This window comes from Gymnodraco acuticeps, unplaced genomic scaffold (assembly GCF_902827175.1).
Source record: "Gymnodraco acuticeps unplaced genomic scaffold, fGymAcu1.1, whole genome shotgun sequence".
Classification (NCBI taxonomy): Eukaryota; Metazoa; Chordata; class Actinopteri; order Perciformes; family Bathydraconidae; genus Gymnodraco; species Gymnodraco acuticeps.
In genome coordinates this window covers 960,155-1,032,243 of record NW_022992021.1, presented here as the reverse complement: position 1 = coordinate 1,032,243, position 72,089 = coordinate 960,155, and the positions used below count along the sequence as shown (strand labels likewise).

Sequence of the window (72,089 nt, the reverse complement as noted above, 5' to 3'; positions counted from 1 at the left end):
AAACAGTCATCATATTGAAGCTGACAATAAGAATTAAAGCTGCAAGTAGCGATATGGCAAAAATCATAATCACGATTATTTTGGTCAATATTGATATCACGATTATTAAATACGATTATTCATTGACTTTGAAAACATCCTTTTAAAAAAAAATTATAATAATTTGAACAGTATCTTTTTAACAGTTGATTACCCCGAACTTTAAGTATAATTCAACTGAAAAACCAATACATAACATATATACATTATACATTTATATCCAAATTTAAATAAATAATATAAATTAATAAATACCAAGATCAACAAATATTTTGGGGCACACTTCGACAACCTACTGAACATAATACATATAATAAATACAAATGTATCAGATTATTGGCAAAGTATTTGAACCTTTTCATATTTAAGTCTTTAGCAAGTAGAGGGCTGCTGCTGTGTGTGTGTGTGCGTGCGTGCGTGCGTGTGTGTGTGTGTGTGTGTGTGTGTGTGTGTGTGTGTGTGTGTGCATACGCGTTAGTTTTAAAGACCCCCATAAAGCTCAGATTATAACTAGAACCCTGGGGCAGCAAGCAGTGCAGATCTGGTGAAATGATGCCGAGATGGCATCGGGGGTAACGCTTGTCCATAGTGTTAACCAGTTGCTTAAACCCCTGTTTGCTAACCATGGTAACTGGGCACATGTCTTTAGCTATGTAGAATGTTATATATGTGTGTCTTTGTGAGCTGGTTGAATAGAGAGCTTATTATGCTTACTGATCCCATCCTGTAGCCCACATTGGAGAGCTTACTTTCCCAAACATGGCTAGTTGCATAGCATCATCCATGTGGACCCTAAGAAAGGGTCCGAGGCTGGAGGCTGGAACTCGGGGCTGCCCGAAAACAGTCCTAGCCATTCAGGCAACGAGCTCCTCAACCATGGCTTGTTGGCCACTTCCATTTGCGCATTTTTGAGGGCAGCCTCTTTGGCCCCTCTAGCCGAGGGTCTCCTCCACTCACAATGAATACACTGAAGAGTGTACTTTAGCTCGTACAGCTCTAGGTCATCAGTAACTTTAGACATCGTAAAACAATTTTTTTAGATATGTTATCGTAGATTATACATTTAAATGACACCAACTATATAAAATGTACCTTGTTCATAAAAAATAAATGTATAACATTTAAAGATTTTTTTATGACAATCTAGAATGTGGGAAGAGGTGGGGCGGCGCCCCTAGCGCATGGGCCGGGTTAGGGTTAGGGGAAAATGGTGTGTTTCGAATAATACTAAGAATGAATTTTATTTGTATAGTTGCCTTTCAAGGCTTTCAAGGTCGCTGTACAAGATGAAAAAAGACAAAAACAAAACAACAGCAGAAAAACAAGACAATGCAGTATATTATTAATCACAACAGAGGATGTGTGAGTGATCAGGGTGGATATACCAGTGAGAGACATGTTTTGTGACGTGATTTGAAAATAGAGAGAGAGTCAATGCATTTGAGGAAGTTTTAGGAGGAACAGGTGTCGGCGGAACCCGTAAATGGAACAGCACACAGTGTTGGCAGGAACCCTGGCGGAACAGGTGTCGACGGGACCCCCGACAGGACAGGACACGGAGTTGGCAGGACCCCAGGCGGAAGAGGTGTCGACGGAACCCCCAACGGAACAGGACACCGAGTTGGCAGGAACCCCGGTGGAACAGGTGTCGGCAGGACAGGAAATTATGTCGGAAGGACCCCCGACGGTGAAGGGACTTGAGTTGGCGGGACCCCCGACGGAGAAGGGACTTGAGTCGGCGGGACCCACGATGAAGAACGGACTTTAGTCGGCTGGGCCCCCGACGGAGAAGGGACTTGAGTCGGCGGGACCACTGACGGAGAAGGGACTTGAGTCGGGGGGACCCCCGACGGAGAAGGGACTTGAGTAAGCGAGACCCCCGACGGTGAAGGGACTTGAGTCGGCGGGACCCCCAACGGAGAAGGGACTTGAGGACAAGGGGGGCTGGAGTGGGACGGGGAGCCGAAACTGGAGCCGGAACCATGGCTGCTGGGGCTTGGACCGGTAGCCTGGCTTTGTGTCTCTTAACAGACCGTTGGACGCTCCGTGGACCTCCAAACGCCAGGCGGGACCCCATGAGGGGTCCGAGGCTGGAGGCTGGCACTCAGGGCTGACCAAAAACAGTCCTAGCCATTCAGACAACGAGCTCTTTAACCATGGCTTGATGGCCATACATTTGTGCCTTTTTGAGGGCAGCCTCTTTGGCCCCTCTAGCCGAGGCTCTCCTCCACTCACAATGAATACACTGAAGAGGGTACTTTAGCTCGTACAGCTCTAGGTCAAAAGAAAAAACTGCTGGGTCCATATTTAGTTTGGTCGTTCTGTCAGGAATGGGGAAAATCAGGACCCAAATGCAAAAGGAGCAAAAGGGGGTCAAACAAACAGCGAGCTTTATTCAACAAAAAAGCTGTTGACTATGAACAAAAAAGAAAAAACCATGAATCCATAAATCTGTAGCATGAGATAGCATCCAGACAAAACCGACAGGGACAAAGCTGGAGGTGTAAGGAAGACGACGACCGAACATGGAGCAAAAGGGGAAGACAAGACTAAATACACAGAAGGGTAATCACAGGACAAGACACAGCTGGGCAGGGGAGGCAGAAACACAAGGGCAACAGGTGAACACTATCAGACAATCAGGCACAGGAGGGAAACTAAGGACAGGAAGTAAAACTACACAAGACAGGAAGTAACACACATAACATGGGGGTGAACACTTTCCAAAATAAAAGTGGAAAATATCAAACAAAAACCCATAACCAGGACAAAAGATAAGGAGCAGAATCGTAAAATCAATACAGTATTTGACAGGCAGCCAGTGAAGTTGCTGAAGAACAGGAGTGATGTGTTTAATGGAGAGAGGGTTCTGGTGATGATGCGGCCGGCAAAGTTTTGGACCAGTTGAAGTTTGTGGATGGACTTGAGAGGGAGACCAAAGAGAAGAGAGTTTCCGTAGTCGATGTGTCAAGTGACCAGGGTGTGAACAAGCTGCAGTTCGGTGTGAGGGACGGGCGGAGGCGGTCGATGTTACGTTTATATGGAAATAACCAGACCGAATTGAACTTCTGATGTAAGTTTTGAAGGAAAGTGTGCTGTAGACTAGAGGATAACAGCCAGACACCTAAACTGAGGGGAGGGTGAGCCTGAAGCGTTGTCGATGGAAATGGAGAAACTGTCAGGATTGGTTAGGGTGGATTTGGTGCCAATGAGGAGAACCTCGGTTTTATCACTGTTAAGTTTGAGGAAGTTAGGAGAACCAGGATTTGATTTCCTGTAAGCAATCAGAGAGAGAGAGAGGTGGGAGGAAGGATGGAGGCCGGTTTGAAGGACCAATAGTGCTGGTTCCCATCCGCGTAGCAATGAAAATGAATGTTGAATTTACGGAAGATAAGGCCAAGAGGAAGGAGATAAATGATGAAAAGAAGAGGCCCAAGGATTGTGATTTGATTTGAAAGTTTTGAGTTGGATGAACTGAGATGATGACCATCTTGGTCAAAGTTACAGGGGGGGTGCCACATCCATCAGCAATAACACTAACTCTGCCAGGTTTAAAGGCATTACTTTAATTTTATCCTAAAAGGATCAGAGTAAATTGCTTTTGTTTAGTTAAACAAGAAGGTAATACGTAACACCAGTGTGATTTCAATGTGATTATGACCATCCTGGCCAGAGTTAATGGAGGGGGCCAAATCCTGCAGCAATAACACCAGCTCTGCCAGATTTATGTGACGTTCACACCGGACGCAATGCGAATATTCGCATCGCTCTAATTGCTCGAGTTTCACCGCGGCTGTCAGCTATGTTTATTCGCGTCATTCAAATAGGATGTGCTGGCAAGGGGGCGGGGCTTATCTCCATGTAAATAATGGTAGATACCAACTACAACTAAATTAAGATATTTTCCCGTGATGTAATTGTAATACACGTTTCAAAATTATGCCGGAATGACTACATACTGATACTGGTTAGTAAAAACCATGAATTAATGCTTTGACAATTGTGCAGACAAGACAGCAGGCGAAACACCTTTTTAAATGATTGTTTTCTGAACGGAGAACGGATCGATCAAGCTAAACTAACCTGTATATGCTCCGTCCAAACTCACAACAACGTCCTAAAGACAGAAATAAAGCAGTGACTATATTCACCATGACACAGACAGTCTGTGGTTTGTACTTGTTTAACTTTTGTCTAGTTTCTGAAAATATATGAGGAGTGTGAGCTCTGTGTGCTAACAGCTAACGGCTGATGTTTTTAGTTTTGTGTTTCAACGTCAGTGATGGCAGGCTGAGATCCTCACCGCTGATTGGCTACCACGCGAACGCCGCGGCATGCGCGCCGTAAGAGCAAATTCACGTTTGTCCGCGTCTCTTCATTGACTTTACATGTAATCGCGCCGCCCCCAAAAATCGCATCACGTCCGGTGTGAACGCAGCTTTAGAAGCCCCCCTGCCATTTATTACACCATGAATACAGAGTAAATTGCTTTTCTATGGTTAAACATGAATGTAATAACTAACACCAGGGTGATTTTTGTGAGATGCATGGAAACAAGTGATGAAGACTGAGATGAAGATGACTGCAGAAAACAAAGTAGAGCTTAGGGATTTCAGTCTTAGCTAGAGAGAAAGTAATAGTAGGGGCAAGACAGAAGAGAAGAGATATATCAACTGCATAACAGAGAGCTTTGCCAGAACACAGCAGCTTCTCAACACGTCTTTCTGAAGATGGAGACTTCCCAAATGGATGAACTCTGCTTTCCACAACTCTTCAACAACTCCTGCAGGAAGCCTACGCCAGCTCAGTCAGATGTCCTGCTCGCTTACATCCTGCTGTCCTCCACCGCTCTGATCACTGCAGCTCTCAACCTGCTGGTCATCATCTCTATCTCCCACTTCAGGCACTGACAAACTTTCAGCTTAAGCTTGTATATGTTCATGATTGAAAATTAACGTGATTTAGCAATGCATATATTCCTTTTAATGACTGTTTCAGATAATAGGTGTTCTGTTTTCAATTATAAGACATTCAAACATGACGTTGTGTGACAACATATTTAAAGCAGGCACTCCTCAATAATTGCATGTCCATAAAAATGCTTTTTTTGTGTTTTAGTGCTGTCGATTGTTACAAGCTATTGTTGATAATCTTATTTATGATGATATTCTTCCTTTCCAGGCAGCTCCACACCCCCACTAACCTCCTCATCCTCTCCCTGGCTGTCTCAGACTTCCTTGTGGGCCTACTTTTGATGCCTGTTAAAATCCTTTTAACAGAGGCTTGCTGGTACTTGGGTGACCTGATGTGTGCCCTGTATTATATTGTTGATTTTGTCATTACCTCTTCTACGGTTGGAAACATGGTGCTCATATCCATTGATCGTTATGTTGCTATATGTGACCCTTTACATTACACCATCAGAGTAACTCTCAACAGAACAAAAATCTGCATCTGTCTTTGTTGGATTGGCTCTGTTATCTATAATTGTCTCATTTTAAAGGACTTTCTGAGACAACCTGATTCACAGAATTCTTGCCATGGAGAGTGTGTAGTTGTGACTGACAATATCACAGGAGCTGTTGACTTAGTTGTTAACTTTATTGCCCCCATTACTGTTATCATAGTTCTGTATATCAGAGTGTTTGTGGTGGCTGTGTCTCAGGCTCGAGCCGTGCGTACCCATGTTAGAGCTGTCACTATGCAACGTTCAGTTGGTGCAACTGCTAAGAAATCTGAGATGAAAGCAGCCAGGACTCTAGGTGTTGTTGTCCTTGTGTTTCTAATATGTTTTTTTCCATATTACACTCCATCCCTTATTGGTGAGGATATTGAAAATAGTAGTTCAACCTCACCCATTCTACTCTGGTTGCTGTATTTTAACTCCTGTCTGAACCCAGTGATTTATGCCTTGTTATACCCCTGGTTTAGAAAATCTATCAAGCTCATTGTTACCCTTAAGATACTTCAGTCTTACTCGTGTGATTCTAAAATACTGTAATGACGTGCTGGGGTTGAGTTACATTCTAAAAAACCTCTTTTCAGATGTACATATGTTTGCCAATGTTGCTGAGTCAGAATGCAATGTGTAATGGCTGAAGAAAGATTAGACATTATTAATGTAGTAAAACATATGTAACTAAAAGATATTAAATAATGTAATACAAAATAAAACTGGAAAAGATTACATTGTTTGGAAGAAGAAGTAGTTTTTGACCTGTGTTGACTTCAGTTTTGACCAGTATTCTGGTAATGATATGTGCATTTGTTAATTGTGATATGCAGTACAGACTGATTGAGTATGTCGTTAGCAGAAGGTCAGTGTGCGACTTCAAACAAAAAGACAGAGCTGTCGCTCGTGTGTGTGTGTTTGTGTGTGTGTGTGTGTGTGTGTGTGTGTGGTGTGTGTGTGTGTGTGTGTGTGGTGTGTGTGTGTGTGTGTGTGTGTTTGTGAAGCTCCCATAAGGAGGGGGCTGAGATCCCATGAACGCAGTGAAATCATACATCTGTGGGGGTCGCTAATACATTAACAACAACCATTATTCTAATCACAAATAATGCATGTGTCAATCTAACGAGTATTATTTACGTTAACGAGGTAAATAGGCTAAAAGCAAAACATGTTTTCCAAAATAACTCATCGTATTCTCTCTTGAATGACAATAGGCCTGCACTTCACCTCCAAGGTGCGCAATCAATTATTGCGCAATCTATGCCTGTGAGCGTGCTGCGCGAGCCGAGATGATGTGTTATGTGGTGTGCGTAGTTGAACCTTTTCATATTTCAGTTGTAGCAAGTAGAGGGCTGCTGCTGCTGTGTGTGTATGTGTGTGAGTGTGTTAGTTTTAAAGACCCCCAGTGCAGTTCTGGTGAAATGATGCCGAGATGGCATCGCGTAACGCTTGTCCATAGTGTTTTTTATTTATTTATTTATATTTTATTAGACATTTTCAAAGACAAAAATATACGGACAAGGACATGGCTCACACACATCACAAACAGAACAGGACAATAACATGAAGGGTGGGGGGTAGGGGGATTACAGTGTCAGTTACATGTTATGTATGCATATGGCTTTGTATTTATACATGATTTGCTTCATAATATCGATATACTTAATTGTTTCCTCATTATTATTATTATTATTATAAAACAGATAAATATATATATACAGTATATATATGCACACATATATATATATATATATATATATATATATATATATATATATATATACTAGTGCTGTCAAAATTATCGCATTAACGGCGGTAATTAATTTTTTGAATTAATTGCGTTAAAATATTTAACGCATTTAACGCATGTGCAGAATGGCCCGCCCCATACGTGCCACCAGTGGCAGCGCCAGGGTATGGCTGGGGTAGGCTACACCCATACCAAGAAATGGCTTAGCCCCACCATGAAAAATGATGTTAAAGGAAGCAAAATAAAGTCTGCCAACTCGCGAGGAGTAAATTGCACAGACAGCAGTTAGTAAGATTGATTTCAGTAGCCACGGTTTTGAAAACTTTTGTCACGTAGTGATCGTCTTCTCAATAGAACATCTTTGATAACGGCGTGGTGTTGTTGCAGGAAGTCCCGACGGAGAATACTTTTGCTGTAGTTCAGGGGTGCACATAACTGGTACGCAGGTTATGTGCGTAATCTGAAATGCGTACCGTCACTTGTGTCACAAAGCGCATTTGCGTACCTACGTAGGCTACTTGTGAAGCTTTTCCAGAAGGCGGTTAGATCACCGGACGACAGAGTCGGTCTCCGTGTGCACAGACAGGGCTGCTGTTAACGTCGGTCTGTACAACGGAATTGTGCCAAAACTACGCCAACCGGCGGCGGAGGGAGACTCCCCCCCTTCACTGGAGAACTGCGCTAAAACAGCTGATCACAACGTTCACACTCTGTGGTCACAAAGTACTCCACTAGCCGCCGCCCCCCCCCCTCTGTCGACTTTCCTGAAGTACTCCCCCGTTGATAGAAATCAACACGTAATGAATTAAGACCCCACGGTTTGATGATTGATAGGTCATAGGTGTGTGGGTTGTCTTTCATTTTGACACGCAGAAAAATGTTATAATAAACATAGATACTGTATGTTAAATGGATATATCCGCCTTCTTTCATTTATCTTTCCATTCCCACAACAATATACATAAATAAATGGCATATTTTGGACATAGTTCGAATGGTGATTAATCATGATTAATTAATTTTTAAGCTGTGATTAATCTGATTAAAAATTGTAATCGTTTGACAGCCCTAATATATACACACCAACCCGGTATCACGGTAAGACGTGAACATGTGACGATTTACCATGCTGGGAGACGTGAAGATGTCACGATTTCGTCCCTTCAAACGTGACAGTTACACAGTTAACCCGTGGAGAGATAACCGGAAATGCAAAGCAAATGCTACCCCGACGTAATGATTTATTTTTAATAGTCACACTCGATTACGCCGATTTTCTTGTTGCCCCAGCTGGTCGACATCTCTTTTAGCAGAAACAAAGGCTACATCAATGTATTAAATCGATGTTAATCCGTGCGTGTGGATGTGGAATTAACGGAGGTGACGTTGTGCGATTGAGTTGCCAGGCAACAGCTTCGGTTCATGTTAATTTACAAACTCTTCAACTACAACCCTAGTTATATTTAAAAACATGTTAGAAGGCCTCACGAAATTGTGAAGGAATGTATGTATAACAAAATACATCGGTCATAAACGAAACTGGAAACAGACGTAGGCAAGATCCTCAGCTCGATGATTGGATGGTTTAGCCGCAATGCATGCTAGGATTTGGTGTTTATGTGATGTGAAATCTGAAAAGGTTTTTTAAAAATAAAATAATACTTTATTCCGAGTGTGCTTGCTTTTCTCTTTGAAAGTCATCACATTACGGCATTGTAATACACGGTTCGGCTGCATTAAATATGACATATCTGCCGTAGTTCTCTATTTATAGAGCCCTGCTGAGAAGACTTCTAGACAAACAGGAGAACTGCCGCCAAAACTGAAAATGTGACGTGGATCATAAATATATTAGCAATTAAACAACATCTTACATTTCTTTTCACACAATACGTCTCCTTGCAGTATCAACACTAATTCGGCTGACTTTTATATTTGATCCAATTGGAAGATAGGCTGTATTTACACCATAACGGTGCAGAGCTGATAGAAAGGGACACCTGGTGGTTGAAGAACGTTATTGAATTTTATTATTTAATATTTAATGCAGCCGAACCGTGTATTACAATGCCGTTATATGATGACTTTCAAAGAGAAAAGCAAGCACACTCGGAATAAAGTATTATTTTATTTTTAAAAAACCTTTTCAGATTTCACATCACATAAACACCAAATCCCAGCATGCATTGCGGCTAACCATCCAATCATTGAGCTGAGGATCTTGCCTACGTCTGTTTCCGGTTTCGTTTATGACCGATGTATTTTGTTATACACACATTGTCAAGTTTCCTGGGCTTTTTGTGTATATTCCCCACTTGAAAGGGATGAGGCATCTACTGGACTTTGATGAACAGGATTTCACTCCAGTGACACAGCTTCTTTTCAATACTTTTTATTTTTATTTAGACGTTCACTTTATGCAGGTGAAAAACCTTTGAAAACAAAAGAGAACATTTTAGAATTTGTAAGTTTATCACATAAATCATGTAAATAAAGCAGATTCTTTTAACTTGACTTTTTACAGGAAATGTTAACAAAACAAATTAATGATTATTTTTAAACAAGAAACTATTATTTCCTCCTTTAACATTCAATGAATTAAATACTTCACTATTAACGCTTCTACTAAATCAAATGAATTATTTTAACAAGAAAGATTATTTTCTCCCCTTTTTAGCAGGAATCTTCAGTGGAATAAATTAACAGGATTGTATTAGAAAGGTTTTTAGTAAATCACAATTTCTACTTTCTAAGATAAATAAACAGCGCGTCTAAGCTTTTAATGTGCCGCACAATTAACGCACCACATTGAAAACCACACATACAGGTATGGCCCTACAATATATGTTTCAAATATAGCATGATAGGTCCACTTTAAGTGATTAAACATCATTTTCCTTCTCCATATTCGCTATTTAGTTTTTTCTCCTTCTCCGTCTAACTCAGTGTTAATTTTGGCAGCCATTTTTGATTTAGTCTAAGGCCCAATCCCAAACCGTTTGTGCGTTCGCGCGGAGGGTCCGCCACATTAAGTGCTGTTCCAAACCAACGAGTGTGGAGCGGTGTAAAGGGGGAGTGGGCTATCAAGTATCAAGTCTGCAGCGGTGCTGACTGGAGACCGGTCTCTACCTGACCGGCCTCAACGCTATGTGTGTCCGTCAGGAAACATGCTATGTACAAGTAGTTCCAGCAAACATCCACTGATAAACTGCGATGTTAACAACCTCATGATAACCTCATATGTTGTTAACTTAGGATCATACCTGTTTTATTCTAGAAAAAGGTAAATGTGTGCATTTTATTATAAAGTTTGTGTATATTTACAGACTGTTGCAAAAACTAAGAAGCTTACTAAAACATCAAGTTTTAAAACCAAAAGAGCTTTACAAAAAAGTAACACAATGAAAGATGTTTGGGAGTTTTATTTGAGTTATTAATTTACAGTTTTTGTCTAAGATGCTGATTTGAAACCGTTGTTACATACAGTTACGGGCATTTCCTGTTGTTGCCGGAGAGAGGGGAGTTTTGTCCCAAGCTTGCCGCTGTATTTACTACTACCCCTCCATCTGACAGGAGGGAGCCTCATTCAGCTGCGAGTGTGGCTACAGACGGAGTTCACTCCGTCACGGAGGGGTAGGGTCGAGGGAGTGGTTTGGGATTGGGCCTTAGTCTTTAGACGAAAATGGTTATAGAGAGGCGAAGTCCCTCCCTTTCCGGGGGAGCTCATGGGACCCCGGAAGCGGAAAATTATACATTGAATTCAATGGAGAGAGAAAACGTATCTTTTGATCCCGTTTGAATTGTGCCACGAATGACACATATGATTGTTTGTCAATTTAAAAGAACATTTTGCAAGTCAAAAAAATAAAAATGTGTCGTAAAACTGCGAAGTAACAAAATGTTTTGTGTGAAACCGCTCAGTGAACTACAGGTCTCTGGTCCCGCACAATACGCGTCACCAACACAAAGATGGCCGTCACGTTGGCACATTTCACCATCATTCTTTCAGAATGAGAATAAAAGTATAAAACGAGGTGAAAATCGACTACAAGGTCTGGGCACATTGAGAGCTGTACATACACGAAAGGGGAGTTAGTCGGTTCTGTAAGAGCCAGCATGCGGGACCGGCTTTACAAATGGTTTCGGTGAGTAACATGAGTGCAATGTTTAACGTTAATGTCAGCTAGCTAACATTAGCTAACAAGGTACACTAACGTGTTTGTTTTAGCAACTAGTTTTCCTCCTTAAGAACTTCGTGGTCTCTGTGTATGCTGTGGATAACATTAGTGTGTTCACCAGAACAAGGTACACTCCCGTGTTTTGTTTTAGTTGCTCTTCTTCAATTGAAGCGGACAGTTGTTATATCGACTATAACTGTATGGTGATCTCCTTTTACATCTCGTTGTGTCATTTGAGTTTATTTGCTTGTGTGTAGATTCAAGGATTTTGGTTATCTTGTCAATTTGTTTGGTTATCTAGGCACAGCTGTGTGGTGACGCCCCTCTGGTACACTGGTATGTGTTTTCCTAATTGTAGACGTGCATGATTAATAATAAACTACACACTGAGTCTAGATCCTGACCCAATCCTTTTTTATTGTTGATCAAATGTTTTTCAAAATGTTATTCATACACATTTAGAAAAATACAATGTACAATCACAACCAATACAACACAAATTTACAAAAATACAGAAAAAACAAACAATAACAACATCAGACAAGAGGACAAAACTATCGAAAAATAAAACCCTCCCCCACCACCAGATCCTGACCATCCTTGTATTATTGCTCATTCAACCTATTATAGCATGTACAACATGGTACTTACTTTATTTGTACAGATCTGCATGGGAGACGATTGGCGCGATGCAGAGCGCTGTCTGTGATTGTGCACCGGGGGATGTACAAATGCAGCCACGCTGCAGCATTGGCAATATTGGCCATGTGGCGAGATCAGCTCCACAGATGTTGAGTGCCAGTGGAGGAAGCCGGGCACTTCCAAAGCAGTCCAGCCGTGTCTCAACTCTACCAACAGCAAGAGGAGGACATACAACCCACTGTGCCAGAGACATCGCCACTGAGGATGTAGACTGGTTCAGGTCTGCACTGAGGGGCACACAGTGTGGCATGGCATGGCTTTTGTCACCTGAGTGAGAGCCGCAGCCTCAACATCAGGCCATTGTCACCGTGCCGGAGCTGGTGAAGGAGCATGGGGGTCGGGGGCTTGAGGCAATTCTTGCCTCAATGCGACTGACAAGAGACCAGCAAGCTGCCATCCAGACAGCCACCGTAGGACAGCGGACAAATCCTCAGTGGCAGTTACACAGGCAGGGCAGGTTGACAGCCAGCAATTTTGGTGCTGTGCTGAGGTCGGGACTTTCATCCACTCCATGCGCGTCCTCATGAAGAGGGTGCTTGGGGGGTACAATTTAGACGGAGTCATGGCTTGTCAACTGGGGAGTTGTAAACGAGGGCCGAAGGGGGTGAAGGCTTTTGTGCAAGGCCTATCGGGTGACAGTGATCGACTCTGGTCTATTTGTGAGTGAGTCGGGTGTTTTTGGGAGCATCTCACCCGATGGACCTTGTGCCAGCCATTTGCCCTGCTGGTTGTGAAGTGTCCACAAGCCAGAGGAACATGACCATCGCGGAGGCAGTCCAGTTACCATCCTCTAGTCTCTCGTGAGGAGAGGTGGGGTCATATATTCTCAAGGAGAATCACACATACTGGCACCAGGTCCAAGGGCAGCTGCACATCACAGACCTGGAGTCTCTGCTACTTTGTTGTGTGGACCACAAAGGAGGCGATCATCATCCCCATCCCCAAAGACCCTGGCATGGCATGGAAATCTTCTCCTCTTGGAGAACTTCTACACTCAAGCATATCTGTGTTGGCCAGTAGAGAGGAGGACATGTAAATAAACACCACACACACACACACACACACACACACACACACACACACACACACACACACACACACACACACAACACACACACACACACACACATGATATTTAACTAATAAACAATAAATCCCATGTTGTTGGAAAAGTAATAATGCTGCATTGTACGTTTTTGTTCAAATATGCAAGTGTTATCGTGTTATGTGTTCCTGGTATCGTGCAGCCCTAATATTAAGGCCTTATTGTCACATGCACAATAACTACAGTGCAGTTTTGGGCAATGAACATGTTAAGTCTCAGGCCCCTCTAAAATAAAGGATATTTAAGACATATAAATAAAGAATTACTTTTACTGAACTACTACATAACTGTATTACATGGTTATATAAATAGTTTGAATGATTCATGACTGACAGAAGCTTGTTTTTACACTGACCTGTTATACTCATATCTATTAATCTAGTCTTTGTAACTTCAGTAAACCTCAACAATTCCCCTTCTGGTTTCATGCATCACAGTTCAGTAAACTGAGTAAAATATGAACCAGTGTAATCATTATAATAACTTAGGATTGTAACTCTTTAAAAAGAGGTAGGTGGCTCTTCAAAGAGCCGTTGTGTGACTTTGGGCTGGTCTCAGCAGTTTAAGCCCTCCCGATGCAGCGGGCCAGCTGGATGTTCCCCCCTCCCCCCGGGGATCGCAGGCTGAAAGATTTGGGAACCCCTGGCTTAGTCAACGGTGAGGGTGCTGGCTACTTCCTTTATCAGGGGATTTTGCAGGTTCACCAAGGCACAGCAAAGCTGTACCAGCACATCTGCAGTGTTCCTGAGGTGGCAAGGAATCAGGTCCAGAATCCTGAACTCCTTTATTCTGGCATTTGCCCTCTCCACATGGACCTGTTCTTGGCTATTTCCCTGGTAGCTCTCACCTCACTCTCTGTGAACTTACCCTTGTTCAGGAAAGGGGGAATGTTCACAATCACACCCGCAGGCACAATATCAGATATTAAGAAGCCCTTGTCTGCCAGGATAAGGTCGCCAGCCACTAAATGTTCCAGAATGCCTGAATGCTGCATAATGGCCTTATCAGACACAGAGGCCGGGAAGAGTTGGCTGCAGAAAGTTGATGACTCCATTTGGGGGCCACAGAGATGAGCACTTTGAAGGAGTGCATCCCTCTGTAGGTTGGAGTACGTCAGTTTTGGCTTGGGTCCATCTGACTTGGGGCGGCCACGTGGATGTCGGTGCAGTCTAGCAATCATTCTGCAGTTGAAGGCAGAGGACGGAAAGCAGCAGGCATGCTGTTTTTTTTGCCTACTGGGCACAGTGGACATCATTTTTTCAAACAGCAACCTGTGGAGCAGATGGACCATGGTGTTCACCACATTACCCACTGTTGCGGTACTGCAGTGGAACAGCTGTGCAAGGTGCAGGTTAGGGCTTGCACGATTAACCGAAAAAAGATCGTGAATCTCGATTCAGACACCTATGCGATCTCATTTCTAAATTAGTACGGCGATCCTATGACGTCATGGCTGATTATTTATTTATTTTTTAAATTATTTTGCTTCTGAATAATACCAACTTGCAATGTCAATCATACTTAAACGATGTAAAGCAAATATACTCTTACATTTAACATTAAAGTACCATGATCGCATGCAAATGGTATGTGTTCTGTCTCTCCTTCTCCTGCCTCTCATGCAGTGTTAACGCTGCAAGCCACTAGGGTTGCCAGTTTTTGCGGAAGGAATAGCAACCAGGTCTATGAAAACAAGCGCAAAAAGAACATGACTTTAAACCTATATAGTTCGGGTCGGCTATTTGAAAATAATAATCTACAATCTCAACCCAACCGCAACAACCATTATTACTTAATACTTACTACCAAGCAACTTTACAGAAAGATTATCCCAATGTGGCTTATAATGAGTATACCACTGGCAACACTCACTGACTGCACAAAACACGTGAGGGCAGGAGCCGGCAGTATGTTTACAGAAGTTTAGCAATTTAAGCACTGATTACAACAAAAACAGAAATGAGTGACACAGAAATTAGTTACGAGGAGCAGGTCGAGGACATGACAAACCAGTGAAAATCCCGGTGGCGACTCTGGCGAGAGGAAAGTTGTGCTTGTGCCGAAAAAAGGACCACATTCATCCAGCGTGTGGAACTTTTTGGATTTGATCCTGATGATGACTTACAAAAAGTCGTCCACTGTAAGCATTGTTCTCGCATCGTCGCAACGACTTCAGGTAACACCACAAACCTATTAAAAATCACCTAAAACGTCACCATAAATACAGTATACTTTAGCAAAGAAGGACAACCCCGAAAAAAAGATCAACCCGCAGACAACGACGCAGAACATCCATAAGCCAAAACGTTATTCAGCGGAACACCATATGCCACAGCTCACGAAGGCACAAAGAGATAAGAAAAGCCATCACCTTTTATCTTGGCTAAGGGATATGGCATCAATAATACAGTTCAAAATGAAGGGTTCAAGGAACTTGATGAAGACCTGGATAAGCGGTACTCAGTGCCTTCCCCCGCAACTACTTTTCACGTACTGCATGCCTGCCATGTATTACAAGACTCGAACCACAGTCGAGACAGAACTGAAAGATGTCCAGCACTTTGCGACAACAACTGACCTGTGGTCCAGTCGTACCATGGAACCATATATGAGCCTGACGGTGCATTTCATCACCAGTGATTTCACCATGAAAAGTCGGTGCCTACAGACAGCTTTCTTCCCCGTGGACCACACGGGCGACGAAATTGCAGTGGGACTAATGGAAAGTCTTCAGTCCTGGAGCTTGGATCCGAAAAGGATGGTGTGCATCACTACAGATAGTGGATTCAAACATCATAAAAGCATCCGACATAACAACTGGACAAGACTCCAGTGTTTTGGCCACAGGCTACATCTGGCTATAGGTGAGCTGAGTACAATCCATCCCACAGTAAAGTCCTCTGTTCATTTAAGTCTGAGAGTGTAGAGTTAAATTAACTGTCAATATTGTACTGAACATGTTTATGTATTTAAAAAAATAAATCTTATTTCATTTAACTAATTACCACCATTTTAAAATTGTAATGTATAGTCTAAATATTATAGTACCCCCCCCCGCCATATTTGGGTATATATTTATACTCAGGCTTAAATGAATAGGGCCATTTTTTTTATTCCATCTTTCCAGACCCCATACATTTTTCCCTTAAGGCCCTGTCACACTGTCCCGAAATTGACACCCGATGGACCACACGAATATGGAATTGTGAATTTTCGCACGATGATGGCCCCGAACCACACACGAAGGCAACATTTACATTACATTTAAGACATACAACTGCAATGAAAGTACCAAAAACAATTGTGTTACAGTACTATGATACTGTACTGATATCTTCAGACTTTGTTCTTTAATTTATCCGTCGTTATATGTAGAAAATATTACGTTTTCTCCGTAATGTTGTTTCCATAACAACAACAACTTCCTGTCAACTGTCCTTCAAAATAATATATTATATTCCTTTTTAGTTTCACAGAACACAAATTGGTTATTTACATAATATATTTACACATGATTTTTGTTGTGCAATAAAACAACCCGATGGACACACGATAAAGGAAATGTTCAATTCGGCTGTGATCGTAGCAACATCGGGCCATTCGTGAGGGCATCTTAAGCCATCGTATGACCGCCGGTGGAGTTTCTCAGGCTCCAGCAGCAACTTCGTGAGCGGTGGCAAAATCTTTGGCATGCCAAAAAAATTGCCGAAGGACCTTGCGAGGTTCATTTTCGTGTTGAATTTGTGTGTCAATTGTGCCCTTCGTAAGGCCATCGTGAGGGCATCGTGTTATCATCGGTGCCATCGGGCATTCGCCCCGATCAGAGTGAGGGCGAATGCCCGATGGCACCGATGATAACACGAAGATGACACGATTTGACAAGATGTCCTCACGAGTGCCTTACGAAGTTGCCGCTCACTAAGTTGCTGCCGGAGCCTGAGAAACTCCACCGGCGGTCATACGATGGCTTAAGATGCCCTCACGAATGGCCCGATGTTGCTACGATCACAGCCGAATTTGAACATTTCCTTTATCGTGTGTCCATCGGGTGTCAATTTCGGGACAGTGTGACAGGGCCTTTAGAGATTTCCAAAAATATTTATATAAATTATTTTAAGCCTAGAATCAAGCCATCCAGGATACTGGTGATTCATGACCATAACACGTTTGATTTTGTGGAAAAAAAGAAGTTAAAACCGCAAAACAAAGGGTATTTATTAAATGTAGAATATCATATAATTAAATATTCATTCATTTTTCATAGAATCAAATGTGTTATGGTCATGATTCACCAGTATCCTGGATGGCTTGATTCTAGCCTTAAATTAATTGATATACATATTTTAGGAAATCTCTATGGGAAAAATGTATGGGGTCTGGAATGATGGAACCAGAACATGGCTGCCACTGCTATGCCCTATAGTGAGGATTTTTACTGTGCATTACATTTTAGCTATGCCTTAATTAATTACTGTTATATGTATATATATTTCTTTTTTACCATTTTAAACCATTATTTTTTTGTCATGTTTTTACAGCAAAGTTGAACATTGTTTCTCTCTCTCTAGAGAATTCAATGAAAGATGAACGAATCAGCCGTGCTATGGGGGTCTGCAAAAAGATAGTGAGCTGCTTCAGCCACAGCTGGAAGCAGAAGAGAGAGCTTGCACAAGCACAAAAGGACCTCAATCTACCTGACCACAAGCTCAAAACGGAGTGCCAAACAAGATGGGGATCCCGTCTAGCTATGGTCAACAGGGTCCTTGAACAACAAGAGGCCATTACACGAGTTCTCGCCCGGAACACTGACCGGAACAAGTTCGCTAGAGGTAACATTCTGACATGGCAAGACATACAGGTTCTTGAGGTGATTGACAAGACACTAACACCACTGGCAGAATTCACAGATGCGCTCTCAGGGGAGCAATATGTGTCTGTCTCCTCTGTGAAGCCAGTCCTCCACCTCTTCGAATCACTGATGGCAGTGAAGGAAGACGACCCTGCACTCGCTCGCTCGATTAAAACAACCATCCCTGCAGTACCTTCAGGAGAAGTACAGTGATCCAAAGACACAGGCGCTGCTCGACATAGCTACAAGTCTGGATCCAAGGTTCAAACTGGACTATGTCAGCGAGGACAGCAAAACCACTGTCAAGACCAGCCTGAAGGATGAGATGACTAGCATCGTTACTATGGTAACTGTTTATATTAATTGGGAACATTTATTTAGTTTATCAACCTTAGTATTTAACTGCTGATATATTACTTAAGTTATCAAGTGTAGAATATTAAGGTTAACCTTTTTATTAAATTCTATTTTCCCTTTTCAAGGAGAGTCTCAGCCTCACTCCCACCACAGCTTCCTCCAGTGCCACGCCCCCCCCCCTGGTGGGAAGAAGAGAAAGACCTTAGGCAGCTTTTTTAAAGTAGCAAAGGGGAACGAGGCAGCTGCACCTGAAGTCGAGCAAGTTGTCGACATGGAACTAGGCGCATATCTACTCTCAAGAAATATCGACAGCGAAGATGACCCCTTAAAGTGGTGGAATGACAACAAGGGACAATACCCAAGATTGTCCATGCTTGCCAGGAAATACTTATGTATTACTGCAACCAGTAGCCCTTCAGAAAGGGCTTTCAGTACAGGGGGGAACATTGTAACTTGCCTGCGTTCCTCCCTGAAACCTCAGAATGTCGACATGTTGGTGTTCTTAGCCAAGAATCTTAGTGCAGTAGATGGACTGTGCTAGTAGCTAGGCAGCTAGGCTTTATTTACATCTATTCTAAAGCTGTAACTTTATGTTCTGTTCCGTTTTTATATTCAGTAGTTGACTGCAGTATTTAAGTTAATCCTTTTGTTAAGTTATGTTTTTGTTACGAGAGAGACAAATTATATTAGATTAGATAAGAATCTTTAATGACCACACAGCAGGCTGGTGGAATTCGTGTTGAAATGTTGTCTGTTTAAATTTTTTTTTGCAATAAATATTTTCATTGAAACGATGAGAATCGTGTGAGAATCATGATCTCAATTCTTATGGAGGAAAATCGTGATTCACATTTAAGCAAGAATCGTGCAGCCCTAGTGCAGGTGAGGAAAATTCTGCCGGATCTTCATCATGGCTATGAAGACCTGGTCTGCCAGCAGGATGCCCTCCACTTTCCATCCAGCGTAATACACAATAGAGCCCTCAAAGCGCTCCAACAACCCCGCCACCCTTTTAAACATGGCCTGATCAGGAAGCCCTGTTTCCATACGGATGACATCATCAGGTAAGCCTGCTGCTGAATATTTGGCCATTCGCATCCAAGTATCCCCTGCCAGGTCTGCTGAACAACTGGACTGCACACTGGAGGGTCCAGGTTCGGTGTCTGCGGACTGCACGCTGGAGAATTTGGGGTCAGTTTCTGCAGACTCTGGCCCTTTGCTGTAGCTGTGGTCGCTGGACTGATTAACCGCTAAGCTCCCTTTCTCTTTGGTCCACTCAAATACAGTTGGCCCTTTCTCTTTTCCATGAGGAAAATGGCAGCTGCATATTCGGCTTTTCTCATCTGGCTCCCTGTCTGCTCGTCTACAATGACAAAATTAGATAATTAATTACTAACAATCATTTAAACCTGCCAAATAGCCCCCCTACCCATAGTTTAAACAGTCTGCACTCTTGTATTTATCTTGTGAAGCACTTGTAACATTCAGCTTGTGTGTGTTTTAGTTGTCTTTATTTCCAGGTAGAAGAGGACCAAGAGTGAGGAAGTAAGACAGAGCTCTTAAAATGCCAAACAGTGTGTTTGGCTTTTTAAGTGTGACACATATGTAGGGATAAATGCTTCACCTGACCACTGTTCCTAAATAAAAAAAGTTTTCTGCATCGTCAGTCATTTTTTCCAAATAATTACCAATATTTCACAAATTCTTCATGTCAACTTAAGAGCACAGCTTTATGTTGACTATGTCAACTTTGCTTGGTTCATCTTACTGGGGGGCAGCTACATGGATGTCGGTGCAGTCCACAATCATTTTGCAGTTGAAGGCAGAATGAATTTATTATTGACTCAGAATGAAGCACAACTTCATGTCATACAATACATTGACTTTATTTGTAATTGTGTAAAAAAATAAAGCATTGATTAGCAAGCAGGACCTGCAGGAACAGAGAACGGTGATGGATGGGAAGAGCTGGGAAGCTGGGAAGAGAGAAGAATAAAGAAAACAGATCAACTTTATTATCGGATATGAAAAATTCAATTTTCAAAACAAGTTGCCGCTCCTACAGTTTTCTAGTGTGTAAAGATGATTTCACATGACCTATGCAAAATATCACACTCAATACATGTGTGTCTCTGGGGGGTGCATTGTGCCTTTGATGTATATAAATAATATACCATAACCAAATACTATTACGTACAGTGGAAATCAGGTTGCCAGAGCAGGTCAGTCCAGTGTGCATGTTCCTCAACGTCTCAGCAGTTACAGGTGAGGTAAAGAAAAGAAAAGAGAAAAAGGTCAGTAACAACACTTTAAAGTAACAACACTTTGAAACACTTTGAATAATTATCTCTTCTAACAATTTGCTCTCAGTAAGCACACAACTACTGTCTTTCCAACAAACAGATTGACTCACCCTCACTATCATCACAATGAAACACGTCCAGAAGAATGTCATGCAAAGCTCCCTGCCTGCCTTCGACTCTCCCTGAACTGCTTCCTTAGCACCCGGTGGAGGGCGCAGTAGGCTACTCTTCAAATGTTTCACAAAATACTTACCATCATGACTACTCTTACTGTTTAACATTTTGGTTTACTTCATGTAATAAAATAATAACTTCATGGTAAGGCTACTAAAAATGACAAGGCTAAGTAATGTGATGCTAACTAACGTGCTCGCTACTCGTCGCTACTAGCTAGGTAGCTAACTTGACTATGTTCCATGCACAACACGTATATTACCTATGATATTACCTGATATGTCTGATCCAGCGACTCCTGGTCCTTTCATCAGACGGGAAGCGATAGAACGATCAAGTGGTATGATCATTTTTGTGATTACAACCTGGTACAAAGCACACAGGCATCTTGTAAAAGTGAATTTATTTGAGCAATCTCTTATATTTATTGGAGGGAATAAATCAGTTATGACATCTTATTCTTCTTTGCTTTAATTACGAGTCGCAACCACTTGGAGCATTATCGCCTGTGACATCACTTACGCGACCCAAAATGGGATTTGGGATTTGTAGTCTTTGTAGTCGCGTATTTTTCATAGTCTTATATTTCAGCAGTTTTACGACAAAATGTGACTTTTTTGACATGGAAATGATTGTTTAAGATTGACAAACATCATATGTGTAGTTCGTGGCACAATTCAAACGGGATCAAAAGATACGTTTTCTCTCTCCATTGAATTCAATGTATAATTTTTCGCTTCCGGGGTCCCATGGACAGGAAGTAGATGGGCGTGACTTCGCCTCTCTATTAGTTTTAGTCACATTTTAGTCCTTTTTATCCATCATAGTTTTAGTCTAGTTTTAGTCGACGACAACTCAAAACGCTGTAGTCCAGTTTTAGTCGATGAAAAATCATTACATTTTAGTCAACTTCTAGTCAAAATGTTTTCTCTCTTTAAACCAATTCAGTTAGGCAAATACAGGTATCTGAAATTGGAATCAACATGACAGCATCAAGTGTTGAAATTCGTAAAGCAACATTTCACTCTCTTAACACGTTACTTGTGTAATATGCAGAGGTGGGAGCAGTGGCGGCGGGTCATTAGGGTGTGCTCCACCTAGTGTCAGAAGAAAGTATTACAAATAATGATTACAAAAAAATACAAAAAAATAAATAAAAAAACATATAAAATATATTTTAAGGTCATGTTTAATAATCTGATTCGTCTGTACATTTCTGTTTTAGTCTGTGTTCTTCTAATTAGTGTCTAGAGTACCGTTTTGAGCTGTTTAGAGCCATGTGGGACAAAACCCGATCCTGCCCCTCCCTCTCACAGTCTAAGTGAACGGTGATTGTAAAAACTACACTGCGCATGTTCAGAGTATTTTTCTATTTAATGTGTGTGGCAAAAAAATAATGACCGTAGGGGCATAGTGCTCCCATCCCCACCATACGTCATCTCACATAATTCAGAATTGATTGGCTGTAAGTACTCACGTGTGCAGTGCTGCGAAACGTCACGTGTAGTTTGAAGAGGAGACGAGAGAGCAGCATATAGCTAACATCACCAGCGATTAAAAGAAGTAAAAAACTGAAAGAAAATGAATGAAGTTGACCATTTACTGGAGCACACATTTGAGACACTTAGTCTCGGAGAGAAACTGGAGGTAAAGCGCCTCGGTGCCCACCATCCACCGGATTTCCAAATGGTCCAGACTGCGGGCAAAGTTAAACGTGGGTTTAACGCTGAGTGGTTTGCTAAAAAGAAATGGCTAACGGCGAGCATCCAGAAGAATTCCCTCTTTTGCTTTCCTTGCCTGCTTTTTGGTGAAGATCAAGGTACTTGGTCGAGGACAGGTTACAAGGACTTAAAGCATCTTTCGGAGAGGACAATGAAGCATGAGAGCAGCAACAGTCATTTGGAAAATGCCGTAAAATTGGGATTACTTGGAAGGGTGAATGTTGCAGCTCAGATTGACAGCGCCTACAGACGCGGCATTGATTCTCATAATAGGAAGGTGGAAGAAAACAGGTACGTGCTTGGTCGGATCATCACCTGTATTAAACTGTGTGGGAAATGTGAGACAGCACTGCGGGGCCACAACGAGTCGGCGGACTCTCTGAATCCAGGGATATTCAGGTCAATTTTCAAGACAATGTGTGAGGGCGATTCCAGGCTTCAACGGCACTACGAAGCTCAGCTTGTTTTCAAAGGGACATCAAGCACCATACAGAATGAACTCTTGGACTGCATGTATGATGGGTACAGGGAGGAAATAGCCAAGCAAGTGGACAACACATCATTTGTTGCCGTTCAGGCCGACGAGACAACCGATGTCTCCTGTAAATCGCAAATGGTGATTGTGCTGCGATACATTATGCCTGACCTCACAGTTACAGAGCGTTTTTTGGAGTTTGTGGAAGTAAAGGACAAAACTGGTGTAGGTCTCTCTAACAGCATCAAGGCTGTTCTGGAACCCCTGAAGCTGAAAGAAAAGCTAATCGCTCAGACCTATGACGGGGCGGCCGTCATGAGCGGTAACGTGCGCGGGGGTACAGACGGTGATGAAGGAGACGTACCCAAACGCTCAGTTTGTTCACTGCTACGCCCACCAACTGAACCTGACCCTGCAGCAACTGTGTTCAGCAAGGATGAGCATCCTGAAGGTGTTTTTTGCAGATCTAACTGCTTTTTCCACTTTTTTCTCCGGTGCTCCAAAACGTGTTGCAGCTCTTGCAGAGGCAACACAGAGACGCATCCCACGGCCACCGGCTGTGAGATGGAACTTTAAAAGCAGAACTGTGAACGCGGTTTGGGAGACCCGAGATGCACTACTTCATTGTATGAAGCATATACGCGCACAACCAGGATGGGATGCGGTCACCATAAGTGAGGCATACGGCCTGTCAAAGAAACTGCGGGACCGAGCATTTATGCAGCTCCTGGAGTTTTTTTCGTTGCTTATGCCAGAAGTCGATGTTCTATACAACACTCTGCAAAAACGAAGCATCGATGCACCTGGGATCAACAGCGCGCTCTGGCCGTTTCAAGGAAAAATGTTCAGAAAATGAGGCAGAAAACTGATGCATTGGCCGCCACTGCTCATGATGGAACAGACGAGCCAGGCCGACGAGTCAGCAGCACAGCGCCGGTGATGAAGGAGGCTTGTGACACAGTCATCTCACAGGTGGAACAGAGGTTCTCACAGAGTGACCATTTGATCGCTGCAAAGCTTGTTGACAGCTCATTCTTCCCACAGCATGTCCTGTCATTTCCTACACCTGAGCTTGACTGCGCCGTGAAACTGTGGCCTGCGTTGGGAAACAAGGAGAAGTTGAAGTCTGAGCTGACCACGCTCTACCGCCACAGTGAGCTTCACACTGGAAACACTGCCCTGTCTCTGTTGAAATCCATTCACGAGAACAACTTGGAGGAAACGTTTGCTGAGACTGTTATTTTGGTCAAAATAATAGTGACAAATCCGATGACGACATCCGAGTCAGAGAGGAACTTTTCCACCCTCAAAAGGATAAAGACTTTCACTCGCAACACCATGGGACAGCCGCGACTTAACGCATTGGCCATGCTTTCAATTGAAAGCCAGTTGATCCAGCAACTACAGGACTTCATCCCCAAAGTGATAGACACATTCTGTCACAGGAAAGACCGCCGTGCCGCTTTTCTTTTCAAGTGAGCCTTCAGCTTTGGTAAGTTCATCTATGTCATATATTTTGTTGATCTTCTGTGTTTTGCCTCTGCTGGATCGATTGATATTGTGACCTCGATGATGAGTGTCTGTGTTTTCCTTATATTTACAGTCTATGGTGTTTTAATGCTAAAGCATTACGGTTGTTGTTATTGTTAAGAATTACTTTGTGATGGTGAGCTTTACTCCATGTATGAAGGTGCATTACTATGACATCCCTACGCTGTGTACGTAAATGTATGCGCTCACAGTGTTGCTCCTGTGGTCTTCAGTATGTAATTTGACACTCCCCCTCTCTCTCTCCTCCCCCCCCTCTCTCTGTCCCCCCTCTCTCTCTCTCCTCCCTCTCTCTGTCCCCCCCCCTCTCTCTCTCTCTCTCTCTCCCCCGACATCTTTCTGCCCCCCCAGTTTTGTACACCTAGAAACGCCACTGGGTGGGAGTAAGTCCTACATGTGCAAGTCATGATCAAGTCTCAAGTCTTGACCTACAAGCAGGGGCGGACTGGGACTAAAATTCAGCCCTGGAAACTGACCCAGTCCGGCCACATGAAATATCAAATGTTAGAAATTCGCTGTTTATTATTTAAAGTTTTACGTCCGATTCGCCCCTTTTTTCCTCTCTGTACACAGCTCCAGTTTGGGCATTGGCCTGTCATCAGATTTCATTTTTAGTTGCTGCTGTAGCAGAAGTTTAGTAAAATTATTTTTTGATGAAATTCTCCACCCTCCATAATTGCACTTGCTTCAGTTGCTTACTACTTTTTAAGGGTGGTGATGACAGTTACAGTACGAACTGAAGTTGATGCGATTTGATTGGATTGTGAGGCATGACGTGAGCCTCATCTGATTGGTCAATCCCTCAATTTCTTTTCAACAAGGGAAGCCAATTTTGGCTAGCCTCCTCTCGCAACAGAGAGTGCAATCTACTGTTTCACCATAACATCTAGAGGGGCGCTGTTTCACTCTTTGTAAAATACTCAATGAGAATGGGGGAGAGATGGGCCGGCAGAATAATTACCGAAACTAAACAAAGTGTTTTTATTTATTTATTAAAATTATAACTACAATCCAAAAAAAACAGGGGAAGCCTGGCTTCCCTTGGCCTCCAGGAGAAAACACCACTGAGTTCAGGGGATAATTCTCACCCACCTCTTGCCCTGCACGTGTGCCAGTTGAGCTGGTTCTTCCACCAGCTCAACTCTGTCCCTCATCATGAACGCAGGAGGCTGGCTGTATATCTGAACTCACGCCCTCATCATTCTCTTCATCATCTTGCACTTGTTCTAAGCTGCTGATGATAATGCTTGTAGCAGCGCTGCTGCCAAAAAGGTCTGTCAATTTGCGACATTGATATGCTTCACCTGCGAGTGACTTCATCTTTTTCTCTCTTGCCTTCTCGGCCCCACCTTTTTTTTTTTTTTTTCTTTGATTTGTATCCATGTTTTTTCATTCTCCCTGTCTGCCGCGGCGTCTAATCCCTTCTCTTCGTGTGGCCGGTCTTTTTTCTTCTTCGTGTGTGATTATTTGACAGATAAGAACCACACAACTTTATTAGCGCCCTCTGTCGGCCGTCAGTGCAATTTAAATGATGACGTTAAACTATTTTTTTTTTTTTAAAGGGCCGGCCGGCCGTCAACGGACCTTGACGGCCGGCCGTTCTGTGGTTCTCCAGATTCTACAGATGGCCAGTCCGCCCCTGCCTACAAGTATCAAGCAAATCCCAAGTCACTGTGGTGAGAGTCAAGCAAGTCATACGAAATTCTGATGAATAAGCCCAGTTTCCGCATTTAAATCAATTAAAAGACAGTGGTTATTTAACCCACACTATGATCTTCATTACATACACAGTTAATCATTTGAAATCTAATTTAGACCGATGACAATCATATTAGATTAATATTAACCCTAGAACTGCAGACAATATAGCTAGGAGGACTCAATCAAAAAGTCTGTTTTAAAAAAGGCAGAATTTCAGGTAAGAAAATCATATATGGCATTTGCCATTACACATTTAATTTAAATGTCTGTTAACACTAGAACCGCCAACAGCGTCAGCACCTACATCGATAACATTTTCAAATCATTTCATTTGTTCCTCTTCATCATTTCCTTATAAACTAAGTAGGACGATTTAAAACTCTCTCTCTCTCCCTCTCCTGACAGCCCGTCAGTATCAGGGTTAGTCAAAATGAATCCCTTGGCGGTTCTAGTGTTCATTTACCGTTTTGTCTTCTCTTTGCAATGCTTAATCGATTTTAAACCAAGTCTAACGTAGCTTAAACTTAACGTTAGCTTTCTAGCTAACACAACACATTCACGTAGCCTACCTTTCTCTGTGGGTTTTTTTGTAGTGACGAATGAAGTTGGATGTTGTGGTGGTTCTGTCACCGATCTTTATGCTGCAGACCCTGCATACCGCTGTTCTTTTCTTATTAGCGTCATCAACAACATAATCCTTGAATCCAAACTTCACTATTTTTGGAGTAACGGCCCGTCTACACTACAGGTGTCGAAAAAGCTTGAAGCTGGGCGTGTCTGAGGCTTGGCGATTTCTCGCGCCCAAGGCGACCAACAACCAATCAGGAATCTCCCGCTCGCCCCCAGCATACAAAGCAAAAAACAGCCCGGTTCTTCTACACTATTGCCAAAATGGATGCCGGTTTTGTAGCAACGGTAGCGTTGGTTTATCCAATGTCTCGCAGGAGGCCACGTATAGTGCGTCGCTGTTGGGTACATACAATACTCAGAAAACGTCTGCAACGGGGGGAATACCACGTTCTTGTCCAAGAGCTCCGCCTGGATGTTGTACTGTTTCAGCAGTACTTCAGGATGAGCAAAGACGCGTTCGACGAGTTGCTCGGAAAAGTCGGTCCACTGATTGCAAAGGCAGACACCCGTATGCGTTTGTCAATCGGACCCGCCGAGCGACTCGCCATCTGCCTACGGTACGTTTTGTGTATTTCTACTTCTTTAATATGACTCTGTATATAAAGAGAGAGAATGCATGCAATGGATGAATGAAGTCTGTGATGTAGTTCAGATGAATGACATTAATTAAGATAGCTAGGTAAACGCAGTATTGCTCCCCTGTGTGTGTGTGTGTGTGTGTGTGTGTGTGTGTGTGTGTGTGTGTGTGTGTGTGTGTTTGTGGTCTGTGTGTGTCTGTGGTGTGTCTGTGGTGTGTGTCTGTGATGTGTGTGTCTGTGTCTGTGGTGTATTGTTGTGTGTGTGTCTGTGGTCTGTGTGATGTGTGTATCTGTGGTATGTTGGTGTGTCTGTGATGTGTGTGTCTGTGGTATGTTGGTGTGTGTGATGTGTGTGTATGTGGTGTGTGTGTCTGTGGTGTGTGTCTGTGTGATGTGTGTGTCTGTGGTGTGTGTCTGTGTGATGTGTGTGTCTGTGGTGTTTGTGTCTGCCTGTGGTGTATGTGTGTGTCTGTGGTGTGTGTGTGTGTGTCTGTGATGTGTGTGCCTGTGGTGTGTCTGTGATGTGTGTGAGTCTGTGATATGTGTGCCTGTGGTGTGTCTGTGATGTGTGTGGTGTGTATGTGTCTGTGATGTGTGTGTCTATGGTGTGTGTGTGTCTGCGTGGCGTATAACTTTTTTTTTTTTAAATCTTGTATATTACTTTTTTCTCAGGTACCTGGCAACCGGTGACTCGTACAGGACCATAGCATTCAGCTATCGGGTCGGGCATGCAACAGTGGCTGTCATCGTCAAGGAGGTTGCGGGTGCCATCTGAACCGCGCTGGTCGAGGAGACCATGCCGGTACCACAGACGGAGGACTGGAGAGCCATCGCTGCTGGGTTCCAGGAGCGCTGGAACTTTCCAAATTGCGTTGGTGCCATTGATGGGAAGCACGTGGTGATCCAGGCTCCGGCCTGGCTACTGGCTGTCGTGGATGCCCAGTACCTCTTCAGGGTAGTGGATGTCGGAGGTTTTGGAAGGAGCAGCGACGGTGGGAGCCTGAGGAATTCCGCTTTTGGAGAGGCATCCTGCATTTTGAATGTCCGATAGTCCACCATTAACACCTTAGTCCCGTCTCGTCAACAAAAACAATATATAAATGTCATCATAGTTTTTATGATCAAGAATCTATTTGTAACTCGTCATCGTCTCGTCTTAGTCATGTATAAAAGGTCGTTAACGAGACATTTTCATCATAGTTTTCGTTGACGAAATTAACACTGGTCTAACTCTATCTCATTCAAACGTCAATCACTCACTCTGGCGACCCCCTAGTTATTGGCGGTGTCAACAGCTGCTTTGGGCGCAGTTTGGTGCGTCCGGAGATGCTCCTATCTGTTGTATTGAAGAGGTGCGGACTGCGCATGCACCACTTATAACGAGAGTCAATCATGGACGTATAATAAGAACAGGATAAAGCGTTGGAGGCGGGGTCTAATTATTTCCTATGAGAGTTGCTCATTAGCGCATGAGGACAAAATGGCCTGATATGTTCAGGAGCAAAACGCCACAGATTACCCGTCATGCCTGGCTGTCAGAGCAGAAGAACCCGTATAGGCTCCTTGTCATGTCTGCCGATATCTGGTTTTCTTATGTCTGTTTGTTTTTATCTGTGTCTATGTTGTTGTTAGTGATGTATTGTCTTAACTTTTTAAATGCCTCTGTGATGTGCTGCAACCCATTTTCCCCTCGGGGACTAATACACGAATACTACTAAAAAAAATGTGCACGGCTGACGGCCCGGGCACGGCAGAGGTCGAGGATCGAGGCTCGGGGGCAAGGCAGAGGCAGAGCAAGGGCGAAGGACGCGGCGGTCAAACTCAGTGGGACGGGTACGAGGACGGGCAGGAAGGCGGCGACGGGATAGCTCCGGAGGACAGGCAGGACGACGGTGGCGGGACAGGATTCGTAGCAGGCGGGATCACCGGCGGAACAGGATTTGGAGCCGGCTGGAGGGAACAGGAGTTGGCAGGACCCCCAATGGGACAGGACATGGTGTCGGCGGATCCCCTAACTGAACAGGACATGGTGTTGGCAGGACCCCCGGCGGAACAGGTGTCGGCGGGGTCCCCGACAGGACAGGACACAGAGTTGGCAGGATCCCCGGCGGTACCCCCAACGGAACAGGACACAGAATTGGCAGGACCCCCTAGCAGAACCCCCAACGTAACAGGACACAGAGTTGGCAGGACCCCCGGCAGAACAGGTGTCGGCAGGACCCCGAACGTGACAGGAAATTATGTTGGAAGGACCCCAGTCGGAGAAGGGACTTGAGTCGGCGGGACCCCCAATGGAGAAGAGACTTCGGCGGGACCCCCAATGGAGAAGGGACTTCGGCGGGACCCCCAATGGAGCAGGGACTTGAGTCGGCGGGACCCCAACGGTGAAAGGACAAGAGTCGGTGGGACCCCGACGGTGAAAGGACTTGAGTTGGCGGGACCACCGACGGAGAAGGGACCTGAGTCGGCGGGACCCCGACGGTGAAAGGACTTGAGTCGGCGGGACCACCGACGGAGAAGGGACTTGAGTCAGCGGGACCCCCGACAGAGAAGGGACTTGAGTCGGCGGGACCCCGACGGTGAAAGGACTTGAGTTGGCGGGACCACCGACGGAGAAGGGACTTGAGTTGGCGGGACCCCCGACGGTGAAGGGACTTGAGTCGGCGGGTGCTGGGGCTTGGACCGGTAGCCTGGATGCCGGCGAACGAGCTGGTAGCCTAGCCTTATTTAACAAAAAAGCTGTTGACTATGAAGAGACAAGAAAAAACCATTAATCCATAAATCCGTAGCATGAGATAGCATCCAGACAAAACCGACAGGGACAAACATGGAGGTGTAAGGAAGACGGCGACCGAACATGGAGCAACAGGGGAAGACAAGACTAAATACACAGAAGGGTAATCACAGGACAAGACACAGCTGGGCAGGGGAGGCAGAAACACAAGGGCAACAGGTGAACACTATCAGACAATCAGGCACAGGAGGGAAACTAAGGACAGGAAGTAAAACTAGACAAGACAGGAAGTAACACACATAACATGGGGGTGAACACTTTTCAAATTAAAAGTGGAAAATATCAAACAAAAACCCATAACCATGACAAAAGATAAGGAGCAGAATCGTAAAATCGATACAGTATTTGACAGGCAGCCAGTGAACTTGCTGAAGAACAGGAGTGATGTGTTTAATGGAGAGAGGGTTCTGGTGATGATGCGGCCGGCCGTGTTTTGGACCAGTTGAAGTTTGTGGATGGACTTGAGAGGGAGACCAAAGAGAAGAGAGTTGCAGTAGTCGATGTGTGAAGTGACCAGGGTGTGAACAAGGAGGGCGCTGCTGTTCGGTGTGAGGGACAGGCGGAGGCGGTTGATGTTACGTATATATGGAAATAACCAGACCGAATTGAGCTACTGATGTAAGTTTGGAAGGAAAGTGTGCTCAAAAGCATAGTTCAGTAACAGGCGGACCGCGGTCCGGATCTGGACCCAGACGCCGACCTATACGGACCCGGACCTATAATCAATACATTAATAGGGGATTTCAATTTTGACGGGGCGATTCTATTTGAACCACCGCCGACAGGGGGCGAAAGAGACAAGTGAGCGATACAGGGAGAGAAACACAGAAGAAGAGACGAGAGAGCGGCAGAGAGAAGCGGAGAGGAAAGTGAGTGAAGAGAATAATTAGCGACAGGGAGAGAAGCGGAGAGGAGAGTGAACATGCGTTTTAGCGGCAGACAAGGAGAGACAAATAATTACACATGGCGCTCTCCAAGAAGAGGAAAGTGGACAGTGAGAACAGAGCTTTTAACCCTGAGTGGACGGACTCATTCATGTTCATCCTGCCCACTGGGAGCACAGAACCAGTGTGTCTCATTTGTTCAGAGACCGTGGCACTCATGAAAAGTGTCAAAACGCCACTATGAGACAAAACACAGTGTTTGACCAAACATTCCCTCTCAAGTCAGAACTGAGGTCACAAAAAATAAGCACTCTCAGAGCCCAATATGATCAGTCCACCAGGATCAAAATTAAAACTAAATATCGTTCTAGGGCAGGCTCACCAATGAGCACCTGCATGTGTGTATGAGAATGGGCCTGACACCATTTCAGCACAAATTTAAACTCATGGCAGGAGAAGCTCGATCTCAATTCTAGCAGTGAACAAAAACAAGTGAGTGAGGGACTGCAATATAAGAGGGAAAGAAACTTTGAAACTGTTCAATTGTTATGATGTGTAAAGACTGATATTGTTCTATAATCGGCTAAAACTGTTATGTCATGATGTGAAACGGTTAACAAAGAAAAAAGGGAAACTAAAGCTGCTGCTACACTTTATTTTATTTATCTAAAATTAAGCAATTTTAAGATGCACACATTTTCAAAAGCTATTTTATTTATTTTCTCAATTTGATTTTGAAATGCAGCCCGAGAGGAACATAACACATATCCACAGTATTTGACTGTATATCTGTAGTTCAATGATAATTGACAATAAATATTGTTGTTTTTGAAATGTACTTTCTTTATTTGATTGGCAGTCAGTTGTTGATTACATGCAGACGTTGATAAAGCTACAGCTAATTCAATATATATCACACTAATTCATAAAGCAAGTTAGACATTTTGATGTTCCGGACCTTTGCATGGGGAGATTTTCTCTAACTGGACCTCGTTGAATTTTAGTTGAATACCCCTGCTCTAAATTTACATTTTTGAACTATGTTCAATCTGAATTTACTTTAAAATAAAAAATATCTATATTGATTCTGACTTTTCTACATCCAATTCACAGGTGTATCATTACTTTGAGAAAAAAGATTATTAATTTACCCCTTTTAGAAGTTATATAGATATAGTCATTTGTTTTGGGAATGTCATTTTCGAGCCTGAGACCTGAAAACAGGCTCAGGGCTCAACAGGTTAATGGAGGGTGCCAAATCAGGCAGCAATAACACCAGCTCAGACAGCCATTTAATACACCATGAATCCAGAGTAAATTGCTTTTGTATGGTTAAACATGAAGGTAATAACTATCAGGGGGATTTTTGTGAGAGGATGACCATCCTGGCCCATGTTAGTGCCAAATCCGGCAGCCATTACATCTGATGCATGGAAGCAAGTGATGAAGACTAAGATGAAGATGACTGCAGAAAACAAAGTAGAGCTGAGGGATTTCAGTCTTTGCTAGAAAGTAAGCAGTAGTAGGGGCAAGACAGATTGAGAAGAGATATATCAGCTGTAGAACAGAGAGCTTTGCCAGAACACAGCAGCTTTTCAACACTGCAAATGGAGTCTTCCCAAAGAGATGAACTCTGCTTTCCACAACTCTTCAACAAATCCTGCAGGAAGCCTACGCCAGCTCAGTCAGATGTCCTGCTCGCTTACATCCTGCAGTCCTTCATCGCTCTGATCACTGCAGCTCTCAACCTGCTGGTCATCATCTCTATCTCCCACTTCAGGCAGAGACAAACTTTCAACTTAAGCTTATATTTGTTAATAATGGAAAAAATAACATGATTTAGCCATGCATATATTTATTTTAATTAATGCTTCAGATAAAAGTTGTTCTGTTTTCAATGATAACATATTCAAACATGACGTTGTGTGACAAAATATTTACAGCAGGCACTCAAATGCATGTCCATAAAAATGCTTTTTTTGTGTTTTAGTGCTGTTGTTTGTTACAAGCTATTGTTGATAATCTTATTTATGATGATGTTCTTCCTTTCCAGGCAGCTCCACACCCCCACTAACCTCCTCATCCTCTCCCTGGCTGTCTCAGACTTCCTTGTGGGCCTCATTTTGATGCCTGTTAAAATCCTTCTAACAGAGGCTTGCTGGTACTTGGGTGACCTGATGTGTGCTCTCTATAATATAGTTGATTTTATCATTACCTCTTCTACTGTTGGAAACATGGTGCTCATATCCATTGATCGTTATTTTGCTATTTGTGACCCTCTACATTACACCATCAGAGTAACTCTCAACAGAACAAAAATCTGCATCTGTCTTTGTTGGATTGGCTCTGTTATCTATAATTGTCTTATTTTAAAGGACTTTCTGAGTCAACCTGATTCACAGAATTCTTGCCATGGAGAGTGTGTAGCTGTCATTGACAATATCACAGGAGCTGTGGACTTAGTTGTTAACTTTATTGCCCCCATTACTGTTATCATAGTTCTGTATATCAGAGTGTTTGTGGTGGCTGTGTCTCAGGCTCGAGCCGTGCGTACCCATGTTAGAGCTGTCACTATGCAACGTTCAGTTGGTGCAACTGCTAAGAAATCTGAGATGAAAGCAGCCAGGACTCTTGGTGTTGTTGTCCTTGTGTTTCTAATATGTTTTTTTCCATATTACGCTCCATCCCTTAAAGGTGAGGATATTGAAAATAGTAGTTCAACCTCACTCATTGTAATATGGTTGCTGTATTTTAACTCTTGTCTGAACCCAGTGATTTATGCCTTCTTATACCCCTGGTTTAGAAAATCTATCAAGCTCATTGTTACCCTTAAGATACTTCAGTCCTACTCGTGTGATTCTAAAATACTGTAATGACGGGCTGGGGTTGAGATATATTCTAAAAAACCTCAGTACGTAATGTGTAATGATTACACACTGTATTAAAATATTATGCAACAATAAAATATTCAAAAATTTGTATTTTCCTTGAAAATAAAACCAAAAAATATTACATTTCATGGAAGAAGTAGTAGTTTTTGACCTGCGTTGACTTCAGTATGAACAGTATTCTGTTTAATTTAGTAGACATTATGCAGTACAGGCTGATTGATTATGTCGTTGGCAGTGGGTCAGTGTGCAACTTCCAACAAAGAGAGTGTGTGTGTTGAGAGAGCGAGAGAGAGAAAAAGGAGAGAAGGTTTACTGACACATAACAGGTTTGGTTCTCCTCCAAAACAATGACGATACAATATAACAATAACAAAAATAAATCTTGTTGAGTGCTAACACGTGTTTATTTTACCATTGCCCGTGATTATTTACATGTATTGTCTCTTGCAATAACAGGAGGTTAAAATGTAGAAAAACAGTCATCATATTGAAGCTGACAATAAGAATTAAAGCTGCAAGCAGCGATATGGCAACAATCATAATTACGATTATTTTGGTCAATATTGATATCACGATTATTAAATATGATTATTCATTGACATGAAAACATCAATTTATTGAACTTTAAAAAAAATAAAAAATATGAACAGTATCTTGTTAACAGTTGATTACCCTGAACTTTAAGTGTAATTCAACTGAAAAACCAATACGAATATAAATTAAATAAATTATACATTTATATCTAGATTTAAATAAATAATTTCAAATTAATAAATACCAATAAAGAAGATCAACAAATATTTTGGGCTGCACTTCCACAACCTACTGAACATAATAATTATAATAAATAAAAATGTATTAGATTATTGGCAAAGTATTCAGCTGAAGTCACATATTTTCAACTTCCCCACGGCCTTTGTCATAAAGGGCAGGGCCAGGGTTCGAGTTATGTGGGAGCCAATGGGAGCTGAGCTCCCATAAGGAGGGGTCTGAACGCAGTGAAATCATACAACCGCGTGGGTCGCTAACAGAGATGGGGTCGTTACTAAAAAAAAGTAATATATTACATATTACATATTACTTTAAAAAAAAGTAATATATTACACTACTCCGTTACTCTATCCATAAAGTAACTCGTTACTTTACTCGTTACTTTACTCGCAGGGCCGGCCCGCCCCTACCTACAGGCAGATCACGCAGACTGCGGCGCACCTACAGTGTAAGGGCGTCACAGTTTTGCCTCTGCGAGACTCCACTTGCACCCCCAATTACTATTGCATTAAGGAAGACATAACACAAGTCTTTCTTTTGATATGCTCTAAAATAGGCTACCAGCCACACAACAAGCTCACAGTCTGTGAAACGTCAAGACACTAATGAATGAAACCAGTTCAAGACGCATTATTCTTATCATTCTTTATGAGCGCAGTAACGGTAAGGTATCTAATTACTTATTTATTTAGTATTCCATAACTTAGTAACAGAGATGGTCAAACTAAAGTGGTAGAGACACGGCAGAATTCCTACAATGAAGCGGGGCATTGAACTGTTCACCCGTGAGAGGGCGATCAACAAAAGAGAGCGAGCGGCCCCGTTGAGGGAGTTTACAGATGAAAAGACTCAGCCATGTTTATGCAGCACTGCACGTGGAGATGTGGTCTCGCAAATCGCGCAGATTACATAGGCCTACATGTAAACCTGCGGCAGAAACCCCTCTAGTCTGTCAGTGAGTGTGATTATTTTATAAACGAAGTAACGCGTGTCGGGGCAATGTTAGTAACTGTAGTGTGATTACTGAATTACAAAAGTAACGCGTTACACTACTCCGTGAACAACATAATTGCTATTATTACAGTAACGCGTTACTTTGTAGCGCGTTACACCCACCTCTGATCGCTAATACATTACCAACAACCATTATTTTAATCACAAATAATGCATGTGTCAATGTAACGAGTATTATTTACGATAACGAGGTAAATAGGCTAAAAGAAAAACATGTTTTCCAAAAGAACTACGCATCGTATTCTCTCTTGAATGACAATAGGCCTGCACTTCACCTCCAAGGTGCACAATACATTATTGCGCAATGTATGCTTGTGAGCGTGCTGCGCGAGCCGAGATGATGTGTTATGGGGTGTGCGTAGTAGAACCTTTCCATATTTAAGTTTGTAGCAAGCAGAGGGCTGCTGCTGTGTGTGTGTGTGCGTGCGTGCGTGTGTGCGTGCGTGTGTGCGCGTGTGTGTGTATTCAAATATGACTAATATCTAGAGAGCCTTCATTCGCAGTTTAAACTATTAGACACATAGTCCCATCATTTTTAATTTACATTATTTAGCTTTAAAGATACAAAATCAAATACCTATGAGTTGCGCAAATGTACCGCCTACCCTTTTTACTTTTACACAATACTTATGACACCTCATCACATGACTTGGTAAAAAGAGAGACTTGGGTGAGAACATAAATGTCATCAATTATTGTTCTGCTGTCAAAGGGAACAAAGGGTCAGTCACTCCCTTTGACACATCACTAAGGCCTTGAACTTCTTAAGTTACACTCCTCCCTCCTGTGGTTAGTCAACCTGTTGCTCACAAGACACACACACACACACACACACACACACACACACACACACACACACACACACACACACACACACACACACACACACTAACTTGCATGCTCTGTTGTGATTGGTCAACCCCTAAGAGCTGTTCCTCCACTTAGCCTATCACGTACAATGTGTCGGAGTGCTAGCCAATAGGAGCATGAGTGTTACATAGTGATGTCATTATATTATGGAAAAAAACAAAGGAGTCCAATGGAGGGGGGAGAGAAACTCCCTCTGGAAAGAACACATGGATTTTAGCTATTAGACACACTACGGGAAAGAGAAAACCTCAAAAAGATAATAGGTCCCCAGGTAAAAAATATTATGCTTAAATTATTATTATTATTACAATACATTAAAGCGGATCCTCTTTAATGTCAATTGACATTAAAGAGGATCCGCTTTAATTTATTGTTGATGTTACTCTTTACCTTGAAATGTGAAAAGAATCAAACATTGATCCTTCTTGACACACATTTGAAGCTACATTTCAAAAGGAGAAGACGAGACATGCTAGCTCAGAGTAGCTACATGCTCCTGAGAATAGCGTGCTGTTATTTAATCTTACTGTATTTTGGAGTTCATGCGTGGGCTATAATGACATGATGTGGTGTTTTTGTAAAGCGGTTAAACTATTGTTTGGTGCTCAGTCTGTGACTGGCTGTCTATACCTGGGCTTAACGTCTGTCTGGAGATACAATTCATCAGTGACAGCACTTATAATAGACCTGTGAAAGCTTTTCCTGTCCCGTTACATTCCTGCCCACATCTCTCTTGGTTAGAACTGAACATTTGAGCTTTAGGATGTTTTTATTCTCACGCACACTGTCACATTTCTTTTGTATTTGCTAATAAAGCGTATCAAGGTCAGATTCCTTCTGTCTCTATAGTAGGGTTGTTTTTCAAATCTCCCCCGCACGACTTGATTCTTCCTTTGTTTAATTGTGCAAATGAAAAAATCACAAAGAAATTACAACATATTTCACCTTAAACCCATAATGTCACCTTTCTACCTTACATAACATGTCTCTTGTTAGACGCTTTTATCCAAAGCAACTTACATCGATCAATACTTTGGGAAATCCCCACAGGATGAGGGGTGAAGGGTCTTGACCAGGGACAAATTGACATGATCCTCTGATCAACGCGATATCCCACTGAGCCACAGCCTCCCTTTATTATATTATATTAAATCAAAACAATATTTTATTTCACTTATCTACTCTTTTTTATTTTATATTAGGCTCGTCGATCGTCAAATGTTCATGATAACTTACAAAAAGTTTTACTATAGTTGATAAACAGCTGATTCTTATCCATATATAAATTGTCATAAATAACATACATATGTCTTTCAAACTGAATCTTATTGTGACACTGATGCTGTGTTGTATATTTGACACTGCATTGTGCACGATGTTATCACGATCCGCATCAGTATCTCGTCAGGTAATTATGCTTCATTTAAAAACTGGAATGTTTCCGTGACGGAAGCCAGTTTGAAGGAACGGGTTACAAAAATCTGTGAGTTTTTTTTACTGTCCTGTAGAGTAAACAAGATTGTGTTTAATGCAACTGCAGTGACAGAGAGGTGAGGCAGAATCAGTCTGAAGTATCTCCTCAAACACAGAGCTGCCTGACTTATCTCCTACAACTCCAGCAGAGGGTAAGAACACCTGCAAAATATTCTCTGCACATTATTTTATTAATTGTACTCTTTCATTAGCTTCTAGGTAAGCTGAATATAGACAAGAACATCATTTTTGGGTACTTTTTGTTACCTTTGTGCCTCACTTTAAAGAGTTGCTCTGATGTCTTTCAGCAAAAAAATATCCACATCAAGACATATCTTGAGAGAGGTCTTTGTTAACCAAACTAAGATTATTTAATTAATCAACGCAGAGGGGGTGGAAGTGTGAGGTGGAACTAACCTTTTTGGAATTGTGTTCACTGTCTTAAAAATATACTCCTATATAAATATTATTTCCACTTTTAACCATTTTCAGTCATGAACTCAAAAATATTTAAACAGTATTTCAACCCATTACTTATCAGTTTACTCCGGTTTTGTTTTTTATTAAAAGAAGAAACACAAATGTAATTGTTTTATTTACACTTATTGCTTTGGGCTATTGTTTTTTCTTAAAGCCAGGGACATTTTTGATGCATTTAAAAAAAAGTGTGCAGCAAACAAAGAAAATAGCATATATTTGTCTCAAGATGTGAGAATATGGTTACATTTGGTGGAAAATAGTTAATAACGCAACTTTGAAGACAGGGTTTTAGATGGGAAGCATTATATAATAAAAAGCATGACATTTTGCTGTCATGTCATTTTTGCCGTAAGATGAACAATGGTGTTAATGGGTTTTTAATTGGGGTGATTCTTTCCTTTAGGGGTCTTAATGTCTGTATATTTACTATTCAGTTTATTATAGACATTTATAGTACCTAGGGTTCAAATTTGAAAAAAAATATCTTCAAACTGTTGCAAAAATATATGCCATTTACATTAACACATCCAAAATTATACTTAAAAAAATAGGCACAAGGGTTAAAACAAAGATACATAATAAATATTCAATAAAAAAGGTAACTGTGACGACCGTGACTGTGTGAAGTAGTGTGGTTTAACAATTGGAAGGTTGTGGTTTTTATTCTAGCTTCTGATTTTTATAAAAGGGAAGGGTCTTATTTATTAAAGTACATTTCTGCTGCTTTATGTTTGGAACAGAACAGAAATCTTGCAAATTTTCTTTTATCCTTTTTTAAAACTATTTCTAAAGGAGTACATTTTCTTGGTGTGGCTCTTTGGTGACGGTGATGTAGGTTTGTCAGTTCAATAACATTTTCTATTTTTGTCAGTATAGGTAAAAATAAAGTTAAAGCTGGAACATGGGTCTTTATTTACCATTTTTAAACATTGATACTGTAAGCAGCTTTATTTTGAATTGGTGAGAGACAAACTTTTGCTAAAAGCTGCAATCAAGAGACATGATTTATTTTGACATAGGCCTATAAGAGAAAACTCATGATCGAGAAACGAAAGTGAAACCTTTTTTTAAAGTATTTTTGAGGAGCTACAGTATATAAGAAGAAACATTTTGATTTCAATATTGCTTACATAATTTGTGTATGAATATTGAAAATATACGGAAATGTAGATTTAAATTATGTCTAATCTAACTGTGTTTCAGGTCAGCGGACAGCCAACATGATCTGCTTCTTACTTTACCTGGCTGCACTCGGTCTGCTGGGAGGTAACAAACACTCAACAAACACTGCAAACATTTTGTATTTATCACCAGCACAAACTCCAGGAAGTTTATTGTGGTCTGCCAAGAAATAGTCCGCCACCTAACCCCCTGTTAAACGATGATTTGTTTTGTTAGCTAGTTAGCTTATATGTGCTATACTAGGCAGATGTTCTTTCCCTGGGACAGAGCAAGCTTACCGTTTCCCTCTTGTTTAGAGTATGCTAAGCTAACTAGCAATTAGCTCCAGATTCATATTTAGCGGACATGAGAGTGGTATCGATCTTTACGTGTAACTATCGGTAAGAATGTAAATTGGCATATTTCTGAAAATGTCCTACCAATCTTCTAACCCCAACATAATTAATCAACAGGGAGAACAGGCACAACTTGATCAGTCCTTTATAACCTTTAAAATTACTTTGAAGACATATGTTTTCCTTTTTTTTCATTTAACAATGACACTAATGCATAAAACTAAACAAAAGACCTACACAAAATGTCAACTTCTTTTTAATTTGTGGAATATTTAGGTACTGCAGCAACAAACCAGATATTTACCAGTTCTGGTGAGATGGACATCACCTCGTGCCCCATCACCTATTATGGACAGAAATACGACAAAGTCTACGTGAGTAATACATATGCCTTTTGTTTGGTCCTTTGCAGAAATAATTAAAACTAGTATTTTGGCACTGGCATAAACCAGAATATGGCGCTGTTTACATTTCAAGAGCGTCATGAGTAGAAATATGTAGTCATATATTACATCATAGCTGTTGGATCGAGTGTCTCTTTCTGCCTGTTTACAATTTGCATAAGTAGGGTATGGAGTCGTTTCTAGGGTAGACGAAAACATAAGTTCAGGCAAAATATTCGCAGGCAATTTTTTTTTGTTTTTGTGTTGTTTATTTGTCAACCCCCCAAAGTGTAAAGGCCTTAAAGGGGATGTGCACATACTCAAACCACACTGTAGCCTACAAAAAAGTACAACAATCAGGCAGCTTCATTAATATACACAGTACAAAATATGGCATGTAACGTTTTGGAAAAGTAAGAACAGTTTTCAAACTTTTCACCCTCTGTCTGAAACCAGAGCCCAGTCTGCTCTGATTGGTCAGCCGCGAAGATATGTCCCGCCCCTTAGCCTATCACGTACAATGTGTTGGAGCGCTAGTCAATAGAAGCACAAGTGTTACGTAGTGATTTCATTGTGTTACACATTTTGTTTTAAATAGGCGTTTCAGGCAGAGAAGGGGGGCATTTATCATTTATCTAATCATATATGAAAACAAATATACTTCAAGCAACAATTTGTTACTGCATGAATAAAAAGCCTTCTCAAATCTAAACTGTTTTTATGAAGGTTATTGATTGGCTGTGTCTCCGCTGTGATTTTTCAACAGGTAGCCTTCGAGTCTAACACATTTTCCCTCTGCTTCAATGGCTCATACCAAACTGGAATTAAAAATGACTGCATTTTCATGTCTGGAGGAACCGCTGACAGAGGAGGCTTGTCAGTTTTCACTAAAGAAATACCAGAAGGATCTGGAGTCCATCGACTTCTGCCCAACCTCAGTAATGCTGGGAAATGCATCAACATAATACCTTTAAAAGACAGTCAACAATCAGAAGTGGGTGTTCTTCAGTCTCAGTGTTACCAGTGTCACTATCAGATATCAAACATGTAATAATAATACATGTAATGAGAAGGGATATTTCAGATCATGGTCATTTTCAACTTGACCTTTTCTGAGTAGTCTCTGTTTCTGTTTCCTGTTGTCAGATCCAACAGGTTGAACTGGGTAACTTTGGGTCACAAGCAATCCTGGCAATCAGGACACACTCTGGATACACAAATCTGCACGTTGTAAGTATAATAACAGTATATATTTAGAGATTTGAGACATCCATGTGTGGTAGAGAGTGTGATGTGAGCTTGGAGACCTACAAACTGCATCCCAATTTATGAGCTATATCTGTTGGTACACTGGATTATTAGGCATTCAGGAAAGATCACATAAAAGTAGACAAGGCTTTTGTCATGTACAAAAGCACCATTGTCAACACAACTTACGCCATGCTATCAGACAAACGACAATTACAAATCAGGTCCAGAGAGGCTTTTTCTCTGATGGTGTAATGTTTCCAATTTAAAATAAATGTATTATCTCTGCATCGTAAGAAACTCATTTTAAGAACCTATTAGTAATAACTTAATCTGTCAGTGCAGGGGTCGTTTTCTTCTAATTCGACATATTTTTGGTTACATGCAACTTAAAACCCCTGGATTTAAGAATTAAACTCTTTTACGACAGCATGTATTTGTGACTAAACTGTTTCCTGGCACTTTTCAGGAAGCAGATGCACAGGTGGATGGTGTTTCAGTTTTTAAACAGACGTATCAGTCAGCCGAGACGAATGTAGGTGTCATCACAGACGTGAGCGGATGCAGACTCGCAGGTTAGTAAACACAATAATTCCTAAAGTGCAATTTTAGGCCTCAAAAAAGCTACATTTGAATGATTTATTTCCTGGGATATAATTGGTTAACACAATACACCTGTAAGTCTGGCACTTAAACCACCCATGTAATATTTTCCTGACTCTTAGGTGTTGTTTATAAGACCAATACAACAATCAGTGACCCAACAACCTGCACTTCTGTAATGTGTGACTTCTGTGGAGTCGCTACGGTCATTAATGACTGCGGTCCAATGGAGCAATGCCAGGGCGATGGGAGGTAAATATTTGAAGTAATTGTACAAAGCAAATCCCTCCAACACATGACATAACAAATACGTCTCTAAGTCAATTAAACGATGGCACAAAAAACAAAATTACGGGGTTTTTTTTTTATTAAACTGAGCTTACAATTAGTCTAGTTTGCTCATAGGAAAATCATTTTGAAAGCAAAGATTTATAGAAAAAACATTTAAAATAGGATTATCGCCTCATGGTTGTATGCCTCCGTCAACCAATCAAGATGTGGTTTCAGTCACTCAGTCAGTCAGAATACCTTCAGTAGTCCCACAGAGGGGACATTTGCATCGTTACAGCAGGAAAGAGCCACAGACAGCTTAATGTTACATATGTTAAAAACAGTTCTAAGTTGTGATATAATACAAATATTGAATAAAAAAGTTAAAAAAATTAAAAAAAACTTTTAAAAATACAAATCCTGTAACAGTTCTTAGGATTTAGCAGCCAGGTATATATTACACAGTTATTAATGGCATCTATATATAATGTATTTGCACATATAGCACATATTGCTCATAGTTTGATGGAATTTAACAGCAGCAAGTTACACAATTTACAAAATATAAAATACAAAATTCCTTTACTATGTAAAATGTCATCATTATATCATTTTGTCCTATTATACATTTGTGTGGACATTTCATAATTAGCATATGACTTATGTTATAGCCAAATAACCAAATAAAAACTGGGACAATTTGCCAAATGAATCTGTTCATCTAGTAGTCAAAGTCTTTGTTGGTTCCAAATTTGAAAGAAATTCCCTGAATTGCTTAAATTGCTGTTAATAATAAACCACTTTGTGTACATTTTCCATCATATGAGTATTATTTTTCCTTTATTTCATCCTTTTTGTTCAGTTTTTATATAAGTGCTTTCCGGTGTTTTCTTCTAAACCAGTTCCTGATGTTGTCATTTTCTCTTTATATCCGTCTGCCTCCCTCAGTTGCGTGTTTAAAACCATGTGCACGGTGACCGGCTCGGCTGTCATCAACATTGTCGGCAGAGTTGAAACGGTGCCGGACCGTTGTGGGTACACTCTGGTGGGACCCTCAGTCATCCCTGGCTTCAAGGTGCTGGGGGTTTTCCAGGAAAGACGCCGGAAGGATGTTAGTTTCTTGGAGCGTGTGATCCTGCAGCTCGACAATCCTAATGTTCAGATTTCTCTGGAACAAGGTGGCAGGGTTCAGGTAAGATATCTACTGCAGCAATCACATGAGTAATGGGTGTAAGACCTCATACAACTCTATACTGTTCAGTACTGACAAACAAAAACACAGAGGATATTCAGACATGTTTGGAATTCTGGCCTTACTGAAAATTGTAAAATCTCTGTGGAGACGTTAAAGACGTACACACACAGGCAAAGACATTGCACATTAGTAAAAAAAACACTAGCCTATGATGGAGGCTGTATACAATGCCTGACTTTCAGCAGGACTAAATAATACTGGCTCTTTGCACACAGTCCAAATTAAAAGAAAATATGGTGTGGTGCCAAAGGTAGAAGTAAGACAAGATATTATGTGAAAAATATGTGTTTTTAAAATGTTCCCCCCTTTGTAAATACATGTATTGCTTTAGTGTCTCTTGGTACAATTGATAATTACACACACGTTCTAATTAGCACACAGAGTACCATTAAAAACAATATTCTCCAAACAGAAAAAGGTCTAAGGTATTTAGTGCTCTTATAATAGGAAATGTTTTGCCTTCATTTGACAGCTATCGTCTTATATATGATCACATTTTGGAAGTAAAGGAAAGGGAGAATAAGAAGGCTAAATATAACTGTGTTCATGCCATGAGAAGAAAACAATTTGCTTTTAGAAATGCACAATGCAAGTGCTGTCATTCCAACAGCCAGTGGGTCTCTTATAAACACAAAGCAATGTGTTTCCCTCATTCAGCCACTGAAATATGGTGACTTATTCATTGATATGCCATTGTTTGTGATGTTTGAGTAAATGTCTGCTCTGTGTTGATGAAGCTGGATGAAAAGGTGCTGCAGGTCAACGGCAGCGCTCAGGTGGTTCACGGTGTGGAGCTCTCCAGGGATCACAGAGGAGTGACTGCTCAGCTATCCAAGTCCCAATACACCGTTCATGTCCTCTTTGATGGCAACACCGCACTGATCCACATGACAGGTACACAACAACACACTTGAAATAGGATCTAAAGACATAATATTCACGTTTGGTAGAGTAATACAAGTTAAAAGTGTTTTACTGGACAGAATCTGCTTTTCACAGCAGACATTTTGACTCGCCATATTAGGAAAAGCACTTTCGTATTTAATAATATTAATGTTGGTTAAATTCCACTTAGCAGAGGTCCTGGCATTGTGCATGCCCGCTAGCTAGAATATATGTACTTTTGTATATACATGTATCTGTTAATAACCTAATTCCGTGCATTTTAAAATACAAAGCTGTGTTTTAATGTAAAGGTTTGTGTCATCAAGCCATCATCTGTTATTATTATATTTTTGTGTTGGTGGTAATAATCCTCAACGTTATCTCCTCAATCCGGCCAGCACCAAGTGAAACTGCTGTGCAGGGTTTATGTGGGAATTCAAACACGCCTTTGATTCAAGAGAAGGCTGCTGAACACTCTGCACCTGGGTAAGACCTCAAACATAATGTCTAAATACTGTAACTACTATTTTATTATTTTTTAAATATAAGGCTGATTGACAGACTTTAATCTTCTTCCGCTTGTTGTCCCATTAGCTGTGGGATGGAATATGCTGAGGCTGCCAACAGTAACATCAACTGCAACCGCACAACTGATTGGTAAAAGATTAAACGCTCTTTTGATTCTTAAACAGGCATCAATAACTTCTACGACATGCTATACCTCAACACTACAGAGATGGCAAAAGTACACACATCCTTTACTCAAGTAGAAGTACAGAAACTCGTGTTTAAAAATACTCTGGTAAAAGTAGAAGTACTGACTAAACTTCTTTACTCGAGTAAAAGTAAAGAAGTATGGGCTTCAAAATGTACTTAAGTAAAAAGTACCCATAACTTAGTGTCCTTGGGCAAGACACTTCACCCTAATTTGCGGTATTCACTGTTACATGTCTGATATGTGTAATATGTAATGTAAAGCGCTTTGAGCATTTGGAAAAGTGCTTTAATAAATGTAATGAAACGCAGATGAAAACTAAAGTAACATAGTAGAAAGTAAAAAGTTGTCAGAAAAATAAGTAGTGGAGTAAAGTACTGATACCAGAAAAATGTACTTAAGTACAGTAACGAAGTATTTGTACTCCACTACTTCCCACCTCTGCAACATTAACATTTGTTGGTGTCTTCTAACTCCATTTACCTTTTTTATTCTTATAAACATGTGCCTTACTGTCATTGATGACTGAACTTTTCAGGTGTAATCTCCTGAAAGAGGCTCCCTTCAGTGCTTGCAATGAGCACATCGACCCGGAGCCCTACATGGCCGCCTGCACACACACTCTGTGCAAATACCCTGCAGTGGATGGTCTTAAGTGCCAGTTCCTGGAGGCCTACGTCAAGGCCTGCAGCCTCCACAGCAACGTCACCGTGGATAGATGGATGACCAAAACCAGCTGCCGTAAGACTGTCTTTCCATATCTTCTGTTTTGTTTAAATATAAACGCATAGGTCTGATATGATCTCCTAAATCAGAGGCGTCCAAACTTTTTTCACCGAGGGCCACATACAAGAAAATATATGAAGGGCTGGGCTGCTCATTAGAGGTATATTGCCTCATAAGTTCAGTTATAAGTTAGCAAAATTAATAAAATGTCCAGAGGGTTTCATTTATTTTGTTAGCAGCTCATTCCTCAAAACAGAAGCCTCAGATTGATTATAATAAGGGGAAATAGGAAGGGTGTCTTCAAGCTTGTTAGGTAAATAAGTTATTGGGCTTTTTTCTTATCAACTAAGATTTGTTTGAAAATGTTCCCAACTTTAATTCACTGAATCTATTTGAAAAGTGGGCTAATTAACACATGAATACTACTGTGTAATATATGTTTACATTTATATTTAAGAAGTACAATATAAGACAAGCACAAGTTTCATTTGTGGGCCATATTCCATTAGACATTATACATTTGCTGAGGCCCGATTCAAAATGGTCCGCGGGCTGTAGTTTGGACACCCCTGATCTAAATGAATGAATGAAATATAAGACAACTTTGTTTTAAAGTTCTGTCGCTCTTTTGATTTACATTTTAGCAGTGGTGTACAATAACTAAGTAGATTTACTAAAGTATTTTCCTTAATTTTTCCCTGGCGTGTGTCTGCAGCGGCTGTCCCTCGGGCCTCCTGTCAGGACCGGTTCTGCAGCGATAATGAGTTCTGCGGAGAGAGACAAGTCGGGTATCCTCGCTGCCTCTGTCGTGCCATTTTTGCCTCCAAGTACAAATCGGAAAATGCTTATGGTGAGTCGGCGAGAAACTCACAATTGACTCAAAATCTATTTCATAAAATTCTAGAAGGAAAAGTCCTCCTTTAATTATGTATGTTGCACATCAACTTAATAAGGCAACATGTAGATCTTTAGCAGAAATGAATTACAAATAAGACCTATTGATATTATGCCACTCTTTTTTTACTCAAAATGTTATTCAGGTAAAAAAATGCACAAACAAGTCTTTCAAGTAATTGTAAATTAACTTAGAGATGTTTTGTGATGTTGAATAATTTGTGCATCTCTCTGAACTGTGCTGTTGTGGGTTAGGGTTAGGTTTAGGACAAGTCATTTCGACAAACGCTAAATAGATCAAATGTTTTTAACGCCTTTAGGTGAGCCGACAGAATGCACAAAGAAGTCTGCATCAGTTACTATGGCCAATTGTCTCTTGGAGGACAAAAGCATCGACTACTCCTTCTTACACCTCAATGACGAGGCCTGCAAAGCTGAAATGGACGAACTGACCCACATGGTGACGTTCAAATTCAACAGCAGCAACTCTTGTGGTACAGTGGTCATGGTGGGTATCTTTTTTATTCAGCAAATGTAATATCAAGAAGCAGCAAATCACCTTCACCACAAGAGAGTGTTTGTAATACTTCTTTGTAGTGCAGAGTTTGGTTACGGGCATAATATGTATAGCCTCTCAAGGAAGCATTAGCATACTCTCAGAACTTTGGTTGGTAGGCAGGCAGGCAGGCAGGCAGGCAGGCAGGCAGGCACATTGTTGATATGTATTTAGGGAAATCTAAAGGTGAATGAAGTGCATCTGAACGTGCAGTGACAATGTCTGATAACATGTGATTTATTAGGCAAACAACAGTCAAATTATCTACAAGAACACCATCATGAGGAGGAACCTCTCCGATTCTGGCATGATCAACCGTCAGAGCCCCGTGCTCATCGACTTCTCCTGTTATTACGCTCAGCCGGAGATCAAGAGCTTGGCCATCAGACTGAAACACAGGTGTGTGAAGGGGGCACATTGTATACCTCCAGAGAAGTCACATTTTTGTTACAAGGAGAAGAATGAGCTTACCTTTAATTTTTGTGTGCAGACTAGTATTGTTAGGATGTATCTTTGTCTTCCAGGGATGTGATGCAGGAGATGACTTCTGGAGAATGGAAGTACAATCTGACCATGAAGGCCTACAGTGACGCTGAGCGTAACAACGTTATCCAGCCAGACACCGACATCCAACTGGACCAGAACATCTGGGTGGAGATTGAGACAGAGGGCCTCGATGAAAAAGTGGTTGTCGTGGTGATGGACTCCTGCTGGGCCACCGATCAGCCGTCGCCAAGCGGAGCTCTGAGATATGACCTCATCACGAACGGGTGAGATACTCAGAAATACTTATTTTGATTAATAATAATAAAGCTTTATTTATATAGCGCTTTTCATACAACACATGCAGCTCAAAGTGCTTTACAAAATGACATATCACAAGTTAAAAATAAACAACAAGAAATTCCCCTCAGATTATTTGTTAAGAACTTTAAAAGATACATGCAGCAAAACATAACATTTGATCAGGTTAATAGACACAAGGAGGTAAAATAATGATAATACAAATAAAATAAATAATGGTTTCTCTCTGACAGATAAGACACAAGACAACTGAGTCGATGCAACAAAATAAAATATAAAACCCCACAAGACAAAGTGAACATATAGGTACAACTTACTGTTCGGAGACTCAGTCATTGGTACATGTTCATATACAAAGCCATGCTGGGTAAACTACCACCTTACATCTGCTCACTGATATCACAGAGAGTCGCTAGTAGCTATTGCCTAAGATCCCAGGATGTGATTTTATTACATGTACCAAGTGCTAGGACTGTTTTAGGCACTAAAGCTTTTATGTGCGCAGCTCCTCTAGCTTGGAACACTCTGCAAAACATTTTGAAAATGAGCATTTTTGTTCCCCTGCATCATTTTAAAGCACAGCTGGATGAAATGATATTCGATACTCCTGGAACCTGTCTTTGTGAATACGTTTGTACCCCTGTCATTATGTTGTATGTGTCCTTTTTGTTTTCTGTTACATGTGTAACCAATGTGCGGCAGGTCTCCCTTGTAAAAGAGATCGTAATGGGATTTTTTACCTGGATAAATAAAGGCTACAAACAAACAAACAACAGAAATAAAAAGATAATAGTAATAAAAATGCCATAATTCTAGTAAAGGTTAAACGATTAACAAATAAAAAAGACCAACGTAAAAAGAAAAATTGCTATTGAAGCATGTTAGATTAATAAAATAAGATAAAATGCTTTAAGACCGATCAAATAAATAAAACAATATAAAGGTAGGTAAATAATAAAGACTAAAAGAGCATTTAAAGTGGGGGGGTTGTTAATAAAAAGCTAATCTAAAAAGATGTGTCTTTAAACCTGTGTTTGTTGTTTTTGGCACGTGTTTGAGCAGCTGTGCTAACCCTGCTGACCAGACGGTGAGAGTGGAGCGCAATGGGTTGGCAACGTCCAACTTCTTCTCTTTCAACTCGTTCCAGTTCACTGGCAGTTCTGCTAACGTCTACTTACACTGCAAATTAGAGCTGTGTGTCACTCAGAGTAACGCCTGCGCCCCGGTATGCTCAATATCTGAATATTCAATATGGAACAAAGAAGCGTATGCTTGTCAAATTTAAGAATATTAATGTCTCTTTCCCGTTATTGCTTCCCAGATATGCAGCCAAGGTGCAAGAAGGCGCAGATCTGCCTTCGCAAAGTACGAGGACAAAAACCCTGCCTTGATCACCATGGCCTGGAGTAATTAGGTGAGATGATTCATCCTTCCAGAACCTCTGATGCCACTTAATAATTAGGGGCAACAACAGAATATCTTTACGAAAAAAAAGAAAAACTTTACGTTTAAGGGGAAAAGATGGAGGTTCTTTAAGCTCATGCATTCAGTCTGTAACATCCACTGCCTCACAAACCTTCCACACACCTGTTCTGCAACTTTCAATCAGGACAAGGAAGAAGTTAAAGCACCAAGTTAGGACCCCAGTAACTATTAAATATGGACAATCATGTGATTAATAGATGAATGATTGAAAGCCCTAGTTTTGACAATTGCTCCATAAAGGCAGATTCACACTATCCGTGTTCGCAAGCTTTCAAGGGTTCGCGACGGTGGAATTTGTCCAAATGACGCAAGTGAATTCATTTACTGTGTCTTACCTAAGGCAGCACGGCGACTGCCCATGTTCTTGTTTCGTTGTAACTCCAGTTGGTGTCATATGCACCTGTTGTTGGTTTGATATCAGCAGAATACATTCTAACAAACTAAAGGATTGTTTTGAAGAGGGGATATAAGAGTAGATTCAAAGATTACCAACATGAATATAATTTGTCTTTAAAGGAATACAAAGCCAGCTAAATAGTGTTGAACTTCTGGCAAAAGAAGTCAGCGAACGCACAACGCGGGAAATATGTACGAACCTTAAGAGTCTAAATAAAATCAAAGAGGAGCAAAAGTGTGGCTTAATTTGTGACATTTGACTTGACATGTAGATCATGGGAATTAAAAAACATCCTAAAGACCTCAGAAATCAAACAAAAAAATGTACCTTTAAAGGTAAGTTTGAGAAACCGGCTCGAGATACACTTGTTATATTCCATGGAATGCTCTTAACATCCCGATAGCAATGAATATCTTAAGTGCTTTGACAACAAATCCATAAAAAAAATGTCATCTGTGGAAGCCATAGCGCTGTAAAAAGCACGACCAATCATCTGAGCCGGCCCGGCTAAAGTAACTGGATGGCCTACCTGCCTGTCAGCCTTCCATCTGGGCACAAACTTATCTCGTGCCCTCATTGGTCATGTGCGCGTTCGTGTGTGTTGGAGGAGGGGCTCTGTGAGGAAGTGGCAGATTTTCTCCGGTTGTGTATTTTCAAATTCTAGCGCACTCGAGCTGGTTTCTCCAAAATCACCTACCCCACCTTTAACCTTTTGTTTCTGCCGTTACTAGACAACTACCTTAACAACATGCAACAAGACATTTCCAAAGAGATAAAAGTGTATTTACTGGAAGAAAAAAAACGAGGTTATTGTCTTACAACTAACATAAAAGGACTGAAGTAAGTTATCTTGGTGAAAAATCTGTTGTATGATAGTGAGTAACAACTTACGGTAACTTGTGTTTCTTCTTAGGTTTTCGTGGAAAGCGACCAATGGGTTCAAGACCCAAAATGATTTTTGTTTTGTCTTTGCCCTGATAAAGAATCTGTGTTCAATCATCATTGCTTTATTAATCTATACAAGCACATATGTTTGTTATTACCAGACTAATACATTGATGTTGTACCTATCCTTAAATTACTTTGGTCTTTGTTGGGTTTCTTGTTGTGGTTTTTTCTCTGAGATAGATGAGGCAGAATGATCTATAAAGCATTGAAAGGTACTGAGTTGATTAACAGAATCTGAGAGAGTGCCTGTAACAAAGCACCAAGCATTACTTGATAAGTAAACACAGCAACATGCATACTGTCAAGGTCTTGCAGACAATGTGAAGATTTGTTTGAGATCAAAACCTGCAACCTCCAGTGGCCTAAAGAAGACAAAACATGCTGTATGCTTTCTACCTTTTTTCACGATGGTGTATAATCAATACAAAATATAAAAACATAAATGGGAATACTTGCTTTGTGGGCTTTTATTTATGTCATGAACTAAATAACACTTTAACAGACATTGTGTGGAACATATCGCTTCAAAATGTCATTTTGTTCAAGGAGTAACAAATGAGACCATTACATGATCTGCATATCAGAGTTTGTTCTGTTTGGTATTGTATTTTTAATATACCCAATGTAGCTCACACACACACACACACACACACACACACACACACACACACACACACACACACACACACACACACACACACACACACACAGAGCCTCATTAAGACCCACTGGGGTCTAATGGCTGTGAACCTCTGGCTAAAAACATTTTCACACCTGCTTTCATTAGTGTCATGATGACATGACTGCAATTATAGGTATATGTGATGCAATCGTTGCTAACTAGACTAATCTTTCAAAGTAAACAATAAACTTAATAATTTTTTAGCTGATGATTTATTTGATGACGAAACATTTGTGACTCGGCATATTTACGCATGATGGGTTTTTGCATAAAGGATCCGGTCAGCCGAATCACATAGAAGGTAATATGAAGTAATTAGATGGTTGTATTTAGAGTTAAATACACCGGAAGAGCAGGGTATGCTTTAGAGCTTCTCTTCCTTGTGATTGATAGCGGCTTACACCTTTAATCTAACTTTAAAAAGTGTGTTTTCAGTTCACAACAGTTCGTTTTAGCATTTTGGTCACCTTAAGATTTCTTGTTTCACTTCGTTTGTACTTAACTCAATCCTGTCTGTCCCTTCTGGTTTCAAAAAAGGCCAAAATACTGAACTAAAGGCTTCATAGTGGTGATACATAATTCCATGTGCAGCAAATGAAAGCAAAATGTAGTCTTAATAAAGCAAAACCTTAAATCAGCTGTAAGGGTTGCATGATAGTCACCATAGAGTTAGTGATGGGCTCCTTTTATATGCATGAGAAAGTCTTTAATTTGATAGTGTTTTATTTTCTTGTAAATCATATTTAAGACATTTTAAGACCATTCAGGCCTACATGTTAAACTATTTGATTTAGGACTTTCTAAGAACCTGCAGAAAGCCTCAAAAAGCTAAGGTTAAATACTCAAACTACAGTATGTCTATCTAGAAGAGAAGCATGTAGGACCCTTCACCTTCGACGGATTTGTTCTCAAGCGATGGCGCCTTCTGCCACAGATACGATTCCCTAAACCAGGCCTCAGGTCACAAAGCCAGTTAACCACGTGGTCCATGAAGCAATTCAACTCAGCAGCAGGACAGAAAGACCTGCAAGCCCACTTATAATCACATGAGGGAAGAAAGATAAGTGCTCTAATTAACTACCATTATAAAAGGAAGGCTATACTACAAGGTCCCATTCATAGTGCTTTTCCACCAAGGGAGCTGGTTTAAGTTCAACAAAATAGCAAACCAGTCTTTCTTGTTTCTCCTGCAGCGATGCCGGCTCCTGGCCCTTAAAACTGGTTCAACTCGTGAACCGACAATCTACCCAGCCGGCTTCAAGATCAACGCCAAAGCTGCATACGTCAGAGGCGGGGGAAAGTAGAGCCGGACTATTAGCCACATCACTCCGGAGAACAGTATAAAGTTGGAAAAGTAGTTATTGCTATTTAATAGCTTTGTAAGTTTAATAGCAAGATAAGCACGGCTCTAGCGTAGTCTGATATTCTTAGTCCGGCAGTGACTGTGCTGGTTCAATTCCCCGAACAGACCTAAATATGGAGTGTGGACTGCATTTATCTAGGATCATAATAGCCAACCTTGAGACCTCAGAATCGGGAGCATTTCAAAACCACATTTCAAAATCACCGCGGGGGGGGTGCTAGTGGATCATCGCCGGAGCTGTATTACATTAACATGCTTATTGTAAGTGCACTGCCTTGCGGCCTGTAGCACCTTGATGGAGAATATGTGTGGGCTGGAGTGAGCAGAGGGTCGTGTTGTCGATTCTTGTTCAGTTTTCAGTGACAATCTTCCTCGCCCTCTCAGACTTTGAGTTGCGCGTGCTGCTAAAGAGACGCGCTACCATGGAAACCAAACAATGGTGTAGCTGTATTCAAGTCCGAGTGGAGACAGTCCTGAGTAAATCTGATTTAGTCAGAAATCGGGAGAAATGCGGGAGAAATACAGTGACATCATGTCATGGCGCCTTTCAGACTTTGGTTAGTGGAAAAGAAATCTGGTGCTAAGGTACGTTTTTAAGTTTAACCAACTCCGAACCAACACTAAGCCAAGAACGGATCATCTCGGATGAAGACTCATTTTAGGGGTACCGGTATGTATCACTACAGATATCATTTTGATAACCAAATAAAGCTTGTATACTTTGAGATGACAATACGATAATACACTGTGGAAAAAAGTTATGATGGAAAGATTGAGGGAGGAGGGACAATACTCTCCAACTAAAAGAAAACGTAAGCTGTTGCGTGGAGGAGGAAAGGAAGGAGAGTGATAAAAGAGCTGCGCGACAGATTTCTGCAGGTTATGGTTTAGCTTCCTCTCTCTCTCTCTGAGGATGGAGAGCCTAGATGGAGATGAACTCTGCTACCCACAACTCAACTCCTCCTGCAAGAAACCAACACATCCGTACACTCAGGCCATGCTGATCTATGTCCTGCTTTCATCCATCTCTCTGATCACTGTGGCTCTTAACCTGCTGGTCATCATCTCCATCTCACACTTCAGGCAACCTTTTATGTTATAAATTGTACAAATAGTGACCATTAAGATGAAATTGTTTTTGATCTGGTGAATTGTAGTGAACATTTAGGAGTGAACATACTTAGAAATGACAGAAAAGTTCCTTTTTTCCTTTGCCTTCTTACATTTTTCAAGTCTTAATACAATTGTTGTTCCAGCTTTATAATTACAATATCTGTCTTTATGCAATTCTTCCTCTCCAGGCAGCTCCACGCCCCCACCAACCTCCTCCTCCTCTCCCTGGCTGTCTCCGACCTGTTTGTGGGCTTCCTGCTGATGCCCGTTGAAATAATCTACATCGAGGCCTGCTGGTTTCTCGGTGACATCGTGTGCACTCTGTATTACGTTATCGACTACATCATCACATCTGCTTCGGTAGCAAACATGGTGCTCATATCTGTTGACCGCTATATAGCCATTTGTGACCCGATGCATTACGGCACCAAAGTCACAAAGAGGAGAGCACAAATCCTGGTGTGTCTGTGTTGGATTGTCTCTGTTTTCTACAAACCTCTGCTTTTGTACGATCACCTAGAAAAGCCGGGCCGGTCTAACTCTTGTTTGGGAGAGTGCGTTGTTGTCATTAACTACATTGCAGGAGTTATTGACCTTGTTTTCTCCTTCATCATACCCATTACTGTCATCATAGTTCTGTATTCGAGGGTGTTTATAGTGGCTTTGTCTCAGGCTCGAGCCATGCGTTCCCATATTGCAGCTGTAACAGCGCAGTGTTCAGGGACAGTAACCGTGAAGAAAAAAGAGATGAAAGCAGCCAGGACTCTCGGTATTGTTATTGTTGTGTTTCTGTTCTGTTTCTGTCCGTATTATTACCCCGCTCTGGCAGGCGAAGACACTTCCGTCGACGCTTCGTCTGCAGCTTTTGAGATCTGGTTGGCACATTTTAACTCGTGTTTGAACCCGGTCATCTATGCCTTTTTCTACCCCTGGTTCAGAAAATCCATTAAACTCATCCTAACACTTCAGATACTGAAGCCTGGTTCCCGCGAGGCTCAAATACTATAGTGACACTCCGAGTTGTTTAAAAGTTGTTTTTTATGAAAGGGAAATGTAATAGTTTGCAGCAGTCACAATGTACTCATTAAAGTAATATCACAACGTAGGAAAACTTTGTTACAAGTAAAATACATGCATCATAATTCCACTTAAAACTCATTCTGCACAATCTTCCCTTTCAGAATATAATATATTTTAGTGTTAAATGATTGATGTTTGAATGTGATTATCAGTCTAATGTTGCATTGCTTGGTATGCTCCTCTTTAAGTGCTTTATTGTTGTGTGTGCTTTAAGGACACTTGGATTGTAAAGAAGAGGAAGAGACGAGGAGAGGGTTATGAAATTCATCTTGTTGTAGGATGGCTGTATTTTCTTTTTGTTGGTTATTGTGTCAAGGATTTTGTAAATGTTTTGTTGGAATATGCGCCATGTGATAATATCAGTAACCATGTTGGAAATAAGCATTCTCACTTTCCATGTTATCCTTGCATTGTTTTCTATATCCTTAAATAAAATCAATCTTTGGGGTAATCTCAGTAACACCACACTGTTAGTAAGTCCTGCATTCATAATTGTACTTAAAGCACAAAATGTAAAACCACTAATTCTGCACGAGGGCCAATAACTTGATGAAGAGAAAACTACTTTTTCTTGAAGGTTATTTCAGGTGGTCAGAATAAAACATTGTAATGTTCAGATACAAGTTTAAGGTATTTTAGAAAAAGGAAATTATGTTCTTATTCAATGTTATTAAATTCAATTCAACTTTATTTCCATTGTGCAGCAGAGTTCAGGTACAGGTCAATAAAATGCATTAAGCAGCCAACCAGAAGTACCTATACTAATATATTAAACAATTAACAGAAAGTTCAGTAAAGCATAAGTGATGCTATACGTTACAATGTACATATGTTATGAATGTAAATATTGTTAATATGTTTTTATAGAGGATGACAAGAGAAAATAAAGCATGAAAATATAAGTTGAAGGTACACATCTAGTGATATAATACAGGGTTGGTGACTTTAGAGACAAAAAAAAAGGAATAATATTTCCACTTTTATGATCTGGTGAAAAACGTAACAAAAAAAATATATATATTTGACTGATTATAGGCTAAACAGCATAGCATTTAGATAATAGAGGTCGTTAATAGATTATGTTAAAGATATCGATTTAACTGAAGATCCTTAATTAACCTTAACAACTAATATACCTCAAAATGATGGAGTTCATGCAAACCATGCTCATTACTGATCAAGCTCAATATAATATAGAATATTTTAATAAGAAAAAGTGAGTGATTACTTTCACTTAAGCAAAGCATTCTTGACAAAGTAATTTCTTGACAATATTTGTATTTTCTCTTTCTTTATTCATATGGTATTTCTTGTGCTACAACATAGATGAATGAGTTTTTTCTAAACCAGGGGTAACTACACACTCCATAGCAGACATTATATATATTAGGATGTATGAGAAAGTCCATTAGATTAATAAAAGATGAACAAGACTTAAAGGTCCCATGTCATGCTTTTCTGGTTATTACCCGTCCCCTTGTGTGTTATGAAGGTTTTTATGCATGTAAACGGTGTGCAGAGTCAAACCCCTCAAAGTACACCCTGTAGCGAGTAAAACTCTAACACAGAAAATACCTCCAGAAAACGCCTCGTTGGAGATTGTCATTGTCCATTTGATTCTTCCGGGTACGCATGATGTCAACCGTACCCAGAACGAAATGGACCAATCCGTGGAGCCGTTACGTTACGTCCGCGGAGCCGTTACGTTAAGCCCCCGCTGATTGGTCCAAATTGACCAATCCACGGACTTCCTCACACACTCAGTGCAGGCAGCTCTGCTGATCTCTCCTCCCTGGCTGCAGGCTGATAACAGACAGTTGGGATCGCGGCGAAATTCTCTCTGCAGACTCGTTCTCTCTGCAGACCCATTCTCACAGCATTTATCAACCTTTGTCTTACTCAATATCAAGCCACACTTATTGTTTTTACTTCGGCTGTGACTTTGTGTGTGCTCAGGATGAGTTTGGCTGTGTTTCGCTGTGTTTCGCTAAACAAGGAAACAACACCTCCACGGAGCTTAGCGCGATTCACAACGTCCCGACCAATCAGAGCACACTGTGCTCACAGGGAGGGTGGGGGCTGGAGCTATTGGAGCTACAACGAGCCGTTAAAGGCAGAGAGTGAAATTCAGTGAATACACGTAGTTTACAGAGATGCTGTTTGAGAAACCAAAGTGAGTTTGGAAAATTGCACAATATAAATCTATTCTAGTAGACCTCAACAATGGAATTATGATCAGTGGAAATGGCCATGACGTGGGACCTTTAACATTTCTCGTCATATCATAAGACTCTTAAATGTTGAAATTAAGTTGTGTGAGTAAATGCCCTCTTAAAACAAGAAAACAATTATTTTGTAATGCTGGGAATGTATGAAACCATTGTTACTTGTTAAATCTTGCCAAATATATAAGATAGAATAATTAAAAAAGAACAGTTTGGATATATTTTCTTAAAATTAGATTACTTTTCATGAGCAAAACATTCATGACTATTATTATTGATTATTAGGGATGTAACGATATATATCGAATATCGCGATATCGCGGTAAATAAATGTCTCAATACCGTTGTGAGATTGACAAAATCTACCGCGATTTTTTTTTTTAAACCTTTAATTAACCCGATGGTCCCATTGAGATCATCGATCTCTTTTTCAAGGGAGACATGTCCAACATGGCAGCAAGTAGGTTACAACACGAACATAAAACAACAGATAACAATAAAGGACATCATATTTACAGGGCTACATGTACATACCTAGAGACATTGACAAGTACCAACAGTATATTTATATCTCGCCCTGTCAACAGGGCCGTATCCAGGATTTCCTAAATACAGAGGTCCAAACATGCTAAGGGAATTCGGGGGATACCCCCCGAGATTTTTGGGATTTTCATGATCTAGTTATGGTGCTTTTTAAGTCCTATGGGGGGTCACAAATTGGATAATATATCGATTTCAAACCATGTCAGTGGGCTGACAATGTCAGCATCAATTATTTTGAAAGTGTAATACATAATAAGAATCAGTTGATTGTTACTATTAATGATCTGGACATGCAGAAGAGGCTAAAATGATCACAAAACATTGTCAACAGCAGTGGCGAGCCGTGACTTTTATACCTAGGCCCTCTGACCCCCACTCCTTCCCTCGAGTTATTACGTCGCAGCGTATACGTATACTTCAGCGGAATATCAAAACAACGGCCCGGGGTGCAAAACGCATCAATGAAAGCGACCCTCTACCACACAAAACAACACCTGTAAATAACCCTATTTGTGTTCTTTGAAATTGAAAAGGATATTGCATTGTGTTTGTTACTTTCGTTGCAGTTGTATGTCTTAAGTGTAATTTGGCATGCTTTTATTTTGAAGGCGAGTTAACGCTGTTGACAGGAAGTTGTTGTTGCTATGGAAACAATAAACGTTTCACAGCGGGCAGAACTTGTCATAAAGTCCGCGATAATAACACCCACCCATTTAGCGGGAAGATATGATTGGTCAATTGTACTGTCATTTGACATTACTCTCTCGTTCAGTTACTATAGCAACCCTCTGTGAATTCATAGCTGGACCGCCTGGACGTCCAACAGCTCCTCTCTTCACAGTAACTTGCAGAGACGAGCTTCTTTCATTTAACTCTTCACATTCCAACATAAACTGAATAGGCAGATTCGAAGGATTTATTTCTTTGGAAATGTTATTTTAAATACAATTAAATCAAGTTATTTTGGTAAAACTAATGAAAAATATAACTAAAAAAATATATTAAAAAATATATAATTTGTTTTAATGTTTTTAAATATTATTTTGTAGAATATCTTAGGCCCTCACAGAGGGCCCTGACGGCTAACCTACAGCCTCTCTTCCATCTTCTTGAGTCTCTCTGTCTTCTTCCTGTTCATTACTCTCTCTGTCCTCTACGCTTTCTCTTTGTTCAATCTCTCCCTCGTTGTTCACTTTTTGCTCCTCCTCACTTGTCGCTCCTGCCAGTGAATCAAAAGCAATTCAGCAATTTAGTTCATTTCACTTGTTTGTTTGCATTCTTTTTTTATTTAAATCTGTTTTGTTTGATTCTCAAAAGAGATCAAAGATGTAAGCAAATTGTGTTTTATACAATTGTATCAACTTGTATGTTATTATGACATCATCACAAGACTATTGTTATAGACACATTACATATTTCTCTCTCTCTCTCTCTCTCTTACCAAAGCTGAGCTTCGACTGACTGACGTAGTCTTCTCATTATATCTGAGTCCGTGTAAAAAGAAAACAATACAATGTTATATCTTCGATGTTTTACTCAAATTGAAATAAAAGAAAAGCATTACAACGTTTGTTAAAAGGTAATCCTTCTGACATTGGATGAATGTAATTAACTTTAGCTCTCTAGCTAGTTTATTCACGCAATTTAAACCAAAGTATAGCCTATAGCTGCAAAATAAGTTAGTGTGCATGTTGTCGGACTTCCACTGACTAACGTAGAGCGTTCACACAGGATCTGCTGCTCATATGATGTCCTGATGAACAGAAACACAAGCAACCCACTGGACTCAGATCTCTAGATACCTCATCACTCCTCCGCTGCTCCGGTACAAGTCCGGGCTGCGGTGATTTGTTGATACATGTCGTCTTCTTCTGTTTGCTTTAATCGAGGCTACGTAGTTATGCAGCGCCCCCATGGTCAGTAAATGGAAGTACTACAAAGAACCCCGTTTAGTGTAATTATTTCACAAGTTTTGTTATATACACAGCTCGGAAAATATTACCGAGGTCCGGACCTCGGTGACCTCAATGGTAGATACGGCCATGCCTGTCAATAAGCCTCACCTTCTTGGCAACAACTGTATTGTTTTTGAAGTGGTGGAGAGACAATGCAGAGTTTTACCCACTGCTGTCACCCATGGCCAAAGCATATCCCTCTGGCCCAGCAACATCAGTACCAAGCAAGAGAGTTTTTTCCACAGCAGGGGATTTTGTAAACGCCCAAACATCCCAGCTTCTACCTGGACATGTGGACATGCTCATATTTCTAAAAGATAACCTTGATGATGCTGCGTGAGTGAGTTAGAGTTGAGTTACTTGAAAAACTAAAGTGAAACTTGATTAATTCTATTGCAGGGTCTGATTATTATATTGTTGACACTTTAAAATACTACTATCCTACTAAAATGCTGTACAAATCAGATTTATTATTTAATAAAGAAAACAATTAAGTAAAAAAATAAATAAAAAATTGTTTCCCTTTATTTTTCAATATCGAGAAAAATATCGTACCGTGAGTTTTTGGTATTGTTACATCCCTATTGATTATTATTATGTCTTATTCGACAAAAAGGTAAGACTTAATCCCCGGAAACGCGTTTATTATGCTTTTCAAAAGTCATTATTTGCAGTTTATCAAACCATTATAGAAAACAGAGCCGCCTGGGAGAATCTGATCTTTAATTACCAACTTGTTTTTTTAAATCCTGTGCTGCAAAGTTATTATATTCCGTCCTTTATTTTATCAGTGCTAATGAGGGATCACACTTTCTATATACTTTAAACTACACGCTCTCCTCTACCGCATGTTGGCGTCACAGGAGCCAGGCTGCAGTATGTGAAGAGTCACAATGAGTTTAACAGACCTCCTAAACCAGGGGTAGAAGAGAGCGTACACCAGTGGATTCACACAGGAATTACAAAACAAAAGCCAGATCCCAAACGTTGAAAACTCAACGCCGGTTATCAAGTCTTGTCCCCCAAAAGAGGGGTAAAAATAAGGACAGAAACAAATTAAAAACACCACTATGAGAATGCCAAGAGTCCTGGCTGCTTTTCTTTCCGACTTCTTGGCAGTGACCTTGATCGAACTCTGGATTGTGACGCCTGAAATATGAGAGCGCATGGCTCGAGCCTGAGTCAAAGCCACCACAAAGACCCTCATATAAAGCACTACGATGACAGAAATGGGGCCGACAAACGTCAACATGACATCCACGGACCCTGTGATGAAGTTAATCATGACTATACACTCTCCATAGCAGGAACTGTATATATTCGGGTGCTTTAGGAAGTCAATGAGTATCACGCCGTTGTAGAAAACAGAGGAGGCCCAACACAGACACACACACACTTTGACCCTTGTCTGAGTGATTTTAGTGGGGTAACTCAGGGGGTCGCAGATGGCCACGTGTCGGTCGATGGATATGAGCACCATGTTTCCCACCGAGGCAGAGGTGAGGATAAAGGAGGTGAAGGAGAACATTCGACATATCAAGCTCCCGAGATCCCAGCAGCCCCTCAGGAGGATGATCTGAAGCGGCATCATGAAGAGGCCGACCAGGAGGTCTGAGACGGCCAGAGAGAGGAGGAGGACGTTGGTGGGGGTGTGCAGCTGCCTGGAGAGGAAGGATATCAACAGTGAACATTAACATATTACATTATTAATAAAGTACCTATCTATCTATCTATCTATCTATCTATCTATCTATCTATCTATCTATCTATCTATCTATCTATCTATCTATCTATCTATCTATCTATCTATCTATCTATCTATCTATCTATCTATCTATCTATCTATCTATCTAATACACAAAATAGGTCCACATGAATTCAGATGACCTTAGGTTTTAGCTTTAGCTTTTTTTTTTTTTTTTACCTTAGGTTCATAAAATAAATCTCACGTACCCCCTGCAGTACTCCAACGTACCCCCAGGGGTCCGCGTACCCCCATTTGAGACCCACTGCTCCAGAGTTCTACATTTCATGGTATTTTATTTAATTGCTTTTTGTATTTTTACTGTATTTTTGTTGAATTTTATGTTTATTTGTATTTCACATTCTTATCATGTTGCTTGTAATTTTCTTAAGATTTCTATATTGTACACAAAACTTCGATTTGATTACATTTTAATAAAGCAATATGACAGGACTCAGTAACATAATCAAAATGAATTATACCAAATATATATCTTTACATCAGGGGAGTACAAACTACGGCCCGGGGGCCAAATGCGGCCTGTGTCCTACTTTTAATTGGCCCGCAGCTGCCTGGAGAGGAAGAATATCACCAGTGAACATATATTACATTATTCTGTTAAATACACAAAAAAGTCAACATGCATTCAGACGACTTTAGGTTTTATCCTCCTGAGTCCTACATTTCATGGTATTTTATTTAGTTGCTTTAGTGTTTATTGTTTACTTCTATTATATTTGATTTGATTTACTTGCACTATTATCTGTGTTATTGTGTTGCACTGTTGGAGGAGCCTGTGACCTAAGAATGTCATTGTCATAACTACACTGTAGCTCTGCACACATGACAATTATAGCCTTGAATCTGTATTTTTACTGTCTTTTTGTTATTATTATATTATATTATTTTTAATTCATGTTCTTATCATGTTTCTTACAATTTTCTTTTATTTCTATATCGTACATTGTCATCTATGTTTGTTAATCTGTAAAGCCCACTGACACAATATTGGGCTATATAAATACATTTTAATTTAATTGCAGTAAACATCTTAATATAGCAATGTAACATTATGTTACATTGCTATATTAAGATGTTTACTGCAATCAAATATATAAAACATATATTTGTAACATAATCAGAATTAATTATATATGTTAATGTTTACATCATCAGTTTTTAAATATGGATCGTCTATATTGTGATTTTATTATATTGTATTTTAATCTATCATTTATATTTAGTATCTGTACACGGTGTGAAGCCCTCTCAGAGAAATGTATATGTCGGGATAAACAGTATAAATGAAATTTTATTTTAATGCCAGGTATTATTACACATACAGTACATACATAAACTCATTAAGTACATCTAGAAATATTATGCAAACTTTTCCTAAAACTGTAAAACTGACAGGTAATATTACACATACTTTGGTATTTTTGGTGGTAAATTAAGAGCAAATATAGAAGTATTATAAAATGTATTCCTAAAACTATTCTAACAGTAAAGAAGTATTTCATCTCAGGTTATTCTAGATAGACACATATTTAAATATGATTACAGATTTGTTTCGACTGTACAGTATTTTATTTTACATTCTCTATCTTATCTATCAAACCTGTACATATCTTACTTATTTATTGTATCAATTGCATACTTTTTTATGGCACTATTTTACTTCTTGTTTATTTATGTCTTAAGTATAAAGCAGGTTGCATAGTTGGAGGAGCCCAGGACTTCAGATAACAGCTGCTTTTGTGCATAACACAATTAAACCTCTACATCTTAAACTAAAAAGACAGTTTACAAGAGATATAAATATACAACAATTGAAAATACAATAAGAACACGACACATTTCTGAGACTCAAAAGGGCATTAGAGCCGAATTCAAAAGTGGAAGAGCTGTGCAGTTTTTAAAGCATTGTGCAGAAAAATTAAGAACTTGCAAAACTTCCAGTATAATAATATTAATAATAATAATAATAATAAAACATGGGATTTGTATAGCGCTTTTCCTAATTCTCAAAGACTTTACATAAATGGAGTGTAAGGAATGACTCAAAGGCATCACAAGCATTAATGTAAATATACTTAGTACCAGTTTGTATATTTTAAAGAAGTATAGAGTCAAATATTATGCAGCAGCTTCCAACATTGATATCATTGATTTTGATTTACTTCCTATTTATCCATGTCTTAAGTATATGTTGGAGGAGCCTAGGACTTAAAATGTACATTGCAAACAACCACACTCTTATTGTAAAATAAATACAATAAGAGGATGACTAATTATTGTACAAAAAAGTGCAGTATCGCGGAATTTACAAGTGGAAGAGCCGTGCCGGTTTAAAAGTGGCAGCATTGTGCAGAAATGTGCAAACAACTTTTAAGAATTTGCTAACTTTTAAAGTACGTACAAGAAAGGACACATATTTGTTGCAAGTAAGTGCATTTATGTAAGTAACGTAGTATGTTGTAATTATATATATTTTCTGTGTGTCTAGGAGGAGGAACGTCAAAGAGCATGCAGCAGCTTCCAACATTACTATCAATAATCAAAGACGTTTACAGAGTTATTATTCATAGTAGGAACATTTCTAGATAGTACGTTTAATGCTGAATGCAATATATGTGAATGTCTTAATGTAAGAAATATCTCTATTGTGCAAAGGGCAACTCCTGTAAAATAAAGTGCAGAGACATGCAAGTAAAGACATTAAACATTCTAGGTGACGCTTGTTAGTAAATGGTCATGCCTGAAGTGTGAGATAGAGATGATGACCAGCAGGTTTAGAGCCATGGTGAGCACGGAGATGCACGCCAGCAGGCTGTAAATGAAGATGAAGGCTCGGTGCTGCAGAGGCCTCCTGCAGGAGGAGTTGACGAGGTGTGGGAAGCAGAGTTCAGTCTCCATCCTCAGAGAGAAACCAGACGAGAGGCAGCTCTGTGACCCTAACTCTCTGTCATAAAGATTCACCGTTATCTCGCTCCTCCTTTTTCACTGTGACAAAGAAAAAACTAAAGTAACCCAGCATTTACAGTGAGTTGAACCTTATGGATTAAACACCAACCTGTTGATTTTATTTCTCCATTAAAAGCCTATTGCACCAGACAGTGAATATCTTATTGTATCTTCACTAATGTGAATTTATATTTATGTTTAAATTAAATGTATGATTGATGTAACCTAATTTATTTTTTCAATAATTTGGCTCAGTTTGTAGGGATTATGATTAATGTTGGAAAACGTAAAAGTTAAAAAACTAAAATTATTATTATTATTATATTTTATTGGGAGTGCTGATACATTATACGCACAAAATTCTTTATTATTCCGCCGGGTTATTTTGCACCTCTTCTTCTCCCATATTCCACATTGCAGAAACTCCGTTCAAACATCAAAACGATCAGCTCGGTCGGGAATCGATGGCTATTATTTTTCTTATTCATAACTTTCATAATTCCAGAGATACATCCGATAATTCATCTTCAATTTTAACATGGAAGTCAATGGAGAAACTCTTCAGACTTCAACAATCTTCATGCAACTTCAACTGCTAACTGCTCCTTCATACTTTCACTCAGAAACCTCATTCCAACTTTAAAATGTTACACATCTTTCTGGCATTATTTGTGTAACAGAACTTTTAAATCTGATTCGTACATTTAGAGATATCAAACATTGTTCAGACCTTGGTAAAGAGGCCTTCTTCATATTTTAGAGTGCGTGATGATGTCACAGCTAGAGTGGATGACAGATTTAATTTTGCCTTCATATTTTCTTTTAAACCTGCCATAATTCCCAAACCCTACATTCCAGAGATATAAGTGTTCATGAGAAACGTAGGAAAACATCTCATAGCTTGAAAAATAAAAATAAATTAAGCAAAATAATTAAACAAAATAATACAAGATACAAGCGGCCGAGATGGGTTTTCTCCGCAGGGTGGCTGGTGTCTCCCTTAGGGATAAGGTGAGAAGTTCGGTCATCAGGGAGGGACTCGGAGTTGAGCCGCTCCTCCTTCGCGTCGAAAGGAGCCAGTTGAGGTGGTTCGGGCACCTAGTTAGGATGCCACCTGGGCGCCTCCCTAGGGAGGTGTTCCAGGCACGTCCAGCTGGGAAGAGACCAAGGGGTAGACCTAGGACCAGGTGGAGGGATTATATCTCTTCGCTGGCCTGGGAGTGCCTTGGGATCCCCCAGTCAGAGCTGGTTGATGTGACCAGGGAAAAGAAAGTTTGGGGCTCTCTGCTGGAACTGCTACCCCCGCGACCCGACCACGGATAAGCGGGAGAAGATGGATGGATGGATGGAATTAAACAAAATGCCTCTTGAGGGCATGAACAACTTTCAAAATGTCTCCATTAAACCCCATTGTAAGTTCAGCCTCATCTTTCCCCACCACAGCAGCCGCACACCTTTAGTTAATCTACCAAAAAGGCCACATTATTGACCCGAAAGTACACAAAAAGTACACTTCAGATGCTCAAGTTCCTTGACATGCTTCACACTTTGAAATGTCACCGACATCTGTTACGGTTCTTCAACAAAACTTTCACATGTGTTGCAAATATATTATCTTTTCAATGTACACACGGCATCTATTGCACGTCTGTCTGTCCTGGGAGAGGGATCCCTCCTCTTTTGCTCTCCCTGAGGTTTCTCCCATTATTCTCTTTAAACTGTGGGTTTTCTCCGGAAGTTTTTCCTTGTACGATGTGAGGGTCTAAGGACAGAGGGTGTCGTATTGTCATACTGATATTCTGTACAAACTGTGAAGTCCACTGAGACAAATGTAACATTTGTGATATTGGGCTATATAAATAAACATTGATTGATTGATTGATTGATTGATTGATTGATTGATTGATTGATTGATTGATTGACATGTAAGAGGATTATCTCTCATTCAGAACAATGAAAATGCTCTCCTCTCACTGATTACTGCACATCACCATGGAAACCTTTGATCTCTGTACACGTAGTATATAATATAAACACCTGTGTCATGGAACACGATGATGTCATAACTCCAACTGACATGCTCAGAGCAGCAGATTTCAGATAATGGTTAACACAGCTCTACATCAAATCTGATGTTAAGTAATGCGGTGTTACTATGGCAATGTATCCCTCGCCATAAAACAGCAGCAGACTTCAGATAATGATTAATGGTCCTGCCCTCAACAGCTCTACGTTAATTATGGGGTGTCATCATATGCCGTTTCCATGGAAACGCATCCCTCACCATAAAACACGATGCCGCTGTAACTCCAATGGACACGGTCCGATCGTCTCCCAAACTTCGCTTGTATATCACCTCTCCATGTCTCAACAGCTCTACGCCAAATCTGAGATCTCACCACAGGCTTCTTCCATGGAAACGCATCCATCGCCATTAAACACGATGTTGTAACTGATATGAAAATGGTCAAAACACCACCAGACTTCAGATGACATTTAATGCTCCAGCCATCAACATGTCTATGTGCTATTAGTGAGTTTTCCTCAAAAGTTGTTGCCATGGCAACGCATCCCTTGCAATAAAACACGATATTGGTATAACTCCTATGAAAATTGTCAAAAAGTGCTAAAACTTCACATGTGTGCTAACAGTCCAGCCGTGAAAACATCTACGGGACAGTTTTGAGATTTCTTCAAATGCCATAAAACACGGTTTTCTCATAACTTCAGTGAAAATGCTCCAAACAGCCCAAAACTTCACAGGTTTGGTAACGATGCAGCCATCAACCCATCTAAGCGTATTATGGGGTGTCATCAAATACCATTCGCCATCAAGTTAGTTCGATAGTTTGCAGTTCAAATATTCTGCTGCTTTTCCAAGCTTTTTTACTTTATTTTCTTCTCTCATCACACATTCAAGCAACCAGTGTGCCCCCATGTATCATTTTAATGTAAATTCTTCACTTTCTTCTTACACATTACATTTCAGCAGAGCAATTCAGCGTCAGCTTTTCAGCATTAAGCATTCCCACTAGCAATTTCTTCAAGAATTGCATTCTCTAGTATATCCTCATCCTCCTCGACCTCACCGCAGCATTCGACAAAATCAACCACCCCATCCTGCTGTCCCTCCTCGAATCATCACTCAACATCACAGACACTGCACTCTCCTGGCTGAAATCCTACCTCACCGACAGAAATCAGTTTATCAACATCAACAACTGCACCTCCTCCACTGCTCCTCTGTCCCAAGGCATCCCCCAGGGTTCGGTGCTTGGCACCCTCCTCTTCATCCTCTACATGCTCCCCCTTGGCAAAATAATTTGTCGCCACAACCTTCAATTTCACTGCTACGACAATGACATCCAACTTTATATCTCAACAAAAACCATCACCCCCACAACACACTCCACTCTCACCAACTGTCTCAGAAATAAAAGCATGGATGCAAACAAACTATCTCACATGCAGCTTTCACACCAGCGCTTTTCCCTTTCTAGCTCCGAGCTAGAGCTTTTCTGGTTCAGCTCCGGTTTCCCTTTTCTGCTCCCGCTCTGTTCACACCGCCCAGCACCCGACTGGTGCTGCCGCTGCTGCGTCATGACGTCACCGTTTACATAGCTGATTTGCTCCTAGTGCTGCGTACCGGTACGCCGAACCTGTACTGGACTTGTAAAACGTTTCGGTTCAAGTCCGGTTAAAACCGGAACGTCGGGAACCGGTACTTGGACTCGCAAAAAAACTAGCACTTACGTATATTCTGGTGTCTGTGGTTATTTAAACATTCCCTGATAAACGTTATTCAGCGTCAATAAATGAGTGCTAATCCCAGTGTGCTCAGTGTACAACATCACATGTCATTTCACCTTCGATTTACGGTTTGAAAACGTAGCATTTCGCCACATGCTAATGCTAACCGGAAGTGAAGAATTTTCAGAATACAAGTATTAAGTTAAGTGTGAACTTCCGGTTTTTTCAGAATAAAACTGATTTAAATTAAATAGTGTATTTAATTCAAAATTACGCCATATCAACATTGATTTTAATTTCTAACAGTATGTATGTACATCACTATGTATGTAGTATGTACTGTATAATGTACACATGTAGAGTTGTAGAAAAGACATGGTGTACAGACAGTACAGTACACTCTGACTGTACAGTCAGTCACTACAGTGTATACTGCATAGTAGGTTTGTAACAGTGTAATGTGTATAGTCTACTCTACACTCTACCTTTCAGCAACGTTTTAGGGATTTAGGCTCAGTCAGCTCAGGGACTGTTTGGTTACTTTAGTTTGGTAAATGAAATAAATGTTTGAACTTTGTAGTAGTTCACTGTAGTTGTTGTCATAAGTGATTTATAAGTGGCAAAAAGTGTTTTTTTACATTTGTACTTTGTAGAGAAATGTAGACACAAGTTGGAAGGGAGCACAATAAACCTGACGAGTTTGAATTTGAGTTTATTATGATAATTAGCTCACAATAAGTTCACTTTAGTTACTCACACAACTTGACACAAGCCAGGTTCAGGTCCGGACTTATAAGTCCGGACCTGAACCTGAACCTCTGGACTTGAGTCCGGACCTGAACCTGAATGTCAGTCCAGGTACGCAGCACTATTTGCTCCCCAACGGCTTACGGCGCTCACAACAACAATGGGGAACTGCGTCGGGTCGATGATCGTGTTGCTTTTAATCACACGAAGCCAGAATAAATTGAATAACGACTTCTCCAATCTTATACTTTGCTCCAGAGTGCCGTGGTTCATTGTTTATTAATGTGTTTCTGTGGCATTTACCGACCACTGCAGTGTTGGCTGCTCTTCCACGGGAGTTTATTCTCCTCCGTTAGCTCCCGGTTAGCTCACACTGCAGCGGCCGCTCTAAAGTATTCACTGTCCGACTCACACAAGCAGCTGATACATATCCCCAGTTCCCCTTAGCCTAAGTGAATGTGTGTCAGTCTGAATTGACGCTGTTTGGCATCACAATGCTCTTATGAAAGTTTCTCTGGTATAAAATGGGTGATGTTAGCATAGCAACCGAAGCTAAACTGACTACTTGCTATGGTTATCCTATTGTGGCATAAACCGTTTTCTACAGGCACATTTTACCGGCGTATTTTTATTATGATTCTACTTGTGATAGTCGGACACGAGGAAAGATAGAGCTGTGGGCACTGGGCAGGGGTGGGGGGTTACTGTTTTATATCAAAGACCACATATCATGTAATGAGGTTCAATGATCTGCTGAGAATGAGCTTGAGCATATCTGTCTTAATGTTAGCCTGTCACCACAGATGTCTTTCATTCTCATTGGAGTGTATAGACCACCATCTGCAAAAGCAATTTTTTTTGACAAATTACAAAAAATGCTTAGAGAATGCAGTTCTGCCAAGGAAATAATATTAATGGGTGACTTCAATGTTAACTGGGAGGACAAAGCAAGTAATAAGGCACTAGAACGGGTATCTAATCAATTTGATCTCACACAATTAATTAAGGGGCTGTTAGAAATTAAAATCAATGTTTTGATGGCATAATGTACCTTAAATGTACCTTTAGTTTAAATGCTGTTTTATACTGAAAAACCAGAAGTTCTTGTGCACAACCAGTTAGACTTTTATTCTGAAAACCCTTCACCTCCGGTTAGCATGAGGCTAATATACCATTTCCTATAGAGGTGAATTTAGCAGCGATATGATATGATGTTGCACACCGAAACCTACTGATTTCAACACTACAACTATAGACATCGAGATATTATTATTGTTGGATATTAAATTAAGGTACAGTTTATTTGAGTTTGTTATTGTTTACAGATGTGGGTAGCATGTCACAACATTCGGAACGACCGGAAATCAAATTGCTGTGAAGGATTTCCTGTATTTTTTGGAGTATTGATTACAGCGTTTAAAATGTGTTAAATGAAAAGTCATGAAAGAGTTAAGAAGGAGAAAAGGCGTGTTTAGATATATATTGAATGTACAATGTCTGTATCCTGTGATATGCGTAACAACGGACATTAAGATGTGGAGGGCCGGCCCGCAGGGAGGAGCCTGCAGAAGCTATATAACAGCAGCACCTGAGCGGTTCGGCCTCTTTTCTCTGCTAGCGGGGAGCCAGAGGCAGCTGCTTTTCTGTCGGACAAATATCCTGTTTGTGACTTTACCGCGCCTCTTTTATTAATTAAAGTACCAATTTGAAAACATCTCAGAGACTCCATTTAGTCTCCTTTTTAAGCTTGTCTTTCCTGGACGCGAGAATAACCATCACAGTTAACAATTGGAATGACCCCGACGTGATTCTCGTTGCACCGGGAGAGACTATACACGCGGCTGTTCTCCGGAGCCGCTGGCAAACCCGTTCGACACACAGAGAGCTCAAACTACGGTAAAGAAGAAGCCTGTTACGTCAAAATTATTCAATAGTTTATGCAGAACAATCTTAGGACTGTGTGTTGGACGGCTGCTTCCGGTTCCTGAAAATAGCTGGGAAATTAATGTTAAAACAACCAAATTTATAACAATAACAATCATAACACGTGGCGTTTCATTTTCACAAGCAGGGTGAGTTCAAATTACTTATTTTTCTTATATTTAACCCTGCATGCTATTTGTTTGTCTGTTATTACATGTCGGCGAGGCTAATCATTTCAATTGTTTCTTGTTACGTCTCAATTTAAACGTGAATGGTTTTAGGCCATTAATCAGTGGGGACTGGTTGAGACAAGAACAAAGTGGAGTGAGTGTTTGTGTTAAGGACAGTGTGAGGCTGTTTTTCTTTTTACAAGTTCTTTGTGTGATGATGGCAATCATTTAAAGTGTTTCTTGTTACGTCCTAATTTAAACGTGAATGGTTCTAGGCCATTAATCAGTGGAGACTGGTTGAGACAAGAACACAGTTGAGTGAGTGTTTTAATTACAGCAAGGGGCTTTCTTATTAAAAAAGTCCTTTTTGAGGAAAAGGCCTGAAAAGTTTGAAGCTTTCAG

General features: G+C 40.7%; 5 protein-coding genes across 5 annotated transcripts; 4 read left to right on the top strand and 1 right to left on the bottom strand.

Moving 5' to 3' along the window:
- The first annotated feature begins 4,769 nt into the window (after positions 1 to 4,769).
- On the top strand, positions 4,770 to 6,040 carry LOC117536573 (trace amine-associated receptor 13c-like). Its single transcript, XM_034201500.1, has 2 exons — positions 4,770 to 4,942; positions 5,221 to 6,040. Exons 1-2 carry the CDS (start codon positions 4,770 to 4,772, stop codon positions 6,038 to 6,040), a joined length of 993 nt encoding a protein of 330 aa, XP_034057391.1.
- Positions 6,041 to 32,847: 26,807 nt separating this feature from the next.
- LOC117536533 (trace amine-associated receptor 4-like) lies at positions 32,848 to 34,113 on the top strand. Its single transcript, XM_034201439.1, has 2 exons — positions 32,848 to 33,020; positions 33,294 to 34,113. Exons 1-2 carry the CDS (start codon positions 32,848 to 32,850, stop codon positions 34,111 to 34,113), a joined length of 993 nt encoding a protein of 330 aa, XP_034057330.1.
- Positions 34,114 to 38,320: 4,207 nt separating this feature from the next.
- On the top strand, positions 38,321 to 51,874 carry LOC117536532 (alpha-tectorin-like). The gene is made up of 19 exons (XM_034201438.1): positions 38,321 to 38,411; positions 39,943 to 40,005; positions 40,533 to 40,630; positions 41,406 to 41,633; positions 41,786 to 41,869; positions 42,357 to 42,462; positions 42,613 to 42,742; positions 43,709 to 43,952; positions 44,753 to 44,909; positions 45,299 to 45,386; positions 45,495 to 45,557; positions 46,154 to 46,356; positions 47,057 to 47,191; positions 47,556 to 47,743; positions 48,036 to 48,190; positions 48,316 to 48,561; positions 49,658 to 49,820; positions 49,917 to 50,009; positions 51,391 to 51,874. Exons 2-18 carry the CDS (start codon positions 39,960 to 39,962, stop codon positions 50,007 to 50,009), a joined length of 2,427 nt encoding a protein of 808 aa, XP_034057329.1. The 5' UTR covers positions 38,321 to 38,411; positions 39,943 to 39,959; the 3' UTR covers positions 51,391 to 51,874.
- A 2,198-nt stretch (positions 51,875 to 54,072) lies between these two features.
- On the top strand, positions 54,073 to 56,104 carry LOC117536550 (trace amine-associated receptor 13c-like). The gene is made up of 2 exons (XM_034201459.1): positions 54,073 to 54,553; positions 54,772 to 56,104. Exons 1-2 carry the CDS (start codon positions 54,384 to 54,386, stop codon positions 55,589 to 55,591), a joined length of 990 nt encoding a protein of 329 aa, XP_034057350.1. The 5' UTR covers positions 54,073 to 54,383; the 3' UTR covers positions 55,592 to 56,104.
- A 5,123-nt stretch (positions 56,105 to 61,227) lies between these two features.
- On the bottom strand, positions 61,228 to 65,049 carry LOC117536571 (trace amine-associated receptor 13c-like). The gene is made up of 2 exons (XM_034201498.1): positions 64,892 to 65,049; positions 61,228 to 62,047 (listed from the first exon to the last, which is right to left on the bottom strand). Exons 1-2 carry the CDS (start codon positions 65,047 to 65,049, stop codon positions 61,228 to 61,230), a joined length of 978 nt encoding a protein of 325 aa, XP_034057389.1.
- Positions 65,050 to 72,089: the final 7,040 nt, after the last annotated feature.

Coding starts and splice junctions, on each gene's coding strand:
- LOC117536533 (XM_034201439.1), top strand. CDS start 32,848: ATGGAGTCTTCCCAAAGAGATGAACTCTGCTTTCCACAACTCTTCAAC. Junction 33,021..33,293: donor ATCTCTATCTCCCACTTCAG/GCAGAGACAAAC, acceptor CTTCCTTTCCAG/GCAGCTCCACACCCCCACTA.
- LOC117536573 (XM_034201500.1), top strand. CDS start 4,770: ATGGAGACTTCCCAAATGGATGAACTCTGCTTTCCACAACTCTTCAAC. Junction 4,943..5,220: donor ATCTCTATCTCCCACTTCAG/GCACTGACAAAC, acceptor CTTCCTTTCCAG/GCAGCTCCACACCCCCACTA.
- LOC117536550 (XM_034201459.1), top strand. CDS start 54,384: ATGGAGAGCCTAGATGGAGATGAACTCTGCTACCCACAACTCAACTCC. Junction 54,554..54,771: donor ATCTCCATCTCACACTTCAG/GCAACCTTTTAT, acceptor CTTCCTCTCCAG/GCAGCTCCACGCCCCCACCA.
- LOC117536571 (XM_034201498.1), bottom strand. CDS start 65,049: ATGGAGACTGAACTCTGCTTCCCACACCTCGTCAACTCCTCCTGCAGG. Junction 62,048..64,891: donor ATCTCTATCTCACACTTCAG/GCATGACCATTT, acceptor CTTCCTCTCCAG/GCAGCTGCACACCCCCACCA.
- LOC117536532 (XM_034201438.1), top strand. CDS start 39,960: ATGATCTGCTTCTTACTTTACCTGGCTGCACTCGGTCTGCTGGGAG. Junction 42,743..43,708: donor CAATGCCAGGGCGATGGGAG/GTAAATATTTGA, acceptor TGCCTCCCTCAG/TTGCGTGTTTAAAACCATGT. Junction 47,192..47,555: donor CAAATCGGAAAATGCTTATG/GTGAGTCGGCGA, acceptor TAACGCCTTTAG/GTGAGCCGACAGAATGCACA.